Genomic DNA, 72089 nt, shown 5'->3' on the forward strand with positions numbered 1-72089 from the left:
ACATTCGTATTGATGTTAGGTCTTGTTTTCAACTTGATTTAGGATTGATTCAGATTGATTTTTGAATTGTGACACCTTGATTGAGCCTTGTTTTGTATCTTGTATGTGTCACATGTGTCGTACGGGTATTCAATGTTGATTTGATTCATTTTCGGGTAATTAGGTAGATGTGTTTGTGCACTTTTCAAATCTGACATGCTTTAGTAAAACGTCCATATCTCCCAATTGCACCGTCGGATCGAGCCTCCGTTTAGATATGTTGTTCCTAAGAAAATTTGCTAAAAACTGGTTAGTTAAGATTGTTTTTGAACTTGTCACGGGCGTGACACAAGCATGTCACGGGCGTGACACAAGCATGTCACGGGCGTGACAAAAGCACGGGCGTGAGAAAAGCCCGTCACGGGCGTGAGAAAAGCCCGTCACGAGCGTGACAAGCCTGTCACAGGCGTGACGCGGACGTTGCTGACTCGTTGTTTTTTATTTAAAGGCCCCTATTTCGACCTAAACCAGTTTTTAACATTTTTAAAAACCCTAAAACGGCCGAGGCATTACTTTTACTCATTTCCACACCCCTCCCTTGCATCTTTGATCTTTAGTAAGTGTTTTTAACATTCTAATCATGGTTTAATTATTGATTTATGGTTGTTGTGTTCATGGGTTCAATATCTATTGTATTTGATGATTGTAGGCTTGTTCTAGACTATTAATTTCTGAAAATTGTATTCCTTGGGCTATTCAAGAGGTATGTGATTCCAATTGTTTGATTTTGTATAGAGATTGTTAGGTATTTGTGTTAGATTAATACCTTGGGTGTTGTGACTTATAAAATTCTGTTTTTGTCTTGTTTTAAATCAGAAAATTTATGTTATGATGTGGTTTTAGCTTGTTGATGTTGTTCATACCTTGGGTGATTTGGAATCCTCATTTAGATTAGAGGGTATATCAAATTGTGGATTTTCTTAGAATCATTTGCTGTTTTTAAGATGTTTAAAGGGTTGGAAATATTATACCTAGGCCTGATTTATTATATTAGAAATATTACTTTGGATGTGCAATTGTTTAGTGATTTAATGGTTTGTTTTCGGACTTGTTTTACTTTAATTTGAGTTGGTTAAATGGATTATATACCTAGGTATGTTATTGGCTGCCTATGGATATTTAATGGGTTGTTTTGATGATTTAAATAACGTGGATTTTATTTTAGATTGTTTGATAATTAATGGTTGGAATTGTATATAAGTTAAGTTGGATTTTGCAAAGGTTTTGTTGTTAATTAAATTGTATTTTTAGATCTGAGTTTGAGTGTCTAAATGTGTTTAAAATCATTATTGATTTCATTTAAAGTGACTTATATGAGTTGTTTATACTTTGGGTGAATTTGCCAAGTATTGGCAAATTGTTTAGCATGTTGTTGCTAGTGGATTTTCAGTTGTTAAGCTTCGATTGAGTTTTTGTTTTAAAATACCTATTGGTTTTATTTAAAGGTTTTCGGATTTAAACTTTGGTTTTACTTTGGTTTACAATTTGGTTTACACTTAGGTTTATGGTTAGGTCGGGTTAGACTTGGATCGCCCGATATATTGTGCTGAGCTTAGTATGACTTTCGGCTAACACACTACTTGGGATTTTAATAGGTTTTAAATGTTTTAACTAAGTTATTTAAGAACTCTGGATATTATTTTAAAGCGAGAACTCATTTAAGCTTAACTTGTTAGTTTGATTGATGTGTATATATGTTATAGTTTTTCTTATACTTTAGTTGTGGTTTGAGATGCTAGTCCTATGTGGTGTCTAGTATTCTTAGAGTTAGGAGTTGTATTGATTTTAACTTATGCTTTATTTCTTAGACCTGTCAACTGCTCGTGCTTCGGAGTCGTACCAGATTTAGTTGCTTGCCAGGTTATCACGTGGATTCGCTAGCAGTGAGTTTGTAGTGATATTTACCGCTTTATTAAGTAACGCATATTTTATTGTTATAAATGTTTTCAAACTGTTTTGATGATTATAAATCTAGTTCGGAACGAGCTATTCGATAGGCATTATCGAGACTGTGTGCACCAGTAAGTACTTTAGAATCGGCTGACTAATGTCTGGCCTACTTTGTGATTGATGAGGATTTATTCCCTCCTACTTTGGATTATGATTTGAGGTTTCATTTCAATACTGCTATTCCATAATCAAATATATATTAGTATGAAAAGATTTCAGGTTTTAAAGGTTTTTAACATAAAAAATGTAAATAGTATTATGAACTCACCTCAGTATATCGGCTAATAATCACCCATTGCCCTGACTTTTATGGGTCCGATCACTAAACCCCCTGATTGTCACGACCCAAATTTATGAGTCGCGACCGACGCTAGGGAATGGGAGTGGTAGCTCCGAAACCCGTAGCAAGCCTAAAAACCTGTGTAAATTTTTCGCAAATCAAATCATTTTTCATATATCAAAATACATGTAACCCCATTTTACAAAAATATCAGAGTTAAAATGCGCTAGATAAATACATAGACAAAACGTCTAGACTACTGCGGACCGCTAGAATGAAAACCTTCTTTCACTTATTGTGCAAATGACTTCCGAGAATTAAAACTTCGGAAGCTTGAGTTTCCAATTCATATCATGCTATTCCTGAAAAATGGGAGGAGCAACGGGGTCAGTATAAAACTGAGTGAGTTCACCAAATTACACGCAATATCACATAAAGGGTTAAAATCCGTTGAAAACCCATTTTATATATCAAAAATAACTTTTTCACATCATATTGCGTATCTTCTTTACTTTCTTTCATAACTCTTTGTTTCTTTCATAAACTTATAGTTTATAAGTATTTGTCGTCATTGATTTCTTATTATGATATTGATATTTTTCTTTCTCGTTTTGTTGCATTAGTTTTCGACCGAATCTTAAATCTAAGTTTATATTATCATGATTCTAAGTCGAACTAAATCATTGGCAAGTCTCTTGTGACTTGATCCTTATGGTTGGGTCCCGATATAGTTCAACCGAGTTATCCATAACCATATGGTACAGTCCCGAGATAATTCAACCGAGTTACTTGTACCATTTCTCAATCCCAAACGATCGATAGGAGTCCCGAGATAATTCAACCGAGTTACTCCTTAGACACGGGTCCCGAGATAGTTCAACCGAGTTACCTTCGTGCCTGCATTCGGACTCTGCACCCTGCAGGTCTTTTGAACTTAACTGTCGATTCATATAATTCCTATTGACATTAAATAGGAGTGTTTGTTCACATTGTGTCTTGATCTTGTTTTGTATTGATTCTCGATGTATCGCACTTACTTTTTATTTCGTATGAGTTGCGAGGATTATCATCGAGAATGGATGAGATACAGGTCCCGGGATAATTCTACCGAGTTCCACCTTGTATCTCAGTTCTTATTATTGAATATGTCAGAGTTCACTTTTCTTATCTCATGTATTTATCATTTCGATGATTTATGTTGGGTTTTCTTGATCCTTTATGGACCATGACATGCACATTACAATCTACAAACATACATCTATAACACACGCACGTATGGGTATTCATTATAATTAAAAGTACGTATAGGAACGTACAATGTATCTTTATAAATATATGAATAATAGTACATATAGGCATTTACTATATTTTTTTTATTTGTATTTGGTTCGATTTATGTCATTTTACTTTACCCATCCCCGGTGCCTTAACATTTATGTTATTATCAAAATAACACATTACGATAAAACATCATTTTCAAAGCATACATACGTATACATTTTAAAAGCAAACATCTCAAATATATAAATATTCATAAAGCTTTTCGTATTAAAATACGTAGCTTTATGAATATTGACGAGTAATTTAAAGTGTACTCACCACTTGCTATTCATATTTTTCAAATAACACGAAGACATCTCGATCCGTTCGCCTCGAGCCTTATCGATAGTCGCTTCTTCGAGTCTACGCAAATTTGATAACGCTACGAATTAATAACAAATCTAATTACGATTACGCATCTAAAATTGGTTCGATCAACCTACTTCGGTCATTAGAAACGCTTATCTAAAATAGGTTGACCCCTGAATGAAATCGACATTCTTAAAGTTTAGAACGTCGCCTACAACTTTCATTTAGGTCTCAGACCATAAAATGCACCCGGAGGTGTCGAAAACAAGCTTCAAAGTTAATACTTTGGGCTGTCCAGAAAATGTTGGACAGCTCTGCGCGACGTAATATCCTGCCTTAAACGAGCAGTTTAGAAGCAGATTTAGAGAAAACGTAAAACTAGACAATTATAGTTAACATCTCAAAGTTTCCGTACCAACAAATGGAACTTAAATTGGAGTTATACAACTCGGGATAGTTCTCTCGCAATATGGCTGTTCTGCAGCTCAACATTTTGTAAATCCTCAACTAATTTACATCGATTCGTATCGTAATTATTACGTGTCAAAGTTAACCTATCGATACCAAACTCTAACTTTAACACAATCCAGCCTCTATACATCAACACCAATGCAAATCAACAACTAAACATAATCAAATTCCTTTGAACATGAATTACACTTCCTTGGCCAAATACAATAATGAATTCCCATTAAACATCATCATTTTTCTTACAATTGCCGAACCATAAACCGTTTCATCATTCAACTTCATCATTAAAAATTCATCAATTTCAGAATTTGAATCTCACCTTGGTTGATGAACTATGCCGAATGGTCCAAGCTCCCAAATCGTCATCAAAGTCCTTTAATCAAGCTCATAACTCACCTTACACAACAATCAAGCAAAAACCCCAATTATTCCTCAAGAACTCTAGATTATTTCTTTAGATCAATTCACCAAAACTAACCATTAAACTCAGATTAAACATCATAATCTATCAATTAAACATCAATTCAACTTTTAAATTCATCCTTATCAATTCAACTCCCAAAAACAGAAATATTTACTTAAAAACCCTAACCAGAGAATGAGATCCTCACCTTGATTTACTGGGATAGATGTGTAGAGAATTCTCCGCTCGTTCCGTGGCCGTAAAAATCGCATCAATCAGATCAAAATTGAGTGAGTTATGGCCATTTGAAATTCTTGACATGTTCTTTAATGGTGGCTAAAGGGAAGAACGATTTTTGCTTCCTAAAGTGATGAACTTGCTGATTTAAATCAATTGAAATTGATTTATATATTATTGGCGAAGAGTCTAATTTAGTCCTTTAAGTTGCCACCTCCTCAACTCAAGGTTACTAACTTTTCTTTTGTCCAATTTAATCAATCAACCGCTTAATCTTTCGATCTCGATAAATTCCGTATTATTTATATCCAAATAAATAATATTAGTCTCATATCTTATAGTATCACTTTTCAAAAATTTATTTTGGCAATTTTAGCCAAAAACGCTCAAATTTCCATTTTGAGCTAACTTGCACTTTTTCTCACTTTTTCGTCCAGTTTTCATCTTAATGACTATTGATAACCACTTTATCGATATATTTTCTTATCTTGAGAAATAGAGTAAAACACAACTTTCTCCGGAAGTTTGTGGTTAAAAGTCCACTTTAACCCTTAAAGTGGCTAATTTACACTTTAACCCTTATTCTTAATTAATCGTCAAACTTTCTTCTAAAACGATTTCGTATACTTACGAAACTTTGACGATCATTTATTAGTAATATTTCACGGACCTTGACGTGAATATTATTAGCTCTGGCTTTCTAATTTATTTTATTTTATTTCCTTTTTGTCTCGATTTAATCCAATTTATCGCATAATAATTTTCCATTTAAATTATTATTCTACGATAATTCTAATAGACTCGCTTCGGTCTAAGTCCTTATTATCCAATCCTACTATGATATTCTCGTTCTTAATCTTTACGATTATGCCTCGTGGCACTACACGTAATACCCAAAAAAATTAGGTTATTACACTGATCTTTAAAAACGATCACTAAATCCCCTGATCTTTGTGACGGCGCTCACTAAACCCTCTGAGCTTAAAAATTGCCGATTTTTTTGAAAAATAATAATGTGGCAGCAACTTTTTAATGTCAGACCAACAAAAATATTACCCCATGTCAGGTGTCAGCTGACGCCTCAACACAAACTCCAAAATACCAAAATACCCCTAAATTCAATTAAAAAAAATAAAAAATATCAATCCAATCAAAACCAATCCAATTAAATCTAACCCAACCACTTAACCCCTAACTGTCGGCCACCACAGCTGCCACCATCCTCCGGCCACCACCACCACCGCTTTCCAGCCACCATCATCAGTCCACCGTCGTCTTAAAATTCCTGTCGTCTTCTTCATTGATGTCTGTTCTTCATCAAGAAGAACAGACCTGTAAATAAACTTCTTTTAGAGTTTTTAGGGAATAACGGGGAAGCACTAAAAGTTAATATAATAGTCCTCTAATTTGTTGTTTTGTGAGGGATACGGGGAAAAATGCACTTGAATTATTGATTTGATTTACAAGGGGAGAAATTTGACAGCAATGAACACTAAGAAAATAAAAATTGTATTATTGTTTGTGCAAAGCAGATCATGAAGGTCTCTGGTAATTTAATAGCATAGCCGATACCAAGAAAGATATAGAAATTACCAACAAAAAATGAATTTCATCAATAAATTTAGCATGGAACATAAGAAATTACGACAAACAAAACATGAACATTACTTAATTTTCAACAATTGTACAAGCATTCTGTCGGTTCCTAATCCTACATTTTCTCAAGAACCAAACACACTTTACAGGTCCAAACTCCAAACATATGTCATCCAAACCATCATGAAAAAAACACCCACATTTCGGAAACAAAATGCATAAAAATTATTTCCAAAATTAATGTAACAAATTAAAATAAATTCATAAACAAATAAATAAATCAAGAGATAGGAATCAACACTGATGAACAGATCATGTTCTTCTTGATGAAGAACAAATCCAAGAAGAAGATGGACAGGTGGTAGTGATCGGAGATGGATGACGGTGGTGGTGGTTAGGGGTGGATGGTTGGGTTAGATTTAATTAGGTTGGGTTTGATTAGGTTAGGTGTTTTAATTTTTTTTTTAATTAAAATTTGGGGTATTTTGGAGTTTGTTATGAGGTGTCAGCGGACACCTGACATATGGTCAGATTTTTGTTGGATCTGACATTTAAAAGTCGCTGCCACGTTATTATTTTTCAAAGAAATCAGCGATTTTCAGGCTTAGGGGGCTTAGTGAGCGCCGCCACAAAAAATCAAGGGGTTTGCTGATCGTTTTTAAAGATCAGGGGGATTAGTGATCGGACCCCTAAAAGTCAGGGGTCATGGCCCAGTATATATGACCTTATTGTTTTCTCAATTTTTCCAGATTTATGATTTTGAGAGCTTTGGTTGATCTTCGACTTCTTTGATTCTTCGGAGGTTCTTTTGTTTTTAATAAAATTAGTCAAACTGTTTTATACTCTTAGAACACAGTAGAACTAGTTAGTTTTTATGATTATTTATACTTTATTTTGTCGGAGTGGTCCGACTGTTTTATATTGATGTTGTTATGTTATACTTTGGATTCAGTCATATATATAAGGCACGTTGTTGGAGTCTCGGATTTGAGCCGAGCATTTGATTTATATAATTGTTTACATAAACTGTTAAATTTAGGTTGAAGTCTCGGTTGCTCCCGAGCAGTAGTTTTCTTGTAGATTTATATGTTTGTATGGTTATCCGCGAAACTAGCTATGGGTTTCGATACCACCATACCCATACTTTAGCGGCGGTCACGATCTGTAAATTTGGATCGTGACATTGCTATACTTGATAGGGTTCAAACTCATATGTCTGGATTTGGACTCAGAGGTCGTTGTATCCATCATTAATTTATATGAATTGCAACCACTAAAGCACCGAATATTGTATGTATATTTTTTTTGTTAATAAATAAATGAAATATCAAAAACAAAATTTTTAAACTTTTAATTAGGACACATTTGATTATTGAAAAGAAAAATTGCTTAAAAAATAATTATAGAGACATTCTCCTTCGAAATTTTAAGTGATTTTTCAATAAATAACAACTAATTATAGCTAATTGATATGATGAGATTAATACAGATTAACAACAACCCCCCCCCCCCCCCCCCCCCCCATATATATGGTTAACTGCATTTTACAATATAATTTTTTTTAATTTCGCTCATCATAAAATTAGAAAGAAAAATTTCATCGCTATACATAAAACGTTCATACTTTAGATATGTACTTTAAATTTCAAATAAAATTTTGAATTAATAATAAAAAAATCGTTATTTATTATATAAAATTGCAATTCTATTACGTTATTTTAAAGTTGGCAATTCATCCATCACCATTTTATTTTTACAACTATATAACTATTTTAAAATCTGGGGATTTTAGTTGATTTGGCTATCAAAATTATATGGAAGAATAACTTCATTGGAAGGATGAAATAAAATTAATATTTCATATAAATATCATAAGTTCATTTATAATTAATCAACAAAATAAAACATTGTGTTTCATAAGTAATTGACGAAAAATCATCGAATTTTAAAATGGTGATAGAATTGCAAAAATACAATTGATGATGAATGGAATTGTCAACTTCAAACGGACATCATAGGATTGCAATTTCAAATATAAGTAGTAAATTTATTTGCAGTTAATCTTACATTCTTAATTAGACAATTTAATTGTATTTATTAAAATGATTCGAAACGATCTAATACAGCTTCTAGAGAAGCAATATATTATTGATTACAAACCTGACCAGTAATAATACACTAAAAAAGAGAAATCGGTTCAAATAATACAACTTTTGCATCTCTGGACATTTTATTTTTGGGACTTGAATAGCCATCATTGTCCATGTAAAAGTAGTGTAATACGTTACTAAAGTTCCAAAATAACTCCCTGAAACGTTTTGGAAGCGAATTATCTTCCTTTTGCACAGCTAGTCGTAGTAATTCTTTCCTATACATCTCAATGTCTCGAATTACACCTTCAATGGCTTCTTCTTCTGTCATGTTCCCTTGACTATGAAGTATGCGTAGCGATACACTGTTGTATTTACCTTGTTCGCGTTCTCTCTACGAATTTACAATAATAAATTGTGCATATATTAGACTATAAAAGTAAGAGAAACTCACAAAAATGACAAGGAATTGATTTTTTGGTACCTTGAAAGATTGGAGATCATTAAGAAGTCGTCCAACCAGGCTGACATACTTAAATAGATTATATACTTGTGGTCCTATCATTACTTCTTCAGGCAATGTTATTCCAAGAAAATAGGTTGTTATATGACAAATTGGTCCTAAGGCAAAAGATATATATGCATTTTCCATGTATTCATTCAGCGATGGTATTACATTCTCTCCAGCCCATGTAGCTTCTTTCATCATAGAATTGAGCAATTCTTGCCACTGCAACGTCAATAATATAAGCATTGCTAATATAAATCAAAATTTCATAAATAATTAGCTTTAATTTTGTAAAGACGTTTTAAATTTTGGAAACCTTTTTATTCTTGTAAAACATTTAATTTTAACAAAATATCTTACTATTTTGACCAAGTGAAGCTCAACATTTCTTCCATGATGTTCGAATGCAATGACATTAAGCTCTTTAATCATATCTTCAAGTGCTGAAAAAATGATCTTAACTTTCTCAGAGCGGTATCCAATAGTTGAAGTTTCTCCCCACCTATAAGTGAGAATTTTATGAAACATAATATGTGATCTGGAATAAGTATTCAACTCAATGATTGTACCATATTATTTGTATATTAAATTAATGAGATGTTTGTAATGTTGAATATAATGATAAAAATTAAACAAGTAGAGTACTTTTGGGTTAACTGAACTAGGTTTTCCAATTCTTCTTTGGAACCGGCAACATCAAAAAAGTCGTCAACAACAGTAGCTAGAACACAATTTTTGGTAATGGAGATTCGAGCATCGGCCAATTCAGGAGCAACTAAGACTGCAGAGTTGGTGTAGTAGCAATTAAGTAGTAGAACCCTTGCAAAATCAAGTTCCTCAAATCTACAAATCTTAACCCATCTGCATTTATTTATAATAGTATCAATAAAAAAAATTCCACCTTTCATTACTTATTTTTCACAAAAAAATTCCTGTACCTTTCAAGATTCTGATATTCTTTTTGATACAACGATTGACACATGTTATATTGTTGGATTGCCAGCACCACTAGCTTGCCATTATTATCATTAAGGCTGTTATGGGCGTCAAAAAATACTATTGCATTAATATTTCTTAATATGATATCTAAAAAGCTTTATTTAATTATAAATTAACAAATCTTACTGACCTATAAGATGTTTTTAGAAGTTGAACACTTTTGGTTTTTTGTTGCTCTATTTCCCACCTCATCTCAATGAAATTTAAACTATCATAACGATATCTTAAAGCATGACACACCTGCAAAATTTTATATATTTGGATTGCTCTATCTTTTTAATCATTGCAACATAATTAATTGAATTATAATAAAAACATTGCAATCCGATTTAATTTTCTAACGTTTATCATGCATACCTCTTCACGTAGCTTAGAATCTTTAATGGAATCTGTCAATAGTTGTTGTTTCAAGAAAGAATATGTCCAAACTTCTAACTTCTCAAGAACAAGTTCATTTTTGTATATCATTAACTTTGAGGCTTTGAACAATTCCAAAATTGTTTTTGTACTTTTGAATTGTGGACTTGCTGTATTGAAAAAATGTTCTTCTTCAGAGACGTGTGCTAGCACATCTACAAGAGAGATCACATTTTCTTTAATTCTTCTAAATCTTATTTGCAAATTAAAGATAATATATTAAGTACATACCAGAAGAAACATCGTAACCTCCCAATCGTAGTAGACGAAATCCCAAAGCACAACAACGCACATCCAAATATATCTCTTCATCTCTTTGCATCCATAATCTACGAAACCAATTTTATATTTTAAATACTTCATCCAAGCATTATCTATGTAAGATTTTTAAAATATCGAGTTAAATATTTTTGTGATTACCGAACTATAATTTGTTTAGAGAACGATTACCAAATCTGAAAAATTTATAAAAGGTTATTAGACTGTATTTTTTTACGACACGGTTACCAAATTGAAAAAAGCTATAAATCGGTCACGTAATTATAGCATTTTTACCAAAACGTTACTGAATTATATATGTAGACAAGGCATAAATAGACAATCAGGAACCAAAATGGTGACCATAGTATACAAGAATTATAGTTTAGTAACCGTTTTATAACAAACTTATAAGTTCAGTAACCATTTTCTAAATTTTTTATCATCTGGTAACCGTTTTGTAAAAAAAGAACTATAGTATACTAACTTTTTATAGTTCAGTACCTTTGAAAAATAACCTTTAAAATATTAGTTAAATACCTGTATATATTATCCAAAGTATTATCTATTTCTGTTCTGAAATATCTATCATCAATTCCTAACTTTTGAATATTGTCCACTGCACAAAGCTGGGTATAGATTTCCAACGGATAAGTTGTGGCAACTGCAAAATCACCACATAAAAGTTAATTATTAAAGATAAAGAAATTTACTAGTTTCAAATGTTTCTATTTATTTATTTTTACCTGCATTATCAGAATTCTTTAAAAGGGTGATCAAGTAATCATAACATTGTTGATTATGATTGTAAACTAAAGCAGCTGCAGTTGCTGATGGTGAATTGAAAAATGACCCATTACTTCTTTGATGTTTACGTATCTCTTCCCACGTGCATTTCTTTCCAAGCCCTTCAATTAGGTATGCTAGATAGGTCTTAGTTCCTTCCAATTCACATCTGTAGAAATTAAATATAATGGTTTTTTATGGTAAATGATTATTAAATAAAGCAAAAATATTTTTTATGTTTATAACTTTGACTATTTTATTAAATATCTCTCTAATAAATAATATAGACATCATGGTCCGCCAATTTTATAAATTGAAATAAATATATCCAGCCCTCCGTTTAAATATATTTTTGGACATATAATCCTCATTTAAAAGTATCTATTGCGTAAAATAACTATTTATAGAATTAAAATTTTATAAATATATTACGAAAAATAGATGTAATTTGGAGTTTGGATATATTTATTCCAATTCCTGAAATTGGCACAAGAGAATATCCAAATCATTTTTATGGATGTATTTGACAAAATGACTAAAACTATAAAAAAAATCATTTTGTCTTCAATAAATTTGTATAACGTAAATTTAAAATGTCAAGAAATTTAGTTTAAGTATTTGATATTTAGAAAATGTCAAGTTAACTCATGAATTATTCAAAATCGGCTTAAAAATAATACTGAAAAGTGATTGCGGAAATGAAAAATTAACACATTAATTTCATATTATATGTAAAAAGATAATTAATTTTAAATAATACCTTGCGACTTCTTTTTCTCTCTTCTGCAGTAATACATCAAGTATTTCAGGATGGAAAGGAAGCTCTAATTCATACTCTATTGCAAGTTCTATCATGGCAGGAAATGTAATATCAAATCCAATTGGTGTCAATTGTCTCTCGTCATTGACAGCCCAACAATTAGCCTCAATAAATCCTAGACCTACAAAATGGATAGAAGTTTGTAAAACGATACATAGACAACTTATGTCTACGGCTATTTAAACAAATTTTTATCACAACCTTTAAAATTTGTCAATTTCATTTATCATTTTTTTAATTTTTCAGAATTATATTACCGTTTGAAAATCCGACAATTTGTAGGATGATGTGGCAGTTGAGAACAACATGAGGCGATGAATTAGATGCCACAAGTAATTGTTCATGTTGTTATCATTCAGGTCAAAATCCAATTTAGGATTGAGAAAAAAAAAATCCAACGCGTCAAATTATGCTCCAAAATTAAAAATTTTGATCAATTACTCGTGGTGTCTGATTTGTCCCGTCCTCTACTTGTCACGCCAGCTACAAATCAGTGAACTTTTAAACGGTGATATGATTACACAAAATTAAAAGATAGTAAATGAAATTGACAATTTTTAAAGATTTTGTTGAATTACAAATTAGTGTAGATGTGGTTATTTTATGTATAATTGATCCGGAAAAAAAAATTCATGAATCCGCCACTGGCCGTACCTCTTTTGATGAGTGATTGGCCAACTTTCCATTTTTGAAGAGCAAGAACACAAGCCAAAGTACAAGAGAGATAATCCTTAACAAGTAATGGATGGTATGGATTATGGGACCATGATCCATCATGATGCTGATTCTCCATAATCCATTCCAGACATTTGGGAAACAATGGCTTCTCCTTTGATTCTTTAGAAGGAACCATAGCCACCCATGCTGTATCATAAGACGAAACTGATAGTTTAGCTTTCTCAATCATCTTTTTTCTTGCTGTTGTGTTCTCTGCTTCATCCTGATTGTTTAAACATCGGGTCAATAAGATGCTAATAAAAAAAATTGAGTGGTAAATTAATTTGGTTTTTGAACTTGTTATTTGGAGTCAAGTAACTCACTCCCGGTCATTTTGATCAACCGAGGACAATATTCTCTATTTTTAATCCAATTAAGGATAAAATTGTACGATACGAACAAATTCAGAGGCGATTTAATTGTATCATTAATCGATATAAAAATAAAGAGTTGTCCTTAATTAACCTAGTAAAAAGGTATTGTTTTCAATCGATCAAAATTGTTGAAAATAAGTAACTGGACCTCGAGTCACAAAATTAAAGTCCGGGTGACCTTTTGTTTATATTTTTTCAAGTTTATTTTAATATTTGAATGATATGAATAGAAATACATAATATTTAAAAACTTACCATATGTTTTTCTGTAGCAACAGTCTGACATCGTGTAAGCTTATAAGATAATTCTGCTTATAGGAAAATCAGAAACATGAAAAGAGAGTTACAAACAATTAATACATACATTTCTACTTTTTAAACAAGATTTACTGAATTGCTTATATAATTTTTTTTTGATTAATTTTTTTTGAATTGCTTATATAATTTTTTTGATTAATTTTTTTTTTGAATTGCTTATATAATTAATTAAATTAATTAAAATTTGTAAAATTTTATCAAATCGATTGGATCAAATAGTCAAAAATTAACATAACAAACAAAGTCGTTGATTTATCTAGTTTATTTAATCAAAATTGATAAAAGGAAAAATGAATTTCTCACGTCTATAACTTGCTTGCTAAATTTACTATAATCGTTTTTCTTCTGATAATTGAAGAGAGAAACAGTTTGTGAGAGAAATAGAATTAATATACTATAATTCTTAAATAATATCCGTTTGGTTCACCATTTTTACTATCTTCATTAAATACATACATATTTGGTTTGAAGCTGATGTGGTAAAATATTATATATGTCCGCTAGAATACATTTTGTGCATGTAGATGTACACTATAGTGTCACGTCAGCTCTAAATAAGCTATATATATATATAAAAGCAAAGGTCTCAAAAATGATGAAACAAACTAGCAAGATTTAAAGATCATATAATATATTTGACAAATGAATTATAATTGTTTGTAGATAAATTTATTTTGGCTTGATAAAATTACGATAATATAAATCAATTTGAAACATAAAAAATTATTTAGCCTGACTTACAAAATTTTAGAATATAAAATGAAATGACATGAAATTTATCACTAATATATCGAATAAATGGAAAATGAGAATTTATATTAAAAAAATAAACTTTAAACCATATGTTAATTCTATAAATTACCTTGAGTAAACTGATGTTTTGTTCAACCCATAGGCTTAAGATATATAGTAATTAAAAAACAACTTTATTTAACTATTAACCGCGCTTATTGCATAGCTTAATTAAAAATATATTACTTACGCATTGACGGATATGTTTTCCGTTCACATGCAACTGTAAGAACATTTCTGGCGAGAAGCGACATGACAAAAAATTATTTGGTTGCAAGGAGAGAAATAACTGTGAGAATTGAAGGAATAGAGTGTGCAGATGTTGAACTTATATAGTAATAATAAACATAGTCTTTTTCAAATTTTTTAGAAATAAAGTCTTTGTTTCCAAAACAAATAATAAAAAAAAATATAGTCTTTATTATACACATAATATATTTACGCTAAGAGTAATTGAGTATCCAGTTTTTCTACTACGAAATATTATTATATAGAAATCAAAATTCAAACTACATAATTGTTAAATGCAATGCTGATGCAGCTATTATTTACAAAAATCGGGATTAATTACTATTAGCTATTAACCAATAACTGTAGTTTAAATGGTATAAGAGCTGGACAGTAAACTGTCAAAATCGTGAGTTTAATTTCTTACACAAGTGCTCTTCCTTTTTCAAATTATCAAAAAAAATTTACTATTAACTATTAAGAGAGTTTTCAATAATACTTTTTATTTTTAAGAGTATTTTTAAATGAATAAATAGTATCTTTAATAATAAAAGCATTTTTAATGGTATTATTTATAATGAAAAATATATTTTTTTAAATAAAGAGTATTTTAAATTTTAAATTTTTTTTTTTAATTTTATTCCAATAAGCTCTGACTTTTTATTTTACTTTTCTTTATATAAATATCAATTAAATGATTTTTCATTTTAGTTTTTAGTTTTTATTTACTTTTTTATATTAAAAAGACAAAAAAAGATGCTAAGAAAAATTATATTTAATTTAGCTTAAAAAATAAACATAATTGATAAAATATGAAATGTATAGTAAAGATTGATTATTCACATGTAGAAAGGACAAACGCATTCTCTTCTCTAAATATATAAAATAGAAAATTCAATTGGAGTTGCATTATATTATTAAATTTTTTAATTTAAAAAGTTGTCGGTGCTTTTATAGTATACTAGTAATAGCCACAGACATCTTGGTAAGAAGTTACATATTCGAGTCTCACTTTTTTTTCTTAATTAAAAAAAAAATTAAAGAGTTGATATTGAAGAGTTTGTCTCCTTTAAAGAAATTGACTCTTTTAGAGAGTTAAGAACAAAAAAATTAATTGTATTATGCAGACTTTTCAAACTTTTTTATTTATTATAGTTATTTGACTTTCTCTTTTTTTTTACTTTCCCTCTAATTTTTTTTATTTTTTTTGTATATGTGGTTATGATTTCTTTCTCATCCAATCTCATCATCATCAAATTCTTGAGAGCTTCATATAAATATCAGATCAATCAAAAACACTAAAATCATGAAGAAAACCAGCAAATTACAATTCTCCTCTATGAGCAGCTAAATTGGAAAAATTCTTTGTTATCTGCTTAAAGATATATTTTAACACTGAATTTACAATGGTGACTAATAAAGTAATACAACAATTTATCGACTAAATCGATATCACATAGAGTTAATATTATAACAATTCACCAACTTTACACATTTTTTCATTTTAATCATGCAATTTAAATTTTCTCATTTTCATGCACAAATTATCATTTTTTTCTCAAATTAATGCACGGTGCTGAGGTGTCATGACTCCATTGGTGTAACTCGTTGAGGTGCAGGTCATTTTAAACCAATGAATGAATGGCACCTCAGCACCGTGCATGAATTTGAGAAAAAATAGTAGTTCGTGCATGAAAATGAAAAAATTTAAACTGCGTGATTAAAATGAGAAAACGTGTAAAGTTTGCGATTTTTTTTGACATTAATCCATTAAATATCAAGGTAGCCATCAATATGCATGCTAAAATCTTCAAATACTTGAAAGTAGGGGTGTATATGGTTCGGTTCGATTCGGTGGTTGAACTTGTCAAAACCGAACCAAACGATCCCTAATTAATGAAAACCGAACCACCGCATTCAGCGAGCGATTTTATCGGTTTGGTATACCGATATTTTGGTTTTAACCGTCCGATCCGGATCACTAAACCGAAATTTTTAACAAACTTAAAATTTTAAAATTTAACTTACAAAACATTCTATAAATGAAATTTTATTTACAAAATTACAACGAAATTTACAAATTTTAACTCTGGGACCTAAAAAATTACAACATGTATTTAAAAGGCAGGCCAAGCAATTTGCAATGTGTTTAATGTTGGAATATGCGAAAATTAAATAGGATCGTTCTAGACATACCTCTTGTTAATTCCACAAGTTTGATTGATTTAATGCACTAAGTCTCAAGTATGTTCACAATGGAAAATACTTATATTTCACCACCTAATGTATTTATTAATTATATATATTTTAGTAGAGAATTGAGTTATGATTCATTAGTTAATTATGTATTTTCAATACATGTATATATAAGCAACTAAAAAGTTCCATGAACAAGTGTAACTCTTCATGAAGTTACCACTTTTCATAGAGTTGCAACCTTTTATGAAAGGTATTGCACCCTTCTCTTACATATTCATATAGTCAATTGGGTTCGGGTCAATCCGTCATGGGCGACCCGATCCAAATACCAACATCTCCCACTCGCACATGACGGGTTAGACCTCATTGCGAGATTCTCTATTACTCAAATATAATCACAATTTCATATTAGTACATAGGTCGTGCGACCTAGCGAGTATACCTGCACTCGGGAGCTTATAGCTATGCATCTGTTAGGAATGACATAACAGCTTCTACCCTTAAAAAAATAAATCATTATTATTCTCGCAGTACCCAAGATTTATCCTTTTGAAATGATAAACTCCATTCCCTCACAGAGTATGTTAAAAAACATATATACTTAGTGTATTCATAATCAAGTCACATTTCTTTAAAAATTGACAAGATTGGCCGACCAATGAAAATACTGAATCAAATCTTCCTTTCTAACTCGAAATTTACAATTTTATACACATTTGCTTTTATAGACATGGTCCATAGGCCGAATCATCCATAACCATAGGTAGCAAGTTAAGATAGCAAACACCATGAATAAAACACAAATAGCAGTAAAAAGTCTGAGGGTACAGTCAAAAAGATATATACTTATCCTATATGGTCTCACACAGTGAAGAAGCAGGGAATCATTCTCCCACTATCCTTTTGGTCGTCCTAGCACACATGGTATGAATCATGTGCTACAGTATTCTTTATATCTTTGATGTCAAATAAAAATACTGTACGGATCTTAGTTCAGTCATTTCTTAAAGCCTAACTTGAATTCTCAAAACTCTTACTCTTAGCAGGTAATAATGAGAACTCACATCCGGCTATCACAGATCACTTGGATTCAGGGCAATCCAAAACGGTTATAAATATAGTATATAACCTCATCTCATTCTCTTGAGGTGATAAACCTAACATCATATCTCATCTCCACTCGCTCATCTATTACTAGAGGCGACCGCTCGTGTGAGTGAGCCGATCTAAAATCTGTGTGACATCTTTGTTGAGCCTTTAACAAACAATATATGTGATGTGATGATATGACAAAAATATATAATATTCATTTTTGCATACATATAATCAGTACAATATAAGCTCAACAATATATTTATAGATAAATATAATTATCTAAATTATACGCAATCCAAGAGATTTCACATGTGTAAGAAATACATCTCTTGGAGATCAACTACCACTTCAATGCGTAGAAATATATTGTACTATCACTTCTCTTTAGGAAATTATATCTCCAACGTAGTTATACTAGCTAACTCTCCCTTAAACAATACATACCATAATGGACGTTTCTCTTTATTCTTGTGGATTCTTAGAACATATTGTTGGACTTAAAACTTCATATTTCAACACTAGAGTATCCACTGGCTTGCAAGTACTCATATTGGAGTATTCTAGAACCTTTTGGATATAACCCTCTTGTGATAGAGCCAAAAGTTTCTTAGAACGATCTCTTTTCAGTTTAACTCCCAATATGAAGTCTGCCTCACCTATATCTTTCATATCAAAGTTTATGGATAACCATCTATAGTGTCATGACATACTCTTTGTCATTTCCAGTAATCAAAATATCATTAGCATAAAGAGATAGAATCGCAAATTTATCATTCGATCCTTTAATGTAAAAACAATGATCTTCATTAATCATCTTAAAATCACATATCAATATGGACTTATGAAATTATAATTTACCACTGTGTTGATGCAATTCTAAATCTAAATTCGCCACTATAGCCAAAATAGATTTCATTTCTTCTTCCGTTGCAACTTTTCATTCTTTCTTTAGAAGACACTCAAAATGCCTCTTTCATTGTTTTGGATTTATTATCATTAGTGGGAGTAACAATTATAGTTTTTTTGAACATATACTTTTACGTCAGTGAGAACTATCGTCTTCACCAATTGAAATTGGTTCAGATTCCTCAACTCTCCCACTCAATTGAGATGGGTGATGCAACCCTTGTGTGCTCCCACTATCAAAAATAGGATTATGTACCTCACTTTTGAGGTTCAACTATTAGTTGATTTAGATTAACTTATCCTTCTTCTTGAATCTCATAAAGATGATAATAAATATCCAAATTTCGCTCTGAAGGAAAATTATCTTCAATGAAAATGACATCTGTGGACTCAATTTTTATTTTCCTTCAATCATTATCCTTACTAAAATATAAAAATATAACCTTTTGAGTTTTCAGAGTACCGAATAAAGATACATTTCTTCCCTCTTGTTCCTAATTACCAAATTTTATAGGAAGAATCAAGAATGTATGATGCGAATCTTCAAGGACGCAACTCACTCAAATCGGGTTTTCTTTTAGCCCATAACTCATAAGGTGTTAAGGATACTGATTTTAAAGATACACAGTTAAGTATATAGGCTGCTATCAACAATATATCACCTTAAAAATGAACTAGGAGATCAGCTTGAGTCATCTTACACCTAACCAATTCAAGAAAAGTTATATTCCTACACTCAGCAACACCATCTTGTTGCGAAGTTCTAGGAGCTGTTAATTACCTCAATATACCTTTTTCTTCACACAATTCTTTAAATTGGTTCGATAGATACTATCTACCTCGATTAGTTCTTAAGACTTTCACAATTTTATCTATTTGATCCTCGACCTCATTTGAATGTTTGTAAAACAATCTAATGTTTCAGATTTATGGGAGATCAAATACACATGAACATATCGAGTGAAGTCATCTATAAAGGTAATGAAGTACGAAACACCACGCTTTTCTTGAACATTCATTGATCCACAAATATCTGAATGTATAAGTTGCAAAAAGAAAATTCAACTCGTTTACCCTTTCCAAAAGGTTTTCTAGTTGTTATTTCTTGTAAGAACATAAGTGGGCGAAATGAATTTTGTGTTTGATCCTACAAGATCATCACGTGTCAATCTATTCATTCTATCTTGCCCAATATGTTTTAATCTAGCATGCCATATCATGATTGCTAGATTTAAGAAAATAATGAAAAACAAACATCACTATTATTAAAATAACATTTAGTGTTTAATACTATAAAAACATCGACATAAAATCCACAACCATAATACAAAGTACCACTAGAAGTCTTAACATAAACATCTTGAAAAATAAACCAAATCCTAACTTTAACAAAGCAATAACGGAGACCAAGTTCGGTCGAATCTCCGGGGCATAGAGGACATCATGTAAACATAGAATCTAGCCTTCTTGCAAAATCAATTTGCATGTGCTAATTCCTTTGACTTCAACTCTTGCAATGTTGTCTACATATATCACTTTAGAACCACTTGTAATTCGACGAAATCCATTTATGTTCTAGCTACTCGGTCTGTGGCTCTTGAATCTACACTCCATATAGGATGAGATTCAGTTAGCAAATAAGTACTAGAAACATAAAAAAATAGAAACAAAACTTCTCTTAAAAGAAGTAAGACAAGACTTTACCTTTTTAGGCTCAGTGCACTCACGAGCATAGTGACCCATCTTTCAACAATTATAACAGGTCGACTTAGTCTTGTCCCATTTTCCACCACGCTTTTGGTGCTTGTTTCCACCTTTTGGTCCCGGTCCAGCTTTATCCATCTTGCCTTTATTTTTCCAACTCTTTTTAGACCATTTACGCTTATGACCACCTTGTTTGAAATTAGATTCAGCAACATATGCTTGAATATCAGGTTTAGCAGCCTCGAGGCGCTCATCCTCAAGTTCCAAGTGGCGCGCAATATCACTAAAAGTCTTAATATTCTCATTGTGAGTCATGTTCACTTTCATGTGCTCCCAATTATTAGGCAAAGATCGAATGACCGCTTGGACTTGCTGTTCATTTATGAGGTTATGTCCAGCTGATTTTAGCTCCATTATCATATTCGACATATCCCTCAAATGTTGTTTCATTGTCTTGTTAGGGACTTTCTTATAAGTGTCGAATTTGATAGTCAGCTGCTTAAGTCTGGAGACAGTAGTTCCTCCAAATTTCTCGCGCAAAGCGACCCATATGACATTAGCAGTGGAATACTGTTGATACTCATACACCAACTCATCATTCATGGAACTGATAAGGATTCCTCTTGCAGTTGAATCATTTTTCTTCCAAATAGTGTATGTAGCCATGTCGCGCTTAAATTGCGCATCATTGACATTTCCCTCATCAGCCATTGGTTCATCCATTACATTATTAACAGCATCAAGAGCTTCTTGCTCCTCAAGCACATAACGTATTTTCAGATGCCATATGTTATAGTTGTCCCATTGAGTTTTTCACCCTTATTAAGTTCGGCTATGATATTTTTCGAAGCCATTTCAATTCAATAATAACTACAAAGAGACATATTTAATGCAAAAAATTAATCTATTATGTAATCATACACATCATCATCATATTAATCTAGTCGCAATTAAAAAATTAAGTTATTAAAAAAAATTCATATGAACTAAAACCAAAAGTTCACTATGTTCCCAATCAAATTCATCATTCAAATGTTAAATTTTCTTTAACTTAATTTAAATTTACGCTATTTAATTCTTTGATGAGAATAACAAAATTCTACCGATCATAGAATGCCCATCTCATAAAATATTTATTGGAATAATTTAATAATCCATAATATTTTAATGATCATGAAATATTTATCAAACATTTAAGGGTTAATTCCTAAAAAAATCACGAACTTTACACGGAGTTTCATTTTAATCATGAACTTTAAAAGTTGTCATTTAAAGGCATGAACTTTCATTTTGTTTCAAATCTATCGCCAAATAAAATCCGGTGTATTTTATCGAACCAAAAATTCCTAATCCTATATACTCTAACTAAAAGATAATAAGATTTAATGTCGATTTATAATTTGGGTCTTTTATTAATGGTTTATTGAAGAATTTAATCAACAAAAATACACTGAAATGATAGATTTGAAACAAAATGAAAGTTCGTACCTTTAAATGGCAACTTTTAAAGGTCATGATTAAAATGAAACTTCGTGTAAAGTTCGTGATTTTTTTAGGAATTAACCTAACATTTAAACACACCATAACTCAAGAATAGTCACCAAAATAATAAAATAAAAATATTTAATCGGGGTATGAATCAAGTTTAGAAAATTAAATAAAATTATTAGTAATTTTCTAACACTTGTATACAATTTCTATGAATTTTCCAATTGTAAATTCTTTAACAATTACATTTTAATCAATTAAATGATTCATAAAATTCAAAATAAATATGTAGAAAATTAATTTTCTCCCACTGAAATTCAACATTATTCAAAATATTATCTCAAATATATTTAATATTTTTCTGTATTTAATTTCTGTCAAAAATAATTTATTCTAAATTTATAATAATAATAAACTATAAATTAAATATGAAATAATCTGCATTTCCAAAAAATACAAAAAATATATCGAAAATTCAAAAATAAAAATTACAATTTTTCGGTGCGTTTTCGAAAATTTTGGACCACCGGACCTTGCCGCACACTCCCACACGCGCCTCAAGCGCGTGTGGGGCTTGTGTTTGGCTGACTGCATCAGCAGTCAGCCCAAGCGTGTCCTACTTGCGCAGACTGCGCGTGTACCGCACGCGCCGTCGTCGGTCTCTTTTCAGTGTCCGGTATTTTTTCTATCCCGCTATTTGTGACTGTTTTGAGTTCAACGGTGCAATCGGATTTAAATTTCGACATTGTTTGATACGGGTGTGAGTCTCAAACTCAATTAGAGAAAGTATAACATATGCATTCATCTTCAACCATCACACCCCTTCTTTTAAATTTTTTTTTTTTTAGATTTTTTATTTTCATGTAGACATATTAAAAAATTCATAACTTTCACTACACAAATCCGTTTTAGATGATCTTTATGTCATTTTAAAGATGACGTTATATAGTTTTCATATACGTAATTTTTACAAAATTATCAGTCATAAAAATGGTCGAAAAATTACATCAAAGTTTCTGGAAAAACACAAAAATTTAAAATTTCCAGAATTGAGTTTTCAACACTCAAACTTTGAATAATCATAACTTTCTCTACACCAATCCAAATTTCGTGTTCTTTATATCGTTTTAAAACTTGAACAACATACTTTATAAATATATAAATTATATATCACAAAACACAGAATTTGGATATTTAAATTTCATACAAAGCATAACAAATAATGATGCATTTAACATAGCAAATTCATTTTTCAAATATCATGAATTTCAATCAATTAAAACATGGAAACCAACATTATAGGCTCTGATACCAATGTTGGAATATGTGAAAATTAAATAGGATCGTTCTAGACATACCTCTTGTTGATTCCACAAGTTTGATTGATTTAATGCACTAAGTCTCAAGTATTTTCACAATGGAAAATACTTATATTTCACCACCTAATGTACTTATTAATTGTATATATTTTAGTAGAGAATTGAGTTATGATTCATTAGTTAATTATGTATTTTCAATACATGTATATATAAGCAACTAAAAGGTTCCATGAACAAGTGTAACTCTTCATGAAGTTACCACTTTTCATAGAGTTGCAACCTTTTATGAAAGGTATTGCACCCTTCTCTTGCATATCCATATAGTCAATTGGGTTCGGGTCAATCCGTCATGGGCGACCCGATCCAAATACCAACATTTAACTTTATAAAAATTACAACTAAGCTAATACATTTGGTAAGGCTTAGCAAAAATATTAATCCTAAAAATTAATAAGGTATAAACCCTTTACACAAATCTGCTTAAAAAATAAGCCTCTATACAGCTGCTTTAAAAATCTGCCTCTACGAAGCCACTTCAAAAATGTCTTTACAGGTCAAACCTGCAAAACAAATTAAACAACGCAATTAGACATTCAGTATGCAATTGTAATTATATATACATTAGTGTAAAAAAATAACAAGAAAGGCTCATACTTCATATATTTTAAGTCAAAATAGCTCAACTCTCTTAAAGGGAACAATGTATGTCACATAGTTAATGGTCAAACTAATTTTAGACATTAAGTGGAAGCTTTCATCATAGCTTAATGTTTATTGATAAATTAGCACAAGACATAAGAGAGATGTCAGAATCCAAAATATAAAAACAGATCCTATCAGGCATCAGCAATATCAAATGCTTCAAAGACTTACATTATAGATATGTCAAGCACAAATACAAAGGCCATAAAATGGTCGCATAAGTTAAGTGCCTCATCATTTACATACATTTGTATCCATACTTGGATGGTGGAAGCATCATCATGGCCATTATTAAGTATAAAGACAGAAAGTACCAGACAAGATAATAACCAGGGGTCCAAGCCATTGGATCACTCTCGGGACGGTTTAGAGTTTATAGCTTCATTCTATGAGGAACACAACGGGTAGTCCAAACCCCACGGACCCTTAGGACAGCTGAGAAGTATTACTCTCGGACAGGCATAGAGTAAACAAGAACTAGTGGGCATGAAGTCAGAGTCATGCACCAGAACTTGTAATAATTAGGCTAGGGCATTACCAAACCACCAGCGAGCGAATACCTCTAGTGGTGTGCAATATCCTTGTTGCTTGTCGAACGGAGAGCTTCTTCTTTGGAAAGAATTGACCTATTTAATCAATTCCCATCAAAGAGGGGGGCAAACTATATACACCTATTTTTCGAACAGATGAAAAGTCATAAGGGACTAAAGCGTCCAATAATGATTTCTAGAGAAATTTGTCCAGGTGACGAGCTTGTGATCCGCCTGTTTGAATTTAAGCGGGATAAATCAATGCACAATTGCAAATTTAAAGGATTAAAATATAATTAGCCTTGTATAGTCTATAAAAATCTAAAGATATTGTGATCTAAGTCTAAGATATTGGACTAATTACAATATCTTAGAAGTTTATGGGCCAATTTTCAAATTTGACGGACTAAATTGACCATACCCAAACCTTTAAGGTCCCAGAAACCTTTTTTAACACCTCTGAACACCAAAATAACCTTTTAACCCCTTTTGCATAAAATATAGATATAAATACGAATTAAATTGTTTAATTATCTAAAATATACTTCTAAACTTACCCATTCACAAACTTGCACACTCTCCATGCACCTCTAACACTAGCTTTTATAATTCTAATCAAACTTAGACTCTAGGTAGCATTAGGTCTTGCCTAACCTCTAATAGCCAGCAACATATTGAACATGTGAACCAGATCTCTTAAATGTCTATGCTAATTTATCATAATCATATATCTCAAATGGGATAGAAAGGCAAATAGCTTAAATAAGACCATCAGATAAACAAATTGGCTTCCAGCAGGTCATAAAAGCAAACAAACATCAAGTAAATCAAGCACAGACAAAGACAAACTATAGAATTAGCTTCATTAGTGTTAGCATTTGCAGGTTCTTGTAAACCTGCACAAATGAAAGTAAATAGTTAGTGCAAAGTAAGTAATCAAAGTATAAAGTAAATAAAACAAAATAAAAAAGGACAAAATATTCAAAATATTCCAACTCATCTAAAGACTCCTCAACAGAAACAGGTTGTGTTGTATCTTTTAGCCAATCTTGAGTGCAGATTATGGCTTCTATAAGTGCAGGAGTCAAACTACTCCTAAAGTCATCAAGCACTCATCCACCAGTGCTAAATGCTGACTCAGAAGCAACTGTAGAGACTGGTACTGCAAGAACATCACGGGCCATTCTAGAGAGGACAGGAAACCTCTCTGAGTTTAGCTTCCACCATTTGAGAATGTCAAAATTTTCTTCATTTCTAACTACTCCCTCACTTAGATAGATATCCAATTCAATTTTCTTTGTTCCTCCCAGTCCATCAGTCTCCATCATTTGCTATAGGTACCTCTTTTTCAACACAAAATTGGCTTGGGACAAGTGGCCAACAGATTCAGATGGCACACTAGCCTGGCCACCACCAGACTTTTCTTTCTTATATTGCAATTCATAATCATTGATAATTCAAGCAAATCATCCATCATAAAAGAATATAGAAATTTTCTTTCATGAGCACCAAACATGTGAGTCAAGGTATTTGTGGAGAACAGGCTAATCACATATAATTTTTTTATAGCCTATGAAATTGGGCATTATTTAAGGTGCAAGCGCAGAGGAAAGTACGGTATGACGGCTTTGAAAATCGACATGAGTAAAGCTTATGACCGAGTCAAATGGGACTTTATTGAGGTGATGCTTAGGAGACTCGGGTTCTGTGAAGAATGGGTCAAAATGATTATGTAATGTGCGAGGTCAGTGAAGTATTCGCGTATTAGCAATTGTGAGAATTCGGCGCCTATTGTTCCTAGTCGAGGTTTGAGACAAGATGACCCCTAATCACCACATCTCTTTATTATTTGTGCGGAGGGTCTTAGCCTCTTGCTTACCTAAGAGGAGCTAGCGGGTAGAATTCATGGCGCGATGATTTGCAGGGGAGCACCATCAGTTAGCCATTTATTTTTTTCGGATGATAGTTTCTTATTTTTCCGTACTTCGGTTGATGAAATGCTAGCTGTAAAAGGGGTGTTGGATGTTTATGAAAACCTTTCGGGACAAAAGGTTAATTTTCAACACTCTAACATTTTGTTTAGCTCCAATACAAGCTCTGAGGTGAGAGTGAGTATTTTGTTGGGTTTAGGAGTGGAGGAGGTGAATGATAGTGGCAAATATTTGGATCTCCCATCTTTAGTTGGCAGAAATAAAACTTTTATCTTTAGTTTCATCAAAGATAGAGTGCAGAGTAGAGTAAAAGGATGGAATTCTAAATTTCTTTTGCGAGGAGGAAAAGGGGTGTTGATTAAGGCGGTAGCACAATCTTTACCCAATTACGTTATTAACATTTTTTTTAATTCCTCTTGGACTTTGTGAGGAGTTAGAAAGGATGTTAAATTCCTTTTGACGGGGAAGAAATCAAATAAAAAAAAAGGATTTGTTGCGCAAGCTGGAATAATCTTTGTGTGCCAAAGAAATATGGCGGTATGAGTTTCAAAAAAATTTGAAATTTTAATATTTCCATGTTAGCTCGACAAGCGTGGCGTTTTATAAATTTAGAAAATAATCTTATGGTGAAGATTTTTAAGGCCAAATATTTTCCAAAAAATTCTTTTCTTGAGGCTACTTTGGATTCGAATCCGAGCTATGTTTGGCAGAGTATATTTGAAGCTCAAGAGGTGATGATCAAGGGAGTTAGAGTGAAAATTGGCAATGGGCAAAAAACACGGGTTTGGGGCAGTCCTTGGTTGAATGATGATATTAGGGGATTGATTTCAAGTATCATGCCAAATGAGCTCTCTAATACAGTGGTTAGTAATCTTATGGAAGTTGATGGAAGTAAGGATGAAAGCTTAGTGAGGGACGTTTTTGACACTGTTGATGTGGAAAAGATACTGAATAAACCTATCTGTAATAGTGACATAGATGATGGGTGGCGTTGGCAGTTCGATCCAAAGGGCAAGTTCACGGTAAAAAGCTGTTATAGGGCGGTGTGTGGGGAATTTATGGGTCACCAGAATCAGTGGCGGATCCAGAAATTATTTCCAGCCAGGGTTAAATAATATGTAATTAGCATGTTTTTTTTTCAAAAATCTTCTTTATCACAAAAAAATTGTATTTTTTTTATCTTAATAACACATTTAACTATATCCTAAATTGGTACATTTTGATCAGTTTTTATCAAGTTGATTTTCAAAAATATGGATAAAAAGATCCAATAATAAAATTCATCAATTATTAGTAAAACAAAATTCTCAATAAAATAAAATTAATTATTAACAAAATAAAATGATAATAATTGAGGATATTTACTTGTTATAGCTTAATTAATTATTTGATTTTTCATGGCTAAATTAATTTAAATGACCTAAAAATATGATTTAATATAATTACATAAATATATTTTTTAAATTAATTTATAGAAAATAACTTACTCAAAATTAGAAATGGATGAATTGATTTTGCAAAAGAAGATTAGAGAATTATTGGAGTTAGTATAATTTTTGATTGAAAATTTATTTAGATTAAAAAATTTGAGAATTAAGTTAGAAAATTAAAGAATTAAATTATAAAGTTAGATCAAAGTTTTTAGAGGTTAATAAAGAATTAAGTATATAGTTTGAGAATGACTTAAGTAGCAATTTGCCCCTTCAACTTGTAAGCAATGGGCAATTAACACACAAATTAACTTTGTTGGCAAATCAGTACACGAACTTGTTGATTATGGGCAATCAGCCCATTTTGGCAAATTAACTTACAAGTTAAGGGAGCAAATTGTCAATTTAAGAGACAATTAACTTATAAATTGAGGGGGCAAATTGCCAAAATGGGGCGAATTGCCCATAATCATCAAGTTCGTGTACTGATTTGCCCACAAAGTTAATATATGTGTTGATTGCCCATTGCTTGCAAGTTCAGGGGGTATATTGCCACTTAAGTCGTTTGAGAATTTTTGGGTTGGTTATTTCATATTTGGTTTGATTTGAGAATTAAATTCTCTCTTACCTGCTATTACTTCAGTTTGTTTGAAGAAAATGGTTTGTATAGTTTTCTTAACCCGTGACAAGTTGTTGTCCAAAACACAAGGGCAGTTAGGTCTTTTATCTTTAAACTAAAGAAAAGCTAAACGTTGTCGTTTGCCACTTCAAAATTAAAACCTAAAATCTATTCCTTTTAGTTGCTTTCTTCTTCAGCGAGTTATTCACACCAGCCACAGCCATGGCTGAAATCTGGGTTATTAGCCAAAATGGTACCCAACCTTTGCACCTTATATCAAAATGGTACCCAACCTTTAATTTGTATCAAAATGGTACCCAACCTTCTAACGTTTGTATCAAAATGGTTTTTTAAACAATTTCCGGCCACTTTTGATAATGTGGCAACCGGAAAACTAATTTTTTTATATTTTTTTCACATCCCATGACAAATAAGATTTTATATAATTTAAAAAATTAAAACGAACTCTTATTTTATATTAATAAAAAAATTATTTTTCCGGTTGCCACGTCATCAAAAGTGGCTGAAAAATGTTAAAAAAACCATTTTGAAACAAATGTTAGAAGGTTGGGTACCATTTTGATACAAATTAAAGGTTGGGTACCATTTTGATACAAGGTGCGAAGGTTGGGTACCATTTTGGCTAATGACCCCTGAAATCTAGAGCTTGCAACTTCACCACGTCCAGCCTCCGTCGCTCTAACCTCCGACCTTCAATTTTCCGATGTCAGCCCGGGCTATAGCCTACCCTAGCCTGAACGTAGATCCGCCCCTGACCAGAATGATATTTGGAGCAAGATTTGGCTATCCCTCTCCATGTAACAAATTTCCTATGGTGTGTTTGTAAGAATTTTCTTCCAACAACGGAAGCATTAGCGCGGAGAAAAGTGTATGTGTATAGCCACTAATCAGTTTGTTCAGCAGGTGTTGATGATGCACTTCATTTATTGGTCCTTTGTCCGATGGCGGAGGCTTGCTGGAACGCGTCGGTCTTGCATGTCGAGATGACTGTGGTAGAATGGATGTTCAACTGGTTATCATAGATGGTAATGGATGAGAAAATGTTGATAGCTATGGTATGCTGGAGCCTATGGTTGAATAAGAATAACATTGTTTGGAAAAAGGTAGCGGGATCGGTGGATTCAATTATCGCATCAGCTGTAAATCAATTCTCGCCATGGAACGTTTCTCACATGCATGATGAAGATCTAAGGTTAGTGGAGCTGTTGAAAGAATATGGACATGTAACTTGGCTTCCTCCACGTGAAGGATGGCTGAAAGTTAATTGTGATGCTGCATGCTTCTCCAATAATCATGAAACAGGTTTAGGAATGGTGGTTAGAGATTATATGGGTAATGTTGTTCAAGCTAGACATGTTAGAGTTCGTGGAAATGTATCTCCAAGAATGGCGGAACCGATGAGTATTCGGGAAGCGTTGAGTTGGTTGAAAGGGGTACTCGAATTTGATTATCGAGTCGGATGCGATGGAAGTTATTTTAAAAATTAGGAATCCCGAGTTGTCTGCGGATGTTCTAATTGGTGATTTTGTGATTATGTCAAAGCAGTTTAGTCACGTTATTTTTAGTTTCGTGAGACGGTCTGCGAATCAGGCAACGTACATTCCGGCGCAAAATGCCTGTTCTATTTCAGGTCATTATGAGTGGTTCTGTTACTTCCCTGAATTCCTCACAAATATAATTGCTTTGGAGTTCTAATATAAGCCTGTTGTAAAAAAAAAAACTACTCAAAGCACCACAAACAAAATTGATGTTTCTCTTTTATAAATGAAGAATTTGTCAATTTTCATTAATGCTCAAAAGGCAAATATGGGAAAAATTTACTAAATGCCAGTTTTTTTTAAAAAAATAAATCTATTGATGAAGATTATAATATAAGGATGACAATATTTTTTGTTTTTTTTTAAAAACAACATCGGCAATTTTTAATGGCGTTTTTACTGACGTGGTAGGCCTATAAGGTGTTCAAATCAACGAAATTTTACCTAACAATAAGCTTGTATTGTTTTTGAAAACAAATAAAAGGTAGTGCCTTGAATTGATACGTTTTAAAAATCGAGTTATTTTTGAAAAATCAAGTTGGTGATTTTATATATAACTAATTCTTTTTTAGTTGACAAAAAAAGAGAAAAAAAAATAAAGTGAGAGAAGATAGAAATAGGAAAGAGGAAGATAATCATAGAGAGCAAAAAAATCCATTAATCCAATAAAAAGAATGTATCTTCAGCGCTTGTTTTCCCACTTTCTTATCTAAAAATCAAAAACCCAAAACCCAAAGCCATGAGCTTTGCAATGGGAAGCACCACCCACTTGCTACACTCTCCTTCCCATTCTCTATTCTTTTATGTTGACACCAACAAGAGAAAAAACAGGGCAAGACCAACAATTGTAGCTTGTACTCATAGAGAAGATCCAGATAATATTGTTTATAGCAAGAAACGAGCTGTTCTTTTGGTGGGTATTTCTGTTCTTCCATTCTTGCAACTCAGGGCCAAAGCTCTTGACACCTCTGCTACAAGTGAGTTTGCTTTTTTAGGGATTATTCAATTTTTTTGGATCTTTTGGTTAAGTGTTAGTAATGGGTGATCTGGGTTTTTCTAATTTGTCCTAAATTTGAAAACTTTATGTGTAATATGAGTGTGCTCTATAGGTGAATGGGATATGTATGTATGTGAATGGGTTTTTTTTTGTTTAATTGGTGGTGTTTAGCTTTTGAAGCTTCAAAAATGAAAATTCTGCACTGAGGGTTTTGATCAGTTCTTATAATTGAAACTACAGGTTTTAAATGGTAGTGCATAGATAAGAAGAGAAAAAAAAGGGAAGTGAGTTAGTGTCTCAAATTATGAGCTAGGGACTTTCATTTACTCAAAGTGAATCATTTTAAGCCGATTTGTGTACCATGTGTGAGCACCTTTAGGTGTTAATAAGGTGCTTATATGAACTAAATCAACAGAAAAACTTATCGATTGCTGTTATTTTTGAATTTAATTTCAACTTCTGCAAAGTCCTCGGTAGATATTTCGTATGATATAGTGGAATCTTAATGTATGCGGCGCTCAGACTGATTTTTGGTGTTACTGTAAATGCTAACAGTAGAGCCTTCCCTTTCTTTCGGTACTACCAAATAACGCAAAGATTTAGTTAACGAATTGAAGATCGTTACTTTATGAGTGATTTCATTAAGGTTATGTTGGGTGAATAATGTATCATTTTGTTATGAAAGAAAATTGGTTTTGCAATGCTTTGCCATTTCTTTTAAAAAGATTAATTTCTTTTATGACATTTATGCATATGAAACATGTTAATCAAAGTAGATGGCTTGTGAATCCTTCATGTTCTAAATAGGTAGGACATGATAAATACCAACAGACTTGTCGGCCTTCAGGCAGGATAACCTTAGGTTTTGCCTTTCTTTCTTTCCTGTTGGTTCCTTAGGGAAATATAGAAAAGAAAAGAAAATGAAAATCTGAAATACACAGTTTAAAGATGCTCTTTTTGCAAAGAATTCAAATAAGCAAGTGTGTGGTTTTAGGAGAATTCCCTTCAATGTCAGAAATTGCATAAGATATTGAATTGTCTACAAAACTTTATGAGTTTAAGTAGTAATCCCGTGGAAAATTATACCTGACTTGTCCCAGTAATTCAGTGTTTCTCCTTGAAGTACTGACATGTTCCTCAATGTAAAATGTTATGTCATTTTATTTAAAATCTTTTTCTAAAATGTTATGTGATTTTATTTCAGAAGAAATCGAGCTCAAGTTGTCTGAGGATAACCAAAAGGAAGAGGTCTGATCTCTGCTGCATTTACACTTCACTCAAACAACTAATTTATGGTATTTGTAAGTTTGAGACCTCCTAAAAATAGTTGTGTTTGTCGACAGCTTGCAATTCAAAGATATTCGCCACCAAATCCCTTTTTGTCTCTCCTGAATGGACTGGGTATATTTGGTACTGGTGTGCTTGGTGCATTCTATGCGTTGACTCAGAAAGAAAAGAAAGCAACAGATCAAACAATAGAATATGTAAGCTGCTGCTGATCTTCTGTCTTTTTGGTCTAATTAAACCATGATGTTTTTAGATATTCAAGCAGCATTTCGTTCTTAGGGTATTTGTTTTGTAGAGAAAAATTAAGACGATAACAAAGATATTACTCGAATTTTCTGAAATCTAAGGGGGTGAAAGAATAAGAATTTTGGATTTCAATAAATATTAAGCTATGATGCTTAATATTTTTTAATACTTCTGGATTTTGAGACCTTCAATGTTTATTCCTTTTTTAATCAATCCCTTATAGCTGCAACGTGTTTCTGCTAATTTGAAGCTTTTGTATATTTTGAGCTTTTATTTTCTCACTAAACACATGAAACTGGTGTAATATGCAGATGACCGACAAACTGAAACAGAACGAAGCTACCATCGCATCCTTGAGGAGGAACTTTGAATCAAAGCTATTGAGTAAAGAGGAAGAGTTTTCAAAGCAACTCAGCAAGGAAAAGGAAGAATTGCAGGTTTTAGTGAACCAGTTGAACTCTGCTAACAATACAATTACAGGGCTAGGAAAGGAACTGAAAAATGAGAAAAGAGTAATTGAGGAGCTCAATGTCCGAATAGATGGTCTAGAATTCAACCTCTCAAAGGCTAAGGACGACAAAAAAGCTCTTGATCAAGAACTGGATGAAAAGCTAAGCTCAATTGAAGCTTTGCAAGATAAGATTAAATTAATTAGCTTAGAGCTCAAGAATAAGGAAGAAAATGTCCAAGGACTCAGCTCTATTCTTAGTGAAAAGGAATTGGAGTTGAAGAACTTGAATTCTGCCTACCAAGAAACGAAGGAAGAATTAGCCAGTGCAGAAAGAGAAATAAAAAGGCTGAAAGAAGAACTTCTGAATTATAATAAAGAATTGGAATCAAAGAACTCTTTGGTGGAAGAATTGAATTCGACAGTGAGTTCCTTAATGCTTGACAGAGATGAAACTAACAGGAAACTCGTTTCTGTTCAGGAGGAGTACAACGATCTAAAGACATCCTCTGAAAAGAAGGCTGCTTTGGAAGCTAAGCTGTTGAGAGAAAGAGAAGACGAGCTTCACCAGCTAAAGGAAAAATTTGAGCTGGCTCAGAATGAAGTTAGTAGAAGCCAAACAGCGATTACAGATTTGACCCAGGAAAGGGAAGATCTGAGTAAAAAGCTTGATATGGAATTGAACACTGTAAAAAGTCTGAAACATGAACTTCAAAACAATCAGGATGCTCTAGGGAAGTTTAGAAATGAGGCTTCTGGTTTGGCGAAAGAACTCGAGCAATCACGACAGAAATCTACGGAGCTTGAGGCTGAGATCTCAAGAGTTAAGGCTGAATTTGCCAAAGCTACAGAAACAATGCAGGAGAGCCTTGAGAATGCAAAACAGAGTGGCGGATTGCTGGCCAGTGAGATTATGACATTGAAGGAACAACTGAAGAAATCAAATGAAGGGCTGCAAACAGTGTCGCGTGAACTGGCAGCTGTAATAGAAGATCGTGATAACACCCAGAAGGAATTGGTAGATGTGTATAAAAAAGTCGAAGCTACAGCCAGTGACCTAACTGAAGAGAAAAAAGTGGTCACTTCTTTAAACAAAGAGCTAGAAAACGTGGAGAAGCAAATGTTGAAAGACAGAGAGGCAAGAAAGCATATGGAAGCAGATCTGGAAGAAGCTACTAAATCACTGGACGAAATGAATCGCAATGCGCTAATACTCTCTGGGGAGCTGGAGATGGCTAATTCTAGGATTTTGAGCCTTGAAGATGAGAAACAAGTGCTTTACACTTCCTTTATAGAGCAAAAGAATGCATCTAAAGAGGCCCAAGAAAATATGGAAGATGCACATAACATGGTGTTGAAGCTTGGGAAAGAGAGGGAAACAGTGGAGAACAAAGCGAAGAAACTTGGAGAAGATTTAGCATTGGCCAAGGGCGAAATCTTGCGATTAAGGAGTAAGATAAATTTGTCGAAAGCATCTAGTGAGAAGAAATCTTCCAGCAGTGAAGTCGAAGAGAAGGTGAAGATAAATTCGTCAAAAACTCTACCGCCTGAGCCGAAATCTTCCAAAGGAGAACCCGAAGAGAAGACGACAGTAACCGCGAAGAGAGGGGGCAGAAGGAAAAAAGCTGGCCCCCAGCAGTAAATTAGTGCATATCCAATGCTGCAAGTATTAGAGTAGCTGATTAGTTATTTAGTTTTAAGTGGTTTTTAGTTGTATGGGTTCTTAATGCATTTTTTCTATGACATATTTTTGGGATATCAATTTGTTGTATAGATGTAGTAAGGCATTGAGGGAATTCTTGTTCATATATTTTTTTTCAGGCCATCCTGTTTGTTGTAAAAATATTTGCAGAGTTATTTCCCTTTAGGTTTCATCCAAAAATTATAAAAAGACAAGCTTTACTATTTTTCAATACTTTTTGTTCTTGTGATGATTTGTGGCTCTGGTTTTGGACTTGATTTGTGAAAATTAAAATGTGAAATTCTTAACTTCAATGTGACTGCAAAGGGCAGTGTTTTGAGGCAACCTTAAAATATATTTCTAGTTTATGGAAAGAGCAAACTAAAACTTTTCTTGAAACAGATAATTTAAGGCTAAATCCATTTTTGGGTTTCTAAATTATGCGATTTTTATGGTCCCTCATTTTTAATTTTGCCTTCTTCGGTCTCTAAATTTCTATTTTTTGGTCAATTGAATCCTTCTAAGAGACTGGCGAAAGACCCAATTGCAGGAACAAATATAGAAGTTTAAAGATCTAAAACCGGAAAAAATGGAAGTTTAAAAACCCAATTGCTTGAAAATAGAAGTTTAGGGATTCAAGAAGGCAAAGCGAAAGATAAAGGACGAGATAATCAAAAATCGTATAGCTGAAGGACACATTTTCAAAAACCTGAACATATTCTTAAATAACCTGAACAGACATGACGGAGTTAAACCTGAGGTATCAAATCCTTTGATTTTCAAACAAGAGGTAAAAAAAATTATGTATATGATAAATGTGAGGGGGTTTAGAGTAATTTGTTCTTTTTTAATCTATGTGTAAAAATTATTTATTTATTTAAGACGGAATGAAGGGAAAAGTTTACTTTTTTAAGAAATAAAATCAAATAGTTAGCTGAGAAAACTAATTTATTAGTTAGTTTTTTCTTTTTAAAATTCAAATTATTAGTTAGTTTTTTTTATGAATAAATTATTAGTTAGTTAAATAAAGAAAAAATGTTTGCTGGCTGCTGCTATGTTTAATTCAGCCATTCATTTTCAAGTTTCTTATTCGTTTCCTTGCTTTATTACTTCAACACTATAACCTTTCTATTATTTTTTTCTTTTGTAATTGTAATCTAGGGTTTCAATTTGGTCAATTCAATTCAATTCAGTTTCATACTCCGCCCGGATCCGATCCATCACAACTCGGAGCTGTTCCGGGTAAACTATCGGTTTAGTTTCTCAGAATTAGATAAAAATGTTCTATGGATCAATAGTATGGGATCCATGGCTAATAGTAGCACAAATTCTCTGTCTTCAATGCCTATATTACATCACTCTCGGCTTATTCTTGTCAATTCTGGTGGGCACGCGCGTCTCTCGTATGAGCCTTTTTTATCTCTTTGATTTTGCTGCTGTTACTGCTTCTACCATCACTGGTTGCTGCGTCATTGCCTCCTTTCTTCTCACCTCCGTCGCCGGGTAACTCATTCAATCTGAAATTTAATTATGTTAGCTATATGGGTTGTTTAGTTAGTTCCGATTAAACTATGTGATATAAGTTTTAGGGCTTGTTATGGATAATTCATGTGCAGTAATTCAGTTCAATTTGTATTGAATGTTGTAGAATTATGTTAGTTTTAAAATGTATTTACAGTTCTTTTAAAATGCTTTTAGTTCATTGTATTTTTTTTAAGTTAGAAGAGTTGAATTGTAAGAACTATGAGCTTTTTAAATATGTGAGTTGACTTATGAATTTGAATTGAACTAAGTTCTTGCATTTCTAGATTTTAGTTGAGTGTAATGCTTCAAAATCCTCATTGATGTTAGGAAGAATTTTCCTTTACTTCGACATGACAACACATTAGACATGCCGTTATTGGTCATGTACATGCTATAACTCTGGTTCTAGCCAAACAATTTGGTGATTCTAGTTTGTTTCCATCTTTTTTTCATTTTGAATTGGAGACTGGGAATACTAGAAAATCAAGTTTAATGTACCATGTATGTTCAAGTTACTTGAGAATGTGTTATGTCTCTCTGTGCAGAGATTTTACCCCTATGGATAATCTTATGTGAAAAAAAGCAATTATAACCCTATTGGATATTGTTTGAACAAAAATTTGGCGGTTCTAGTGTGTTTCCATTTTTTTTTTTCATTTTGGATTGGACATTGGGTATACAAGAAAATCAAGTTTAACGTGCCATGTGTGTTCAGGTTACTTGAGAACATGTTATGTCTCTCTGTGCAGAGACACTGTCCCTTTTTTTCACCCCTATGGATTTCTCATCTTCTGTGAAAGAAACAAATTATAGCCATGTTAGATATTGTTTGAACAAAGCTTGCATTGTTACGCTGAGCTTATTTGGTAGTGCTTTTTATTCAAGTTGCAACTTTGTATTTTATTTTTGTAGTATTATAATTCTGTGTTTTATGTTTGGTTGCTTTTTGTAGAGCTGGATATATGCTTTACTTGATTGAGAGGGCAAAGAAGTGCTTAGATTTTTCTGCAACCATATACATTTTTCATCTCTTTTTATGCATTATCTATGGAGGTTGGCCTTCCTCAATAACATGGTGGGTTGTTAGTGTTACCGGACTTGCAGTCATGGCTTTGCTTGGTGAATATCTGTGTATTAGACGTGAACTTAGAGATATTCCAATCACACGTTACCGATCAAGTAAGAGCTCTTCCTATGCTTGAAAATTTGTTTTTCTTCCTCTTTTATTCTTATAACCTCTTCTTTTGGGGAATATTGCCAACGCCAGTTATGTAGAATGACTAACCTTGCTCCGTTAGATGATAAACTTATGTTTATCGTTTGTCCCAAACAATTGACTTAGTATGTCAAGTGTTATGTTGGTTGTGCTTGGATTTGTGAGGGGGCTGTAACAAACTGAGACATCTTTGTTGGTGCATCTGCACAATGTGTTTTATTTTGTGCCCTAGTCAAGCTTCAATGTGAATTGGCTTGATGGGTTCCTAAACAAAGTTGTTAAAGCAAATGCTTAATTTTTTTTCAATCTTAGTTTTATTTATTTAACAAAAACATCTTGTGCACTTCTTTAATTTATTTATTTTTTGACTCATTTTTTGGCTGGAATATATATTCTAGATGTATTTATATGGAATTAATATATGTGGAACTACATGTTTCCACAATTTTTTTGCGATGTAAATTCTCATTTTACTATGTTCAGGAGTTGATAGCTTGGGACTATAATAGAACCTTAATGCTTTGGTCTTAGGCTAGAGGCCTGAGCCACTAAATAGATGTGTTATTTCAAAGTTCATACTTAATCAGGAATAATGATGTTGACAATTTTCTTGCAGATGTTTGATTAACAAGGAAAACTTAACACTAGGAAGAGGCTTTTGTAATATGATCATATTTACCAGTCATGCAATGGTTACAAGAAGCTCTTCGATGAAGCTGTTGATATATGACATCCAAATTGTAACAGGAAAATAGTTTTTCTCTACAGATTCTTTCCTATACTGGAGTTAGTGATAGAGAATGGACAGAGAACATGAAGAAGGTGCATAAAAGATGGGGACGTGGAGAAATCGTGACTAGGTATGAATTATGTTGGCAAACTCTTAGTGTACAATGATAGGGGGTTCTTAGGAAGATGATGACTGTTGTTCTTCCGGTATTATTTTCTGGTTCAGTGCCTATAATTCAATGACCTTTCGAGGATCTTTCATGTCTGCCCATGAACTGAGAAAATTTAGTTTCTGGATTTAGACTTCTAGGTCCAGTAAACTGACATTCATATTTTGTCAATATTTACAGTATGATTTTTTAACTGCGTAGCATAACAAACAGGATTTAGAATTCCAAGTGACATTTTAGATGACTGTTTGTCGAGTTAAGCGTTGATAGGGGTGATTCTGGGGTAGAATCTTTGACATTATTGCTAATTGCTTCTTGCTTGGTTGCTTTGCTTTTAAACAAAATGTAAGATACGGCTTGTTCTCACACACGCTGCTGTTGTCTCTTTTACATACCACTTTATGCATGATTATAATTAGGGGTGAGCAAAATGACCGGTTTAACCGGCCGAACTGACGACTTTCAGTCGGTTTGCTTCGTTTAAAACTTAGGTCAGTTCGGTTTTGGTTTGTAATATTATTTGTTATTAGGTTATGTTTTAACTTTGGGAAATCAAAATTAACCGAACTGACCAAATATTTGATTTCTGTTATATTTTTGATGGCTTTTAACCAAGCCGGTGTTTCAGAATTTTTTTGGTTTTCGGTTTGGCTTTGAAATTTTTTAATTTTATTTTTGGTCGGTTCAATTTTGTTTAAAGTGTAACTTCGATGAGTTTCGGTTTTAAGCTAGTTGGTTTTTTGTTTGCTCAGTTTGAGAAATTTCGGTTCGGTTTTAACTGCACCGAACCAAACAAATGCTCACTCTTAGTTATATGGAAGTTCTTTCAATAATAGCATTAGGTTTGGGTTAAAGAAGGCCTATCTGATGCCAGCCAATAAGTTTAGCTAGCATATATTATGAAGACACGTATTAATATTATTGCTGAATGATTTATCCAAAAAAAAAAAGATTATTGCTGAATGTGAAGTAGAGAACATATAATATGAAGACATTATTATTTAAGGGGTATATTTTGCAAAAATTGAGGTATTTATGAAAAAAAAAAACCATTATTTAACGCTGTGAGCCTTTGACAAAATGACATCAATTTGTGTCCCCACGACATGAGATGAAGAGTGTGATTATCGCTAAGTTCAAATTATGGAAGTATCACCATCACCACTTGCATTATAGCATGATTAAAAGAACCAACCAGATTTTATTTTACTAATACTTTTACTGTATTGTGCTTCATGGCCTCACACACCACTTCAAAGGATTTGGAAAGTGGTGAGAGAATAAAATTTAACCATGATCTTAATTGATTTTATGCTGTGCCCTAAGAGATATAATCAACACTTTTGGATTCCTTTCTCAAATTTGAAAAAATTATTGGTGAACTTAGTCCACCATGTAATGTTATGATTATATGGCATAAATATGATGACTAATTCAATCATTAAAAATATATTATCTTAAAAATATTTTCAAATTTATTTTGAGAAAAATAAAAATATTATAAAATGTATTGTAGTTTAATAAATAAGTACACTTTATTTTTAAAATTATGTTATAGACTTGTTTAAAAGAAATATAAGTTCATGGGTTGAATCAAATTCATTTTTTTGATTATCAGATTCTTTGACCAAGTCAACTAATATAGTTATCTAAAGAAAGGCAAAATAATGAATTTGATCAAAGCTTGAGAAAAATAGTTGACTTTTTAAAAATCGTGAGTAATAATATTTTGACCTAAATTGATGATTCTTGAATTTGATGCATCTTTATCTAGCCGTGACTACAATATTCACTTTGAAAGTTCGTTTGGATAGCAAAACTTTTGAATGGAAGGTAGATTTAGTTTTGCATCTCTACATTCAAGTGAAATGATAGAGTCAATCACCGTTAAACCGAAACTCCGTCCTTCTTTCAAGAAAAGACTATGATCGTCAAGAGAACCATGTTAAATGTGTATAGTTTGCCTGCTTTAATTTGATATTAGGGTCGTGTAAGAACCTAACCAAATCAAATGGAATTGATAAAGTTGATTTGATTCGGTTTCATTAGACATCCTCAAATTTAAATTTTGTTTTTTAGTTATTGTTCAATTAAAGAGCCAAGGATCAATTCAGACCCTCAACTAGGCACATAATATCAAAAAAGTCATTAAAAATTGGTAAAAACCCGCCATAATTTTCATTTTCATATCAAATCCCCCCTTACCGGTTGCATACTCATGCGTGACTGCATACAACAATAACTAAAGGACACAAGTTTTTTTAAAAAAAAAACTTAATATTTATTTTATATTTGAAATTGACGCTTGATAATTTTCAAATATCAATTATGGTCCTTATATTTTTAAAAGTTCAAAACCATATCAATTATAATAAACTAGATAATTGTTTTACACTTTAACCATCTTCTTCAACTTGTCATTCTCATCCTTTGATTCAGGAGGCAGAGGCAGGTGGAGCAGCAACGTCCTAGGATTGGAGCACAAGCGGCGTAGGATGGCAGCAGCGGCAATGGTTTGGCAACACCAGGTGGTGGAGGTGGAGGAGCGGCGGTGAGTTGAAGAAGATAGCTTTTTAATTAAGTTATGATTAGGGGTAATTAGTATTCAATTAGGGTTTAATTATGTTATAGTTAAGGGATTTTTATTAATGTTCTAATTAAATTTATTCCGGGTTTTACTCTCTTTTTAGTGTGTGAAACGCACACTCTTGCCGAGGGGTGAGAATGATACGAAATGACAACATTGTTAGTTCTTTTAATCAATTTTTTCAAAAATGATGTTTTTAATATTTTGTATCATGTTGAGGGGTGAATTGATTTTTTTTCCAATTTTAAAAGTAGAAATATGTCAGTTTTGATATAAACCAAATCCATAGAACCAACCAAACTGACTAATTTAGGTTTACTTGAAATATATGCAATCGAACTTGATTTAAAAAGTAACGATTTAAATTTTAGTTTGATTTGATTTGAATGTAAATCGACTGCTAGATCTCAGGTGTTAGTAATTAAAAAGTTGCATGATACACCAACTTTAACTCAAGATTATATGGAGAAATAACTATCAATTAACAGCTCTCTTTTTTATTACAAAACATAAAATAATAAATCAGCATGTGAATTTAGTTGTAGTAAACCAAAAAAACTTCAAAATCTCTTCTCAATTGCCTGCCCTGCATTCTCATTTCTCAGCAATTACAAAAATAAAAGAAAGTTCCTCTCTTTACTAGAGCTTTTGCTCTTCCTATCCATATTCTAAAATGGGTTAGTCATATTTCATATCTTTTCCATTCTTCTACTTCAACTTTTACTCATAACTCAAGCTTGAGACTTCCACAAAGCCGAAATGTCCGCTACTGCTTCTCCAACCGAGAGATAAAGTCCGTTCAATCCGAACGAATCCAATATTTTAGACTGGTGTAGTTTTTCCATCACACTTCCACCAGGGTTGGCCAACACTAGCTGCGTAACAAAAGATTTAACCGAGTCTCCGAGTTAGATTACCGAAACGCTTGCTTGAAAAATTGATCATGAAACAGTTCTGAATGGTCATATATTATACCTGAAGGGATCTTTTCTCCAGCATCTTCCTGAGTTCACGTACTAAATCAATGCCGCTCGTGTCTATTGCGGTCACAGCTGAAAAAAATTGGCGTGAGTGGTCGGTACGAAGAATATACAAAATGTATAGCAGCAAGATTGGTTCAGGAAATGTACCTGTCATGTCCAATATGATGCATTTAAGTATGCTTTCATTATTTGCTTTTATCCTCTCTTCTTCCTCGCGAATCCATCTTAATATCCTGTAATAGAAGATGTTTCGATTAAGAATAGCACAATTCAACTCAATTTCTTAATGACATGTTCGGATTGTAACGAAGAACACTTGTTCTTGCCATCTTCGTTTTATTCTGTTATAGGAAATAGGATCTTTATGCATTGTTTACCATCATTCCTGAACTAACCTTTCTTGGAGGTAAGTCGCATTTGCAAAGTAGATAGGGGACTCAATAGCAAGTATGAGAATTGACGGGATTCTTAGAGCTTCTCGATATCTGTTGAGACTCTGGTAAATATGAGTTCCGGGTATGTTTCCCATAACCGCAGTGTTCGGTCTAGTGACATGCAGTAGGATTTTGAATACAGAAACTCCGACCTGAAAACCGAGCCAAGAATTTAGATGTTTAATCAATAAAAGTCTTTCGTATTTTTGAGAAAGACTAATAAGTTAGCTAAATTTCCAACACGGGTGACTTTAATAGTAAATATTTCATTTTCGTATATCATAGACATAGGAGCTTAGTGAATTGTCAGCTTACCGCAATGGCAAGACCCAATGGTACCGAAATGAAAAGAACCCCCAAGAAGGAGGACAAACAAGCCAGGAAATCAAGTTTATCAACTTTCCACAATTGGTATGCTCCCCGATAATCAATCAATCCAATCACGGCTGTTATGATGATGGCCCCTAAGATTACGTTGGGCGTATAGTAAAAGAGTGGCATGAGAAACAACAGTGTAACAAGCACAGCCGAAGCCATTACTATGTTTGAAACTGCTGTCTGTGCTCCAGCATTGTAGTTGACTGCAGATCGAGAAAACGATCCTGAAACAACGATCCCCAAACGGTTAGATTAGGGTTCAAAAGTGACGATAATTTAATTTAAGGATATAAAGGATCATCACCTGTTGTAACATAGCATGAAGAACAAGAACCAGCCATGTTCATGATACCAATAGCCATCATTTCTTTGTTACCATCAACTTGGTAATTTTTTATAGCAGCAAATGTTCTGCCTACAGCAATTCCTTCCTACACAATGAAAAACATCGCCAAGTTATACCGAATACTAAACTCGAACATGTATGCTAAAAACTGACATCTAATCCTGTTTCAAAAAACTTACAGTGAGAGCTAGGATTCCGGTAACGATGCCGGTTTTAATAGCGACAGCAAGCATGGGACCGTTAAAATATAGCATGTTTGCTGAAGGAGGATTCAAGCCTTTTGGTAACTGACCAATCTGTCAAGTAAAAGAAAGACAATTCGGTTTAGAGAAGTAGTTCAGAGACTATAAATTTTCGAGTTCCGAAGTTTAAACGCGGCTTCTTACAATTGAGACTCCGTGAATCTTTGATTTGAGGGCAAAAACTAGCAAGGTTGAAAGAATCACTGATGTTAATGGTGCCGCTGCCGATACCCAGAAAAGTTTTGGTTTCTTCATGCTCTGTGTGAATCCATACAATATTGAAAATGTTCAGAACTAAATACTCATTGATGTAATAAAAAAAATGAATTATATATAGTAGGATAAATTGAGAAACTTACAATATGCCTTGTTGTTAATAGAAACAGCAGGAAACTGAACCCCATAACAATTGTTTTCCAGGACCACTGCAAATTATTTCCAGAAAAGGTCAACTTAATGTAATAACTAAACCGCTCAAACGAGAACGCCGGATTTAATAACAGCGAACCCATATTTTTAGTAAAAATATGTTATAAATAGAGAGCTTCGGAATTCAGAAGTCTTTCCGGAAACAAAAGACCGAAACATAAGATTCGACCAGTTTCCGAGGTTTTCGAGAGAAATTTACCTCATCTCTGTGATGAAAAACAGAGGCCATAACAGGAACAAACTGCATCTTAGTGGTGAAGTGCACAATTCCAAGCAGCCCTTTCAGCTGCTGCAGTGATACAATAATGGCTGCACCAGCCATGAACCCAACAAGAGTGGCCCTTGATAGAAAATCAATAATAAAACCTAACCTGCAATCATCAAAACAATAAAAAAAATACAAAATCAATAAAAATTTGAACAAAAAAACTCATGTTTCCTTCTACCAAAACAATTTTGTCAATGAAAATGATAGTCCTACAAAAAATTCAGCACATTTTCTAGGGAAAAGCCAAGAAAATTAATGACTTGAGGTCAACATCAAACAAAATTTGTTATAAAAAAAAAACACATCACCATCAAAGTTGAAGAAATATTGACCTTAAAAGACCTAAAGAAGCCTGAAAAACACCAGCAAAGAAGGTAGAAGTGAAGGCTAATTTCAAGTAAAGAATCTGATCATCAACTGGAGAAACTGCCTCACTAAGCATAGACCCCATCACCAGTGATGCTATAGACACTGGACCAACTCCTAAATGTTTTGAGCTTCCAAGAATTGAGTATATCAATGGTGGCACAAAGCTTGAATCTGCATAAATTAACTCGTTTTGTTATAAATATTTCAACTTTAAATTCATCAGATTTAATTTTTTTCAACTTGGTCATGAATTAGTCCTTACATAGTCCAATTATAGGTGGCAAATTTGCTAGCTTTGCATAACTGATTCCCTGAAATATAACAAAATTATATCAGACTACATATTAAAAAGATTATATATTTTTGATCAATCTAATGATCAAATGTCCAAGAAAATCATATGCCATATCTCTATAATGAGTTACAAAAATAAATAAAATACAGTCACATGAATTTCTAAGAGCTTAAGACAAAGGTCATGCACTAGATAAAACAAGAACATATTAGTGAAAACAAAAATTCAGTAATAAAAAACAAATCCCATTCCATTTTACCCACCTCACTAAAACTAAAATAATTAAACACCACTCTAATAATCCAAAAAAACAAAAATAAAATTCAGAAGAATACTACAAAACCCACCTCAAAAATTTATTTCTTATACACAAACTCATCACATAACCATATTAGTACCACATGCATTCACATAGAAATAATCACCATTAAATTATGTCTGCACTGCAACTTTTCATATGTATTTATATTTATTTTGTGGTGCTAACCTGAGGAATAGCAAGACTGGCAATGGTGAGACCAGAAATGATGTCAGACCTGAAAAGCTTCAAGCTATACTCAGGACCCCATTGAAATATAGGAAAGAAAAACTGCAGACCGAGGATGAGTTTCTTGGGCCATGTTTGGTTCTTGAATCTGTGAAGAGGATCATCAGGGAAAAAGATTTCAGAAAGGCGCTGTTTAAGTTTGTGGAAGGTGGTGGTTTTTGGTGGCAAACAAACACTGTGTATCTCCATTGTTGTACTGGTTGGTGGCATTACTATTGTGGTTTCACCATGGCTACAGAAATCTTCGACTCGGTTAGAACTCAGACCCATAAATTTGGTTTTGAATGGAAGGCAAAAAGTGAGTGAGAAGTTGATTTGCTGAAGAAAAATGAGCATGGTGTTTGAATTTATAGAGAGTGAAGAATATGTGTCGAGAACATTTGGCAGTTACGTAGCAGTTGTCTGTATTTCGTTGGGTAAGGGTGTTTTCGTCATTTTTATTTATGTTCTCCAGTAATATTATTATTTCTATGGTTTTATGGGTGTGTTAGGGTTAGATTAGTCATGCCTAATGTCTTGATATTAAATTATACCAAGATTTATACTTTTTCATAAAACATTGAGAATTTCTAAATATTTAATAAAGTGTAATTTTATGAAATTTATATAATGTCTTATAAAATGATTAAAAGTAACATATGCACCCCGATTAAGCAAGTAATTATGTCTTACATATTTCTTTCCTTTTAATAAATTTTACTTCTAGTTAAATCATGACCATACTTTCAGTGGCGGAACCACGGGAGGGTCAGGAGGGTCGGCCGACCCTCCTCGCCGGCGGAAGACTGAGGGACTGGTGCTACTCTCGACTGGTCCCCTGTTGTTCTCGACCCTTCCGTGTAACCGGCTTGGCAGCTGATGCAGGATGCCGGCCAAGAATGATTCACGCAGTGGGCTTTAGTTCGGACTCTATATAATTCTGTTTATGTAAAAATAGATAATGAACTGCATATGGCTCAGTGGAAGAGGCTTATTGCTTTGACAAATTATCTTGGTTCGATTCCTATGTATGTTTTTTTTTACTATTATTTTTTTCTTTATTTTAGCTCCTTAATTTAAGATAAAACTAGAAAAATTAAATCTGCAGAAAATATTAGGTTTTACCCCTTTTTTTCTCCCTTTATTCTTATATATTTTTCAAAACCCTAACTCTAAAATTGAATCACATTCATTCAATTAATCACTTTTCACCACTTAATTTTTAAACCCATTAATATTTCTACTCAATTATCAAAAAAAATTCAATTTTAACTTAATTTTTTCATTTGGTGAATTGATAATTTTTTTTGTTAATTTTTATGCGAAATTTCGACCCTCCTACAAAAATTTTCTGGTTCCGCCACTGCATACTTTACACAAATTTTGTATTAAAAACTATCTTTATTTTTAAAAATTATATCGATTTTTAAAAAAATATCTATTTAATCAATTCAATTTAATGTTCTGTTCTTTTTTTATATTTTCAAAATCAAGTTTTCAAATTGTTTAAGTAATTTATTAAATAATGTTAATGATTTCCTTTCAAAAAACTAATGTTAATGTTTTATAATGGCCAAATTTCGTAAAAAGTCCAAACCGTTCATACAAGTTTCACAAAAGTGCCGACATTTCAATTTTGTTGATTTTGGCCGAATACATATTATTTGGTTTCAATTGTGGCCAACTCTCAATTTGATTTCAATTTTTTTTATGTGGCGCCTACGTGGCATGCACATATATTGAAAGGTTATGATTTTTGTGAAACCAAATAATCCATTTTTGGCCAAAATCGGCAAAATTGAAAGGTCATGACTTTTGTGAAATCAAATAATCAGTTTTTGGCCAAAATCAATAAAATTAAAAAGTCAGAATTTTTATAAAATTTTTGTGAAAGGTTTGGTCTTTTTACAATATTTGGCCTTTTATAATTGATTGCAGCCATCACTTTTATGGTCAGTACAAAGTGATTTATTTGTCAGAAAGTTGACCAGCAGTGTAAGTTGTAAGATATCAATTTTTTATTTTTGGAAAGAATGGTGTTATTTAATCGAATATTTTTATCCTTTTTTATTGTACCGTCTAACGTGACAGTAAAAAAATTGAACAATTTAAAAAGAAAAGTTGAAGAATATAATTTTAAATAAAAATTTAGCATATCAAAATTTACCACGTAAGGAGGGATATTAAAAAAGATATAAAATATAAAAAAAAAATTATTAGCTATTTATTATATCTATAAAATTAAAATAATATAAATAAAGAAATAGCTACCGTCAACAGAAGAATCAAACTATTAATAGCTGCTGGAAAAAAAAAACTCTAAAGAGCAAGAGTTCGTTAGAAAAAAAAAAGGCGCTTCTATTAGCGAATTCTCGATAGCATATACATGTTTTTTTATGTTTCTATTAGCAAATATTTGAAAATCCAAATATTGCATATGGACCATATACTAATATGTTTCGCTGTAATCAAATTCGAAAATATAAAACCATTCTATTATAGATATTAGAAAAATCAATCTAAATTTTTTTATTAAATAAATATTTTGAAATTTGTAATTGATACATGAATTGTGTATAACGTTTTTTTTAATTTAATTGATAATAATATTTTTTATTTTAACAAAATTATACTTGAAAATGAGTTTATTTTGTAGGTTTATCAGTTGGATCGAAGCGGAACGTTTTTGGATAGAAGAATCGAATTTGGAAGTTTTCGGGGGGAAAGAATACATTTCTGAAGAGAAGATATTCCTGAAGAGAAGACATTCTTGAAGCGAAGACATTCCTGATGAGAATATATTTGTGAAGCTCTTCAGGAATCCTTACTCGGCGGGATTCACTTCGACAAAACAGCCCTGAAGAGCAAGGGATGTCCTGAAGAGCGGCAGGAATTCTTGCTCGGCAAAAATTAGATCGGTGAAACAGTTTTGAAGAGCAGCAAGATCCTGAAGAGTTTCAGGACTGTCATAGTGGAAACTTTTGGGGTTTTTCTAATATGAAACGGAATCAGATTCAGACTGAAATCGATTTGCAAGATGCTTTTAGAACTTCTCCACTATATAAACTCAGCTCATTAACTTTGTAATTTATCTAGTTTTTCATTGTTTTTAGTTTATAAACAATTTGTCGTAACTTAATTTCGTTTTAATCCTTAGAGTTATTTTAAGACTTAAATCTTCGAATTTTTGATTCAAGACTTGTGTTCCGAATAATTGCATATTTTAATTCAAGTATTTTTAATTCATATTATTTAATTATATTTATTATTTTTGATTATTGATTTCTTCAATTATGTCTAGTTAAATCTTTTGAATCTAGAATATTGTAAGTAGTATGGGTTTAATTCAAATCTGAGATTTAATGTTCTCTCTTTTATTATTCTTGCAATTTTTGTTATTGAGTTTAATATAATTGAATAGCTAACAATTATATGATGCTAAATTGGTTTGTGAGTAAATGTTATTAAAGCATATTGATTGGAAGAGATACAAGAACATAATTATAAAATATGAGTCCGTCCACTATATTTGCGTTGCGTGGCATGTGTGGATAACTTTTCTTAATACTTTGTTTATAATTGTCGGATTATTTTCTATTATTCTCTAAGCCGTGACAGTAAGGATGATTCGGGATAATCGAGTTCACTAATAGAAATATGTCATTTAGCGACGGATTTTTTCGTCGCTAAATGGCATTAGCGACGGAAGGAAAAAATTAGCGACGGATTTTTAAAAATTTAGCGACGGATTTAGCGACGGATTTTAATCCGTCACTAATATTTTTTTAAAAAAAAATAAAAAAATTAATTTTTTTAATTAAAGCTAAAAATGAAATATTATTTAATCTATAGCCCACGGTGTAATACCCCAAAATATTTAATTAGCTTATTGGACCACGTGTCCAGTTTTGATTCGCCAGAGTGGTGATATCAGAAGAATTTCTGAAAAGATAAAGTAAATAAGTTTCAAGTATGTCGGTTTTGAGAAATTAATTATGAGAAAATTAAGGTTATATTTCAATTCTAAAGTTAGAATTGGAATTAAAAGGAAAAGTGTCAAGAAAAGCCCAAAATAAAGTGCAGGGAGCAAAGTGGTAATTTAGCCACTTTGTGTCGAAAATGGAATTTTGTAGGATTTGACGGGAAGTGTTAATATCGAGTTTCGTATTATTTATCGGATATAAATAATACGTAAAAGTAATAATTTAAGAGTTTATAGATTTAGTTATGGACTAAATCGTGCGAAAGAAAAGTTTAAAGGATAAATAATAAGAATAAAAAAGAACAAGGACTCAAGTGGGATTTTAGCCAAATCATATATAATTAAGAAAATATGAACGAATGGAAGAGAGACTTCCAGAGAGAGAGCGAGTGAGTTGAGAGAAAACCTTCGATCGATTCGTTTCGCTGCCGTTTCTCCGTTCGACGTCTGATTCAAGCGATTCAAGCGGCGATTTCTTCAGAACCGAAAGCTCTATCATCTCCGGCCATCAAATTAAGGTAAGAGGTCGGGTTTTGGCATGAAAACGATGGGTTTGTTGGCTGTTTTGAGTTAGGATCGAGTTTGGATTGGAATTTGACGTTTTTAAGGTTATTATGGCGTTTTTGAAGAAACCGAGATATGGGTATTGATTAGGGAAGTGTTTAGCACGTCGGGATTGTGGCGAAACCTCGAAAAAGTTGATTTCCGAGGCTGTGCACGTGGTACACGACCGTGCACCACGGGTGCACGAACGTGTACTAGAAGTACACGAACGTGTACTAGAAGTACACGAACGTGCACCTGAAGTGCACGAACGTGCACTCTTCATGGTACACGAACGTGTACTAGAGGTACACGAACGTGTACCCCTGAGGTGCACGAACGTGTACCCACCAAAATGCACGCCCGTGCACCCCGACTCGTATCCATGTGTATATGATGAATATTTGATGTAGAAATTCAACGTTTTGAGTAATTTGACTCTAAAGGATGGATTTCGGACTTTGATAATCTTTAGTCTCGAGATTAGCTCGACGTTTTAGATAAATAATAATAATGGAAAACGTCAAGGACGTTAAGCGATTCTCAATTATGAGAAATAGTATTCACTAAGTCGTTTATACGACTAAAGTTATTGAATACGTAAATAAGTATAAAATGAAACTTAACCCTAAAACTTAAAAGTATTATACGTATAAGAATGCGAGAATCACGTCTAACTATTAACGATTTATCAGACGTGTCAGCGAGTAGTGGAGGCAGTAGAAGCGAACTAGCGAGGGCATATCATTTCATCGACCATATTTGTGATTGGATTGCGGTCAATGTGAGTTGCATTTTACTTTCGTGTATTATATATGTAAAGTTATTTTATATAGATATGTATACTGTTTTTACGCATCACATGTTAGATTTGATTAAATGTTATATGTTTTCATTAAGTTTATTTACGAGAACTAGTATGCGATCCGAAGAAACTAGCTACCTATTGGGTGTCAATTGTTGGGTTTTATAGGTTCATAACGCAGCGGAATTTCAAAAATTTATCTAAAAACCCAAACCAAGATCCATGTAATTCGAATTAACAGAATAATTACTTACTTGTATGTCGAATTCAACAGCAATGTAGGAAGGAAGGAGGTGGTTCACTTTGGTGATACCTGGCCTCGGATCAGAAACGCCTCCAAAAGAACGCGTCCTCTACGAGTATCCACACGAACAGACCTTAGCCAAAACTAGTTCTTGTGTGCTAGCACTATTGCTTCACAAGCAATTTCGAATTTTAGTGATTTAGTGAATAATGAATTTCGTGATTCTTAAACCAACTGCTTAATGAGTATTTATAGTGATAAATAACACTAGGGTTTGAGACAAATTCGAATTTCAATCTCATTGCAATTCTACAAGTTTATGTTTATCAAAAACTCCTTTTTGATAATTATCCATATATATTAATTACTATATTTATTATCTTCCAAAAATAATAAATTAAGGAAAACACTTATCCTTAAATTTCGAATTAATATATATATTTATTAATATATATATATTACGAATTATATATATATATATATATACATAATTAATCACTTAATCACATTGGGCTTGTACAACCCATAACTGTTTTGGGCATGTTCTTAGTGTGCGACCCTGTAGGTTCATATAACGTTGGCAGTAGGCTCGAAATCCCTATTTCAGCCCACAAGTCATAAGTGGCCTCTAGCAAGACATTATGACTACCCAAGTTATATGAATATCGATAATCCGATTTAACCATTTATAATAATATTTTAATCCCTTTGTCTCTCGATATCCAGATTGAATATAAGGCATAGTTATGCCATCCTTATAACATTCAATCATTAGTTTCTTGACTCCAAGTAGACTGAAAATGATAAGTTCTTATCAATTAGCATGGCCATGCATTTTCTTCAGTCTATCTTCTTCAAGAGGCCCATAGATATCTTACTCAAATAAATGAGGGACAAATTCCTTCTCAGTCACTCACATTTCTCACATAGTTACTTTCATATCCAATGACAATCTATTCCATTATCCTGTTAAAGATAATGTAAAACTGTATCAAAATATGAAATAGCTATGTAGAAATCCATGATGATTTCAAGGTCAAAGGATTATACTAATAGAACTGTAATGAGAATTACTTATGACAGTGATCTATGTAGTATTCTCACAGTGGGTCATCCAGTGCCTTATTTCTCAAATAGCACCTATGATTTGACTTAATATCTCATATACATGATTAGTAAAACATAATCATCAGTCAACATCATACTAGTCTCAATGTTCTATTAAGACTAGGGATAGATGGTATATAATTCTTTTATTAAACCTAAGGGTTCTACTATCAACTCACATACTCGATGACCTTAGAAAGAATTAACCATTCAAGTATTTTAATCATTAATATAAAATGATGAAAACTGCCAATCAATAAATAATAAAATGATAAAGTCAAAACATGGTCAAACATGATTGACCTAGTGCATATCACTAACATCAATAGGCTGTGTGATCACCAGTATCGAGTCAGTCTAGTATGTTTGCATTGAGAAATGACCTGACACAGCTGGGAGCTGATGATGAATATAAAATTTACGATTGGGTATATGATTTGATACGAGTGAGTACTCGGCTACGGTGTAGTCTGGAGTCCCCGTATCTAGTGGCTGGGCCACCAGCGAGTTGGACTCGCGATTGATATTTACGGTTGGGTTGAATGATAATGATTATTCGAGAGATGTGTCGCATGCTAGGATATTAGTTTCGTACGGATCGAATACGTGTTTATATGTTTCATACTATGTTTTCTTGAAATGCGATGCTATATTTTTATATTAATATCGTTAGTAAATGTCAACTCACTCAGTATTTTCCCAAATACTGACCCCTCACCTTTGCTGTTTCCAGGTGCTTAGTGTGTGGACTTAGCTAGAGGCCAATTTTGAAGTCCAGAAGTCAGCTGTATATGTATAGTTTCTGACTTCTGTGAATGCTGCAGTAGTAGTCCCGCGTTGACAGAGTCGTAGCCTAGACAGCAGTGTATTTTTATTGTACATATCCTTGCTGTCCTGTTTATAGGTTTTTGTAGGCTACGTGTTGTATATGTTGTGCACGGCACCAGATGCCGGTGATATGTTGGATACACTAACTGATGGATATAGTACCGCGAGGCCAGTTCGTACAAGGTACGGTAACTAGAGCCCGCGAGGTTTTTGAACAGTTAGTGTAAATGTTTGTGTATACATGTTATGTATACTTGCTTCTGTTGCTTTGTGATAATTGTTTATTATTTGCGAAAAATTAATTGTGATTTTAGGCTTGCTACGGGTTCCGGAGCTACCACTCCCGTTCCCTAGCGCCGGTTGCGGCTCAATATTTTTGGTCGTGACACACGGTCACCCACCCACCCGCGATAGGTCACCTATCATCATCCTCCGGCAATTTTCGCAAACTTCCCAGTAGGTCACCCATCCTTCAATTGCTCTCAGCCAAACCTCTTTAACCTTCTAGTTTCTTCGCGCGTAACTCCATCTTATCCAGCTCAGATTCTTGATACATATATATATGAATATTATATTTAAATATAACTAAAAGGAACGAATATTTACTCCCGCAATTAACAGCCACATTATAAAATAATTATTTTTTTACAAATATTTATTTTTTTAATAAATAATTATTTTTTATACATAATTAATTTTTTAATAAATAATTATTTTATTAATAAATAAATATCGTTTAATAAATAAATATTTTATTAATAAATAAATATTGTTTAATAAATAATTATTTTATTAATAAATAAATATTTTTTAACAAATACATATTTTTAAATAAATATATATTTTTTAAATAAATAATTGTTTTTAATAAAATTAATACTTTTAGCGACGGATTCTGAAAACTGTAAAAGTAAGCATTTAGCGACGGATTCTGAAATCCGTCGCTAAAATTGAAAAAAAATTGGCGGGGTTTGTCCCGCAATTTTAGCGACGGAATTTCCGTCGCTAAAGTTGGCGGGATGAATCCCGCCAATTTTTTTAAGGATTTAGCGACGAATTCAAAATCCGTCGCTAATCGACAGTTTTCTAGTAGTGGTTATAAACAATAGATTAACATCGTCTACGGAATAGGAGGTTAACGAAGTTAAATCTATCCGCAATTGCAAATAATGATTAAAATTAGGATTGATACTGGTTAGAATAAAGATGTGAAGGATTGCCCATATGAAAGCAATATTCTAGGTTTTCTTTTTACCATCGTTTTTCTTGTTTTATTTTCTATTTTAGTTTAATTAGTTTAAAATCAATCAATCAAAATTTGTTAGTGCAAATAATAATTAGTTAACTATTTTGGTACTAAAATAAATTTTTTGTGGGTTCAGCTCGTATTTCTCACTTTATTACTTGTTTTATCAATATTGTTCACTTGCAATTTCGTGCATCAGTAATAAATTAGATATTGTACTATGAATATAATATTATAGTAATATTTTTATAAAAATTAATCTTTAATTTCTTTTTGATTTCTATAAGTTAAATCTAGTGATAGTTTTGTATTTTTAAATTCAGATTTTCGAAGTTTAAATCCCTCCTATTTTTTTAGTAAAAGAAATATTAATCTTAAAATGATAATAATCATAAGGCTAAAATGTTGTTGAGTGGAATATCTCATATTCCATTTTAGCTCCTTCTTGGCATTAATAAATCACGGCCGTCCAATTTAGCGTGGCGCGCCAGACACCAATTTTCACTAAATTCTTTTCCTACACTTTTCTACTTTTGTCCATGTTTATTCCATTAAAAAGTTTTCCTTCTAATTCAAGCCGTCAAAACTCAATCACTGTTCCGCCGATGGGTTACAGTTTTTTTTTTTTTTTTTTTGAGAATAATGAAAATTTTATTAATAGGGAAATAAAAATACAACTTGATTAAATATTGAACAAATCAATACATTCAAGAAGTACAATAATAGAACATCAGTAAAATAACAGAAAATCATATATAATTTCTTCAATCGTATTGACGGAGCTCTTTGAATATGCAACTCGGCGATCCGCCCGCTCCACTCGAAGGTTATTTTAAACCAGAAATCGACTCTTTGGTATTTGAATGAGTCCGATTGAGAGAATATTAGAAATAAGATTTCTACTGATAGCACTTCAGATCTACGCTCCGTAGATAATTCCATCAAGGAAATAGCAGAACCCATAAAGGGTAAGAGGCAGAACTCCACAAAGGAAGACAAAACATCCATAAAGGAAGAAATAAAAATACCAACAGATCTCAGATCTGTGATTATTAACGCAAAATAAACTAAATACGAGATTTGAACAGAAAACGAGAAGGTAGGGAGGTGATTTTGAACCAAAAAATGGCCAAAATCACCTCCCTCTTGTTGCGGCTAGGGTTTCTGAAAAGAAAAAAAGAGTTTAGAGAGATGAGAGAGAAAAATGAGTTTTTTTTCGATGGGTTACAGTTTAAACGATGTTTTCAACAACATTTTTGTTAAATTATTTTTATAAACGCTAAAAAATTTCATTTTTATATAATCAACAAATAAAGGCCTAATTACATAAAAAAAAATCTCACCTTATAATATTTTTGCGTTCATACCTTCCCGTAGGAAAAAGTTCATTTGTACCATTTTTTTGATTTTTTTCGTTTTCATCTATACCCTAAAATTTAAATTTTTGACAATTAAATTAATTAAAGGATGAAAATATTATAAATGATTAATAATACTTAATTAGAAAATAAGCTAAATATAAAGGATCATTTTGAATATTTTTCTAAATGAAAAGAGGTCAAATTAGCTTTTTAGGGTAGAGACGAAAATGAAAAATAAAAAAAAAAGGTACAAATGAACTTTTTCCTAGATCAGGGTATAAACGAATAAATGTTATAAGGTGGGTTTTCTTTTAAGTAATTAGACAAAAAATAAAAATTCGACAAATGGTTCTCATCTTTATAGAAAATCAAAATGAGCCATGATATGCACATATACAATTATATTAACTAAAAAAATAAAATAGAGATTAAATATGTTTTATTTAATAATAAATAAAACAATTCTGACCCACCGTGAATTGGCTCAATTGGTTACAAGTGTGGACAGTAAGCATGGAATTTAAAAAAACTAAAGTTGGAATCCCATATCACACAAATGGGACTTATTGGAAGCATTTGTGAATGAGTTGTTAAAGGCTCATATTAAATGGGAGGTCCGGGCGATGGGATGCCGAGAGTGCCTCCCCAAAGGTTTACCCAGGTTGTCGGGCTCCGCTCTAAAGAATTGATGTAATAACGTTGGCCTATTGGGGTTGATTGGATGATTGAGCCGAGGACTGCGCTTATGTTAGTTTGATCCGCCTTTTTTTGTATATGGTCCATGAGGTTTTCTGAACGGATTTCAACTATGAGACGACACCTTTAAACCTTCACATTTAGACTAATTCTCACCCGAGTAGTGTAGGTCCCTAGCGGGAGGCAGACTCTGGCCACGAGTTTAAACGGTTGCATACATGAGTACGGTTCTAACCCGCGACTTCATTTAAACCAGGAGAGCACCTTACTAACTCACCTACGCTTTAGAATTAGTTTGATCCGCCTTTAACTCTGTTTACTTCTGATTTCCTATGAGAGGTTTTACGACCTTATTTTTCCAGAGGATCGGGCATCTATTCTGGAATAATTTTTTTAGCAGGGACAATTTTACAACTCAATCCTTTGATTAAGGAATCAACCCCAAAGCGTAACGTCGATCCTGAAAATTTGATGTGAGATTTCTTCTTCAATCTCATAAAAAAGGAGAATCCTCTAGCGTGGACAGATAACCACAAAGCAAGAGAAATAGAGAATCCTATAAATCTAAACCCATAACGAGAAAGATGGCCTTGATCCGGTCTCTCTCCTTCCGGACGGTTTGAGGACGATTGTTTTTTATCTTTTGGAAGGGGGCATCTAAGAGATTGAAAATGGGATTCTGCAATACAAATTGAATGTTAAAATAAATGTCTGGTAGTAGCCCGACGATTTCGAAGATATAGTACTATCCATATCTGCTGTAATTAAATTCGCCGAGTTCAATTTTTAAGACTCTATCTAACTATTTTTTAATTTTGCACCTCAATAGTTTATCCTCATTGTTGATGATAGTCATTTTTATATATTTTATTATATCTTTATAAAATATAATAAATAGTGAAATCTTATTTATATTTGGATTGGTTAAAATTTATAGATGAAGCGCCAATTAAATTCAGTTTATCGTGAATCAGGAATCGAAGATGTATCAGGACCTTTTAACAATAAAGATAAAATTGTTTAGGCATTATAATAAACTTTTTAATTCTTCGTTTAATTGTTAGTCATTATTTATAATAGTTTTGTTTGCCTATTAATATAAAAGATTTCTCCTTTTTGATGAAGGATTTTATGATGAAAAGTTTTTCAAATGGTGCTTAAATTAGATGTCATGACTCTAGTCTAATATTAAAAATCAGTATGCGGTGTGAAGGGGTTTTGATTGCACTTTATTATCGATATCGATAGGAGTGGACATAGACCGGTTAACTGGTCTATATGGATAATTTATTAACCGGTAGATAGTAGTATGGTTTTTAAAATTATAAAGTTAAATTTAAAATTTCAAACATTTAATTATTTAATACAATTTGAATTTTTATTTTGTGATTTTTAACTATATAACTATTAAAAACTAGATACAAAAGAACAATAAAATTTATAGAATAAATTTATAAGTTTAGTCTAACTAAAGTTTAATTTTTATTCTTTTTATTTTTTCTAATAAATAAAGAAGAAATTATAGAAATTTCTATTTACTAATAATTTATGAATGTGGCGAGTGACATGACAATTTTTTCGGTTCGGTTCTCAATCGGCTATAAAAATTTCGAATATTTCAAAATAAATTAAACTAGTCAATTTAAAAGATTTGACTATAACTGACGATACAAATAAATTTTTGGTATAAAAGAAATAGCCCTAAAAATTATAAATTGCATAGATATAAGGATGAGTTCTCCCTATTTTAAAGTGACTAGTTTTGCATTACGTGCTATGCACGTGGCTCGTAACGTAACTACTCAATGAACAAATTAGTAAATTTATTATAATTATATTAATTTTTTTATTTATAATTAATATTAAATTAGTTAAGGATTTTTGTAAAAGTAAATATAATATATTCAGTTATTAATTTTTTTTATACTGAATTTATTCTTCCTTTGATTTTATAATAACCATAATTAAATAATTAACTTAATTTTATTAATAATATTTTTAAAAACAATAATATGAAAATTAAAATAATAATATCGACCAAATGCAGTATTTTAATTTTGTAATTCAATCAAACTAAAAGATAGATATTCCTACTAATTTGGAGAAAATTTAGTTATTTTCTACATACTAAAAATTAAATTGGAGATAATTTAGCTACCTATTCTAATTAGGACTTTAATTACAATAATGATTAACTAAATAACTAATTAGTTAATGACTATAAAACCTTTATTTAGTATTAAACTGAAAAGGACTAATCAATAAATTTGCCTGTCCCCCCCCCCCCCCATCCGTGCTTTTATATATAGTATAGATAAGGCAATTTAAGTATATGCATGTCGTGGCTGCAACTGCAAATAGTTCGACTTCGAGACTTTCTTTGCCCATTTTTGGTGTTTAAGAATTGGGTTGAAATAAATTTGCAGGAACACTGTATTTTATTGATAAAATATTTTTTTGTAAATATATCTAGGAATCAGACAATCGTATTGTTTGTTGCATATTAGATCGTCGGGTTTAGTTTTTAAATTTTTCCGAAATTCTTATAAAATGTAACTGTTTCATATTCAAGTTAATGAAATTTGATAAATTTTAAAAAAAAAAAATTGGGTTGGACTCGTCCTATCAATTCGACTGCAAATTGAGAGTTAGTTAAATTTAACTTTTTAAAATATTAAAATTATAATTCAACCATTAAAAATGAAAATGTACAATCTGACAAAATATTAAACCGATTGAATTGTATAGATCGGTCATTTTTCACAATTTTAGCTGTAATTCATTAATTGTTTTCCCTTTTTTAACAGCCATTTTTTAAGTCTAATCATAAATTTTATTGTTTTAGAAGACTTTTATATATAAATTAATAGAAGTTTAATAACTGATTAAATCAATTGAACTGTGAATAAATGATCACATCGGTTCAGCCACTGGTTAGGTTTCTAAAACACTGCCAAGTTCATCAGTCGATTCTTGACAAAGAAAGAAATTAATGAAAGTACAAAGATTTGAATCCATTTGGCAAAAGAGTTGACTCTTAAAACCCCACGTTGCAATAATGGGTAGATAGCCTTAGCTTTTTGGATTGCTCAAACTACAATATCAGCTGCAGAGTTCACAGAATTGGGTCATGCAATGCAGTGAATCCAAATACAAGTCTTAAATCGATTTTAATACAACACTAAATCAGTAAGTTAGTTTCGCATGCCCTAAAAAAAAATAGGTTTAATTACTTAAAAAAAACCCATCTTGAAACATTTTTTCGTTTATACCCTGACCTAGGAAAAAGTTCATTTGTACCCTTTTTTTAATTTTTCGTTTTCAACTATACCCCGAAATTTTATTTTTTGACAATTTAATTAATTAAAGGATGAAAACATTAAAAATAATTAAATAGAAGGGTTATATCATCTTTTTTCTATTTGAAAAAATACAAATAAGTTAAAAAATGAAAGATTATTTTAAGCTTTTTTTCTAAATAAAAAAGTTCAATTTAGTGTTTCAGGGTAGAGTTGAAAACGAAAAATCAAAAAAAGGGTACAAATGAACTTTTTCCTAGGTCATGGTATAAACGAAAAAATATTACAAGGTGGGGTTTTTTTAAGTAATTAGGCCAAAAAAATAATACTATATAATCCTCCTTTTTAATCCACTTGATATATGATATAGCATTAAAAAAATAAATTAATTAAAAGTTGGTATTTAAAACATACACTTTTAGATGATAGCAAATTAAATGCTGTCACGTAAGGAGGGACAATCAAAAAAATACAAAATAGTGGTTTAAATAGCATTTTCCCTAAAAAAAAATGTTTTGCAAATTAATACTCTCAAACTACTGCTTATACTATAATTTATATTCTTATCTTCTTATTTAAAAAAATCAAACGATACGGAATAGTATTTAGTTTTTATTTTTATTAACATTTTTATTTTTTTATTTATTCAGTATTAGTCAATTAAATTAAAAAAAATTATTAAAAATTAAATTTTAATTTAATTTTTATCACAAGCATTAATAAAAAGGCCAAATAACAAAAAAATGTCAAACTTTTCATAAAAAATTCACAAAAATCCAAACCTTTCAATTTTATCCAATTTGTCATGAAATGCATGATTTCGTTTCAATTTTGTCCAACTACACAATTTTATTTATGTGTCGCTGATGTGTGGCATGCCGCATCAGCGCCACGTAGACGCCACATAAGCAAAATTACATAATTGGATAAAATTGAAACGAAATTATGCGTTTCAGGACAAATTGAATAAAATTAAAAGATTTGCACTTTTATAAAACTTTTATGAAAGGTTTGGCCTTTTTTGGTCATTGGGCCTAATAAAAAATACTATTCTATTGAGTAATTTATTTTTCTTACATTTAAAATTTTTAAATTTAATTTTCAATTTTTTCAATTTTCTTTCTAGAACTACAAAATAAAAAATATTCAAAAAAATTAAAATGTTAATAAATATTATAATATTAAATTGAAGTCATCAAGTCATTATATTTCATAAAAATATAACTTTTATCCATTATATTAAAAAATTAAATTTAAGAATTGAACTGAACTTTATTTTTTTAATTAAATCTTTTGACTTAATTGTCTAACACTAAAATTGAGCAAAAAGAATGAAATGTTAACAAAAGTAAAACTAGATCTCACTACTAAAAAAATAAAGATTTAGTGACAAAAAATGGCAAATTTTTGTTGCTAAAATAGTTTAGTTTCGTTGCTAAAACCCGTATCGCTAGAAAAATTAGCGACAAATTTTTGAGATTTTTGTAAACTTTTCAGTAGGTGACCCATCTAAAAATTGCTCTACACACGACTCGTTTAACTGCGAATTTCTCTCACACTTTACTCCATCTTAACTAACTCAGATATTATTTATTTATATATATATAACTTGTAACCAGAAAGAGCAAATACTTACTCTCACCATATTTTTAAATAATTATAATTGGTAGTTTTTATAAAATAATTTTTTATAATTTTTATAAATATTTCATAAAATGATTATTTTTAGTGACAGATCCATCCCTAATTAGCGACGGATTTAAAGTCTGTGACTAATTAGTAACAGATTCATTGCTAAACCTTCGCTAAAATTCGTTGCTATTTTTTAGTAAAAACTTTTGGTGTCTCGCTTCACACCAAATTAGTGACAACTTTGTCACCAAAATCTGTCGGTAATTGTTGGCGCCAACTTCGCGCCTTGCCAACAAATTCTGTCGCCAATAATTTTAGCGACGGAAATGAGACTCGTCGCTAAATATTGTCACTAAAATCAAATCTTTTAATAATAAAAATCGTTTGATTTTTAAATAAAAAAGATAAAATTATTAATTACGACATACGTAAGAGACTTGAGAATAATTTACTTATTGATATATTATATTAAAAAACTAGTATCATGTAATAATGGCTTTGACTAATAAAAACAAAAATAAATATTATAAAATATAAAAGTATGTTTTTTTTTGTAAAATTGATAAAAGTGGGCAAAATGTTATCATACACCATATATCATATCTTCATTTTGTGGTATATAAAGTTTAAGTACATCATAATTTTGATCATTCACTTCGGCAGAAAACGATATTCTTTTTACATAAAATAACGCATAAAATGCAAATCAAACTATAGAGTGAAAAGTTTGCAAAACTTGAAATGCAAGGTGAGATGTTTTATAATTGTATCACCGATTTTAAAATTAATAAATTTAGGGTTAATGTCATAAAAATTCACGAACTTTACACGTTTTCTCATTTTAATCACGCAGTTTCAATTTTCTCATTTTCATTCACGAACTACCACTTTTTCTCAAATTCATACACGGTGCTGAGGTGTCACGGTTCCATTGGTGCAATTTGCTGAGGTGGATGTCACTTTACACCAATGAATGAGTGCCCCCTCAGCACCGTGTATGAATTTGAGAAAAAGTGGTAGTTCGTGTATAAAAATGAGAAAATTTAAACTACATGATTAAAATGAGAAAACGTGTAAAGTTCGTGGTTTTTTTTGACATTAACCCATAAATTTATACATCTCCTACTACTTTGAAATTCTATATACTAAACACATTTTTGGTGAGAGCTTGATCATATCTAAGGTGCAGTGCGAAACTAAGAATTTTTTTTTAATTTGAAAAAGAAAAACGTTTGTGGAAAGATTTGAATCCACACGACTTAACAGTTTGTTGCTATCGTTTATATTATTTACGGTATAGCTCATTAACTAAGCAAAATTTCAATAACTCAGTCAGAATTAATTGTTCGACTGTTTCCTTTTAATTTGATATCTTATATTATATTTGGAAGTAAAATTTAATTAAAAAAAATGTTCTCAATTTTCCCCCCAGTCCCTATGAATTTGAACTGACCTGACCAAAACAGGCAAACCAACCGAGCAGACTCAAACCAAATTCGAAATTGAACCAACATGAATCTTTATTGAACCAAATTGAATCAAATTAATATTTTATTTAGTATTTTATTTTAATTTTTAACTTTGGTTAGTAGTTGAATATATTTGTTGATAATTAATGAATTAATTGAATTAATACTTGATAAATTCATAAATAATATAAATAGATTTATAAAATTGGTAAATTTTTATGGGGCGGATCACTTTTTTAATATTTAGGGCCGAGTGACATGTCATTTGGCAAAAAGTTAAACGAACAGTGAAACTGTATATCATTTTGTCAAATTTTTGCTCTCGCTGATACATTTTAATTCCACTACTATATTGTTTTTTTATTTAATATTTTAGGCCAACTAACATGTTGTTTAGCCTAATTAAAAAAATATTTTATTCCATTATTGTAATTATACCAAATTAAAATTTTAAAATTTAAATCATAAACATGAGATACCATATTCTATTTTCGTTTTAAATTTTGAGAATCAAACGTGCTAAAACAGAATTTAGATTGTTAAAACCATTACATTTACATCACTTAGACACACCATTCCACTCTTTTTGTAATATAATCTTTCTTAAAATTGTTATAAAGAAAAATGATATTAATATTTGACAGTATTAAAATGGCCAGTGTAGCCTAACCACGATGGTTAATTAATTAATGTGTTTCCAAATATATATCAAAAGATTATGGGTTAGAATTTTACGTCTGTAATTAACAACTAACAAAAAAAATTCTTAGGTAGACTCAGTCCACCACGTCATCCGTAGATTAAACCAATCATATCATAGCAATTCACTAAAATGAGGGTATTTTTGTAATATCATTATTCAGAAGTGTATGCAAATAATAAATGAAATTACAAGAATACCCTCATTTTAATGAGATGTTATGATATGATTGGCTTAATCCACGGATGACGTGTTAGACTGAGTCTACATAAAAATTTCTCACTAACAAATCGAGACTCTAAGAGTTATAAGCCATCTTTAATAAAAAAAAGATTAAATGCACCAAAAATCACAAATTTTTACATATTTTGTATATTTAATATATATTTTTAATTTTGGCAAAAAAGTACATGAACTTTTAAATTTTTGCAATTAAGACACCGGCACATTTTTTAATACAAAATGGCAGCATTTTTAATGTAAAACGACACCGTTTTAAATGTAAAATGACGCCATTTTAAATGTAAACCGAGATCATTTTTCAAAGAAAATGTAAGCGCGGTCTTAATTGCAAAATTTGGAAAGTTTATGTATTTTTTGCCAAAATTAAAAGTTTATGTTAAATATACAGAACACGCGAAAATTGTTGATTTTTGATGCATTTAAATAAAACAAAAAGGTCTAATCACTCAAAAAAATCCCACTTTTAGCCCCTTTTACAAGTATATCCTGATGTAGGAATTTTTTCAATTTTACTCTAATTTGTCTTTTTGTGTTTCAATTGTACTATAAAATATTAATTGACTTATTTTCACTTAAAAAAAAGTTTAAAATAATCCTTTATTTTTAGCTTATATTTCAATTAGACCCTAATATTATTAATAAAATAAAAAATAAAAGATTATTTTAAAATTTTTTTAAGTGCAAAGTGGTCAATTTAATATTTTAGTGCACAATTGAAATATAAAAACTTAAATTAGGATAAAATAAAAAAAATATAATTGCAAAAGGGATTGAAGGCACTATAAGGAATTCTGTATTTGGCAACAAATTTTTTTGCAGCTAATTTTTTTTTACTGCTAAAAAATATTTTGCAGCATTAATTTTGAAAGTTGCTGCCATTAGTTAAGTTATATCAGCATTTTACAACAATGTTACCAGTTACTTAAGACAATGTTTTATTAGCAGCAACATGCCACAATTTTTTTTTCCTGCTATATGTTAATAGTAACAATTTTAGCACTATTAGCAGCAAAAATATTTGCTGCTAATTCTAGTATTTCTTGTAGTGAGGGGAGGAGGTTTTGAGTTTACGCCTAAAGAAAACAGTACTAAAATGAGAAAATCGCAAATTTAATTTTTCCTACCACATCTATTCATTGTGAAGTTTCTTTACTTTAAAGTAAAGTGTTAGGATTCCCAATAAATAAATTAAAAATATTTTTCAAGATTCAAGAAAAGATTATTGTCAATCTCTTGGGTTATTATAATAATAATTAATGTTCCATGTTCGGGAAATTTCCTTTCAAGATTGTCCAGCAATTTGTAGCAAATTAATTCTGCCAGAAGTTTCATTGTTTGTTGCTATCAAATGCTTATTTTAATTGAGATATAGTAACTTCAACTAAATGGCTGCAAATAAAACTCAAATATAGGCCTATAGCTAGTGAGTGCTTCCTTTGTTGGACTCCAATACTATAACTTTGCACATTTCTTTTGACTAAATATGGTCTTTAGTCTTAATTTTGGATCTAATTGGTTTACTAATTTGTAATTTACTTTAGTATTCCCATTAATTGGTCCTTCAATTTATCTTCAAGAGTGTTTTTAGAATCTTTCGATACTTACATATACATTTATTAATGAATTTTTGCTTGTCAATGAAAAAGATTCTATGTAAATTATACTCCCATTAAAGAAAATTAAATAATAATTTATAATTTCACTTTTATATCCCAATTGTACATTAGGATAAAAAATTAAAGTAAAAGACATTTTATAAATAAAAGATGGCAACTAAAATAGAATAAAAAAGTTGCCAATTAAATTGGAACAAAGGGAGAATGAGATTCTATATATAACTAAGAAAATATATGATGAGGTTCTAATTCAAATTTGTTCGTCCTTTATATTAATATTAATAACAACTAATCATCATTATGATTAAATATTATTTATATAAAAGATTAATACTATCCTTAAAATTAGAATTAAATACAGATAAAATCATCACTTTTATATTAAAATGCTATTCTATCAAAGGTTGTCCATTTCATTTATTATATTTTAGTTTTTATTATTATATGATTGTTAGAAAATCTGAGGATTTGCAGTTGATGTGACGATTGGAGAATTACGTGACACGACATATCATATGCTACAAGTAATTGATACAATTATAAAAAAAATTATCTAATAAAATAAAGATAGTAATTTTTGAATGGTGATAATTGTAAAAAGACTAAAAAGAGTTGATTGAAATTGATTATGATAAAATTTGCACTTTAGTGTATAGATATTTTATATATAATTAATTTTAAAAATTATTTTAAATATCATTAATTTCAATACAATAATAAACTAGAAATTATTTTTCAGAAAAATTAAACTTTTCAAAAAATTAAATTTTAAATTTTAATTACAACTCAAGTCGATTTATTACACGAAGATTTTTAATTGAAAGCATCTTACGACTCATTGCAATAATCACACCATAATCTAACCTACGTTGATTTTGTGAGCTAAGGGAATCTCTTTGGTTTGATTCTTGGGGATCATCTTGATATCTTTGTAGACCAAAAAGTTTTAGCAAAGAAAATTTAGTGCTCCTTCGAAGAAAAGACAAAGTAGAAGGTTTGCTTAACAAAAATGTGGTATTAGTACATATCAAGAATAGTATGTACATTTTAATGTGAAACGTGGCCAACTATCAACAATTAATTAGGTCTAAAGTGTACCATTAAAAACTATATTATGATCTAAAGTTTGCTAAAAATAATGTAGGCATGTACATTTTACTATACTCGTTATAAAAGGCCTAACTTTAACTATGGATTTGGATTACATTCTACAATTTCATACAATCAACCAACCCGATGAGTTTTCATCACAATAATAATATTGTCTTTGCTAACCTCAAAAACACCATTAAAGAGAATGATGAATCTAACACAACAATAATATCCAGATCCTCAAATCAAAAAATAAAAAGAGACTATAGGTCTTATACAAAATGAAAGTATAATCCTAAAATAAAGGGTTAATTTATATTTTAAAAGCTAATGATTTGAAAAAACCTCCACCTTTTAACTTTTTCTCGTTTGCACCTGATATTATAAAATAGTCAATTTAACTCAAATTCACACCTTTTGTTTTCAATTGCACCTCAAGCATTAAATTGATCTCTTTTCACTTGAAAAAATTCAAATTAATACTTTATATTTTAAAATATATTCTAAATAGCGTTTATTGTTATATTTAAAATAGAAAACTCTTATTCTCAAAAAAATTAAAACCCAATAATAATTTTTTATTCAATACAAATAAATAATATTATGTTATAAATATAATTTTTTAATTTTAATTAACATTGAGAACTATTTAAAATATATGTTACAATATGAAGTATTGAAAAAGAGATCAATTTAATGTTTGAGGGTGCAATTGAAATCAAAAGGTGTGGATTTTGATATTGCAACTGAAAACGAAAAGGTGTAGATGAAATTGACGATTTTACAACGTCAAAGTGCAAACGAAAAAGGGGTTAAAAGGTGGAGTTTTTTTATACCATTAATCTATTCTAAAAAGACATCTAATAATCACCCACGATCTCAGACTTTTAAACCCACGTTCCATAAACTCTTTGAGTTTCAATTTCAATAAGTAAACCTCTTGAATTTTGATCTAGATTTCAGTAAAACAATTACTGTCAAAAATAGTTAACACCGTTGTGGCATCTAAAAAAAACACTCATCAGTCACGTCATCAAAAACTAAAGATTCTAAAATTTTAAAACCTAAAATTTTAAAAATTAAATAAATTAATATACCATTACTGCATATTACAATAGTCTTGGTTCCGTTGCTGTTCTCGAATACTAATCAACTCCAGAAAATCATGGCCAATATAAATATAATATACATTTAGAATCAAAAAGCGTCAAAAGTTTTTTGCTAATAGAGCAAATGCAAGTTAATTGCCAACTTGTAAAATTGGATCACCAACAACTAAAAATGCCTATTTTTCTTTTTGGAACTTTAACTTACAATGCCTACCTTATGTAGAGCTAAAGGTTATACTATTTGATTATTAATTAGTATCTGTTGAATATTAAGTGTGATGGAAATTCCACATTGAAAAGATATGAGTAGAATATGGAATATATAAGTGGGATGGACTACCTAACCCATTATCTTAGGATTTTGGATTTAATGTGGTGTCCGGCCCACGGTTATATGATTCACATTCTGGGCCTCATGAATGTATTCTCCCATACATTGCGTTCAATTTGGACCAACAATTGGTATCAAAGCCCGGTTCGCCTGGGTGGAACTTGGTGACTCCGGGTCTTCTATCCCGAAAGGATTGGAGTCTAGTTCCGAGGTAAGTTGAGCGGTCCAATGTGGAAGGGTATCACACTTAAGGGGGAGATTGTTGAATATTAAGTGTGATGGAAATCCCACATTGGAAAAATATGAGTAGAATATGGAATATATAAGTGGGATGGACTACCTAACTCATTATTTTAGAGTTTTGGGTTTAATGTGATGTCCGGCCCATGATTATATGATTCATATTCTGGGCCTCATTAATGTATTCTTTCATACATTACGCTCAATTTGGACCAACAGTATCTCATGGAAGGAACAAACAAACCAATAACCATTTTGCTATTAAAAAAAATTAATTCATCAAAAATTTGATGGGACAAGGACATTAAAATTGGCCTTCTATATGTGGCGAGTGGCAGCAGCTTTTTGCCTATAAATGGATGGTAAAAGACACATCATTAAAATATTTAAAAAAAATCAAAAAGTATCAATAACTTTTTTTCTTAAAAATTTATGGGTACCCGCAATTGACGAACCAAATTTAAATAAGAAAATGACTTTTGGCTCCCTTTTTTTGAGAATCTTTTCTCTGATATTTAGATTTATGAGAATATTCTTGTTATGTGTTATAGGAAAAGATTTGATGGTGTCTCATCACTAGGAAGTTCAAGTGGTGAAATTTGATTCTTGAAATAGGAATGCAAATTCTAGGGTTTTGATCTTAACACGTAATTAGTTTCATGTTTATATTATGAATTATTTATTTTATTTTTTGCCTTTCGGTAAAATGAGCTTTGTTCCAATTGATGTGCTGGCAAGAACTTGCACCACTTATAATTCTCAAGTAGATTCCATGGATATAAATGGATTTCTTTTAAAATCATTGCATTATAGAGACGTGCATAGATATATTACTTAAGTTGAAGTTGTCCATACAAAATGCCAAGTGAAGTACGCTAAAGTTGTAAGAAGGACGAGGAAAATAAAGTATAATTGTTTAAGATAACATTGGTAGATCAATAATTGTTACGAGTATATGCAAAATGAAGCACATTTTGAAAGTATATAATGGGAAGTTGTAGAGTAGAAAATTAATTATGTTTATCACATGGAAGGGATACCGAATCCGGTCGTAGTGGAGGACTCTAAATACACAATTTTTACTTGGTTGCAGGGTGGTCAGGGCCTTTCTCGCTGGGCGAGCAGATCCGATTCTAAAGTCCTTTCCTAAACCACTTCTCGTTCAGTTGCTAAAAGATCGAGAGAAACTTTCTAAATGAGAAGACGTATGAAAAGAGGGGTAATTAGAAAAATCAAAGTGTGTGTCACATGAAGAATATTGAAGGGGTGTATACTAAATTGGACTCATTTTAGAAAGGTCTAATGATGGTAAAATGTCAAAAGAAAACATTTTTTAAAGAATCTATCCAAAATTTAGTAAGCATTTTAATTTGATCAATTCGTTGAAAATTTATCCAATATTTTAAAATCAATTTAGTAATGTATGCTCCAGTTAGTAAACATGAAATCGTAATTTATCAGAATCACGTCACATCTCAACCGATAGATAACTTCTTTCTTTTCATGTATTAAAAATTACACACAGTTAAATTAATTTTCAAAAAATTGAATAAATATAAAGTGAGTTTTCCAATTATGATATATTTACAACTTTGAAAGATTTGAATAAATTTTTAAAATGTCAAAAAGATTTTAATTTTTAACACCATCAAGCCTTTTTAAAATACACTGAAATAAGTAGTATATTTTACGAATGAGTTATAGCTTAAATGGTATAAGCGTTACGCGACAAACTATTTGGTCGTGGTTTGAATTCCTCCCACAAACGCTCCCACAGCCTAACAGTATTGCCTATCGCTTATACTATTTGAGCTATAATAATTGGTATGTTCCGCTAATTACTTAAGTTTTTATTTGAGAAATTTGGGTAAACTATATAAAGTTTGATACATCAAACATATATATCAAAATTTGAATTATGTAATTGAATTTGACGATTATCTTTTTGTTTTATTAAATAATTTAAGAAGCAAAAAATCAGTTAATAATTTGAAGTGAGCATGACCGACCTTAAAAAATTTATAAGCGAAAAAAAAATCAAGAATGAAGAAGTAATGGAATTGGATTTGACATTATAATTGGCATGTGCTTTCCACATGGTGAATGTATGATCCTACCAGATAGCCTTCATCTAAAACAAATCTTTTTTTAGTCAACATTTTGTTTCTCATGAAAAATAGGTCTTTCAACAATGTCAACGATACAGAAATCCTAGAGGTCGCACCAGTCTAACTTCACCATGACTACATCACATATACTTCAATTAGCCAGGGCTCGTATATATGTGGTTCAAATACGCCATTGGGCTCGACCATTCCGTCATGCCGAGGACGTAAAGTTCGAAATGCTTCTCGTAATAATTGATCGATATATAGAAGTACTCAAATGTTAACTCTTCTTCTATACGGATATCAAAATATGCATGGTTCGATTTCCGTCAGCAAAAGACTGCTTTTTTTATTGTCTCAACCTCTTAAAAATATTTTAACTTTTTGATTTTTTTGATTTATAGTCTAAATTTTTAAAATAGTCAATCTTAGTCTATTTTATAATTTTTAATCTTAATTATAATTATTTATCCAATCCGAATGGACAGAAGTCAAAACATATATATTTTCTATGATCGAAGAGAAAACAGAAAAAAAATAGAGCTACTAACTGTGTAAGTAAGTCCAACCCTAATATTTCACAAACTTGAATTTGGGCCATCATAATATACCATGTTGTGAGACAAAAGTTCAAATTCTATGTCTATGAGTGTTTTTATTTCTAAAAATGCTTTTAAAATTTCAGTTTTATATTATTTTTACAAAAATAGAGTAAACTACTCTCGGCCCTTAATATATATGTCCTAGTTCACTCTTTTGTCTCTAATTTGTAAATCAAGCAATATAGTTCTCTATTTTTATTTTTGCCTACGTTTTAGTCATTCCGATTATATTTGGTGTTAGTCAATTAATAAGTCAAATAAATTAATTAAAAAGATTAAATTTTAATTTAGTCTTTAAACTTATTTTTAACACAAATATAAATAAAAAAATTATTTTTATGAGATTGGAAATAAATTCAATTTAATTTATTTTACCATTCCATACATTTATTTATTTTTATTTTCTTATACTTTTTAAAATACAAAAATTAAGTTAAAGTCATTAGATCATTAGATTTTATAATAGTATAATTTTTATTTATGCATATTAAAAATATAAATTCAAGAGCTAGTTTGAATTTTATTTTTTCAGTTAAGCTTTTTAATTAACTTGGTTGACTAACAGCAAAACTAAATAAAAGGACTAAATCGTTAACAGTTGGAGGATAATACTGTTTAATTTTCAAATAAGAATGACGTAAATGTGAATTATATCATAAACAGAAGAGCTGAAAATAGTTTTTCTAAAAAAAATATTATTTTATCTTTTTCTATTTAACCTTTACTATTTGTATTCAAGATGTACACTTAAAAGGGGTTAAAAGGGGTAGTTGAGTGGAGAAGTTTATGCTTGGAATATACCAATTCAGTGAAGCTTCTGCCATACTATTCCCAATTATAGCTACTTTGATGATCATGGTTATGATCATACTTAAATTGACTATGGTCCTTCCACTAAAAGTCAACTTAGGAGTTCTTGAAATGTGAATGTAACCCAAATAGTAAAATATAAAATATAAAATTTAATTTCTGCCATTAAATACTAAGTGGTGAAGGCACTGAAATCTTAAATTTTATAGGGAGGTAGCATATTGGGTTAGGTTCTCTATATAGCCCAAAGAAACAACACAAGAAAACTCATGATAGAGCCATTTGCCGCGCTATATATACCTAGAATGTAGACCAATTTTTATTTTTTTTATGAATATGTAGACCAATTTATTACGACTTAAATAGTAATTTGTCCCCTCAACTTGTAAGTAATGAGTAATTAACACACAAATTAATTTTGTGGGCAAATTAGTCATGAACTTGTATATTATGGGCAATTAGTCCCATTTTTACAAT

The 72089-nt window shown here is 31.3% G+C and overlaps 5 protein-coding genes across 6 annotated transcripts; 3 read left to right on the forward strand and 2 right to left on the reverse strand.

The window, feature by feature from the left end:
• Positions 1 to 8759: 8759 nt before the first annotated feature.
• On the reverse strand, positions 8760 to 13411 carry LOC126682901 (ent-kaur-16-ene synthase, chloroplastic-like). Its single transcript, XM_050378666.2, has 12 exons — positions 13138 to 13411; positions 12424 to 12604; positions 11624 to 11832; positions 11418 to 11541; positions 10851 to 10948; positions 10560 to 10774; positions 10333 to 10442; positions 10142 to 10237; positions 9849 to 10064; positions 9564 to 9705; positions 9180 to 9425; positions 8760 to 9089 (listed from the first exon to the last, which is right to left on the reverse strand). The coding sequence occupies exons 1-12, from the start codon at positions 13388 to 13390 to the stop codon at positions 8784 to 8786; spliced, it is 2196 nt and encodes a 731-aa protein (XP_050234623.2). The 5' UTR covers positions 13391 to 13411; the 3' UTR covers positions 8760 to 8783.
• A 13950-nt stretch (positions 13412 to 27361) lies between these two features.
• LOC130015527 (uncharacterized) lies at positions 27362 to 30551 on the forward strand. Its single transcript, XM_056105850.1, has 4 exons — positions 27362 to 27892; positions 29017 to 29088; positions 29879 to 30289; positions 30402 to 30551. Exons 1-4 carry the CDS (start codon positions 27362 to 27364, stop codon positions 30549 to 30551), a joined length of 1164 nt encoding a protein of 387 aa, XP_055961825.1.
• A 484-nt stretch (positions 30552 to 31035) lies between these two features.
• On the forward strand, positions 31036 to 35168 carry LOC126682220 (MAR-binding filament-like protein 1-1). 2 transcript variants are annotated; one of them, XM_050377820.2, is made up of 4 exons: positions 31036 to 31371; positions 32599 to 32639; positions 32735 to 32875; positions 33236 to 35168. In XM_050377820.2, exons 1-4 carry the CDS (start codon positions 31134 to 31136, stop codon positions 35012 to 35014), a joined length of 2199 nt encoding a protein of 732 aa, XP_050233777.1. In that variant the 5' UTR covers positions 31036 to 31133; the 3' UTR covers positions 35015 to 35168. The 2 variants fall into 2 exon arrangements, with proteins under 2 accessions (XP_050233777.1, XP_050233776.1); XM_050377819.2 differs by having other exon boundaries at positions 31037 to 31371; positions 32596 to 32639.
• Positions 35169 to 36102: 934 nt separating this feature from the next.
• On the forward strand, positions 36103 to 38885 carry LOC126681014 (uncharacterized). Its single transcript, XM_050376373.1, has 3 exons — positions 36103 to 36556; positions 37530 to 37756; positions 38410 to 38885. The coding sequence occupies exons 1-3, from the start codon at positions 36333 to 36335 to the stop codon at positions 38415 to 38417; spliced, it is 459 nt and encodes a 152-aa protein (XP_050232330.1). The 5' UTR covers positions 36103 to 36332; the 3' UTR covers positions 38418 to 38885.
• Positions 38886 to 41754: 2869 nt separating this feature from the next.
• LOC126681011 (probable sulfate transporter 3.4) lies at positions 41755 to 45902 on the reverse strand. The gene is made up of 13 exons (XM_050376369.2): positions 45511 to 45902; positions 44991 to 45039; positions 44692 to 44899; positions 44291 to 44462; positions 44022 to 44087; positions 43807 to 43920; positions 43600 to 43716; positions 43379 to 43505; positions 43012 to 43298; positions 42658 to 42848; positions 42410 to 42495; positions 42255 to 42331; positions 41755 to 42154 (listed from the first exon to the last, which is right to left on the reverse strand). Exons 1-13 carry the CDS (start codon positions 45838 to 45840, stop codon positions 42011 to 42013), a joined length of 1968 nt encoding a protein of 655 aa, XP_050232326.1. The 5' UTR covers positions 45841 to 45902; the 3' UTR covers positions 41755 to 42010.
• Positions 45903 to 72089: the final 26187 nt, after the last annotated feature.

The sequence above is a fragment of the Mercurialis annua genome, linkage group LG5 (genome assembly GCF_937616625.2).
Source record: "Mercurialis annua linkage group LG5, ddMerAnnu1.2, whole genome shotgun sequence".
Classification (NCBI taxonomy): domain Eukaryota; kingdom Viridiplantae; phylum Streptophyta; class Magnoliopsida; order Malpighiales; family Euphorbiaceae; genus Mercurialis; species Mercurialis annua.

Coding starts and splice junctions, on each gene's coding strand:
- LOC126682901 (XM_050378666.2), bottom strand. CDS start 13,390: ATGATTGAGAAAGCTAAACTATCAGTTTCGTCTTATGATACAGCATGG. Junction 11,542..11,623: donor AAAGAATTCTGATAATGCAG/GTAAAAATAAAT, acceptor GTGATTTTGCAG/TTGCCACAACTTATCCGTTG. Junction 10,065..10,141: donor GAATATCAGAATCTTGAAAG/GTACAGGAATTT, acceptor AAATAAATGCAG/ATGGGTTAAGATTTGTAGAT.
- LOC126682220 (XM_050377819.2), top strand. CDS start 31,134: ATGAGCTTTGCAATGGGAAGCACCACCCACTTGCTACACTCTCCTTCC. Junction 32,640..32,734: donor AGGATAACCAAAAGGAAGAG/GTCTGATCTCTG, acceptor GTTTGTCGACAG/CTTGCAATTCAAAGATATTC. Junction 32,876..33,235: donor CAGATCAAACAATAGAATAT/GTAAGCTGCTGC, acceptor TGTAATATGCAG/ATGACCGACAAACTGAAACA.
- LOC126681011 (XM_050376369.2), bottom strand. CDS start 45,840: ATGGGTCTGAGTTCTAACCGAGTCGAAGATTTCTGTAGCCATGGTGAA. Junction 45,040..45,510: donor CCAGTCTTGCTATTCCTCAG/GTTAGCACCACA, acceptor GTTATATTTCAG/GGAATCAGTTATGCAAAGCT. Junction 44,088..44,290: donor TTTTTCATCACAGAGATGAG/GTAAATTTCTCT, acceptor AATAATTTGCAG/TGGTCCTGGAAAACAATTGT.
- LOC130015527 (XM_056105850.1), top strand. CDS start 27,362: ATGTTAGCTCGACAAGCGTGGCGTTTTATAAATTTAGAAAATAATCTT. Junction 27,893..29,016: donor AGAAATTATTTCCAGCCAGG/GTTAAATAATAT, acceptor TATTCCTTTTAG/TTGCTTTCTTCTTCAGCGAG. Junction 29,089..29,878: donor CTGGGTTATTAGCCAAAATG/GTACCCAACCTT, acceptor TGGTTATCATAG/ATGGTAATGGATGAGAAAAT.
- LOC126681014 (XM_050376373.1), top strand. CDS start 36,333: ATGTTCTATGGATCAATAGTATGGGATCCATGGCTAATAGTAGCACAA. Junction 36,557..37,529: donor CTTCTCACCTCCGTCGCCGG/GTAACTCATTCA, acceptor TGCTTTTTGTAG/AGCTGGATATATGCTTTACT.